General features: G+C 41.6%; 8 protein-coding genes across 9 annotated transcripts in view; 6 read left to right on the top strand and 2 right to left on the bottom strand.

Annotated features, from left to right (window-relative positions):
- The window catches only part of zmp:0000001301 (rab9 effector protein with kelch motifs), an 8573-nt gene extending 5241 nt beyond the window's left edge, over nucleotides 1-3332 (top strand). Inside the window, exons 15-18 of the mRNA XM_061061898.1 lie at nucleotides 467-567; nucleotides 691-775; nucleotides 2811-2915; nucleotides 3085-3332. Of these exons, the coding sequence (XP_060917881.1) occupies nucleotides 467-567; nucleotides 691-775; nucleotides 2811-2915; nucleotides 3085-3189 (396 nt within the window). The 3' untranslated portion in view covers nucleotides 3190-3332. The remainder of the gene's footprint in view (nucleotides 1-466; nucleotides 568-690; nucleotides 776-2810; nucleotides 2916-3084) is intronic.
- Nucleotides 3333-5123: 1791 nt separating this feature from the next.
- On the top strand, nucleotides 5124-17381 carry LOC132992576 (spindlin-1). 2 transcript variants are annotated; one of them, XM_061061991.1, is made up of 8 exons: nucleotides 5124-5280; nucleotides 11134-11199; nucleotides 11453-11548; nucleotides 12287-12335; nucleotides 12502-12637; nucleotides 12717-12834; nucleotides 12948-13181; nucleotides 13335-17381. In XM_061061991.1, the coding sequence occupies exons 3-8, from the start codon at nucleotides 11509-11511 to the stop codon at nucleotides 13532-13534; spliced, it is 777 nt and encodes a 258-aa protein (XP_060917974.1). In that variant the 5' UTR covers nucleotides 5124-5280; nucleotides 11134-11199; nucleotides 11453-11508; the 3' UTR covers nucleotides 13535-17381. The 2 variants fall into 2 exon arrangements, with proteins under 2 accessions (XP_060917974.1, XP_060917973.1); XM_061061990.1 differs by having other exon boundaries at nucleotides 11115-11199.
- A 2035-nt stretch (nucleotides 17382-19416) lies between these two features.
- On the bottom strand, nucleotides 19417-23672 carry dnajc25 (DnaJ (Hsp40) homolog, subfamily C, member 25). The gene is made up of 5 exons (XM_061061988.1): nucleotides 23244-23672; nucleotides 21818-21970; nucleotides 21350-21720; nucleotides 20179-20278; nucleotides 19417-20053 (listed from the first exon to the last, which is right to left on the bottom strand). The coding sequence occupies exons 1-5, from the start codon at nucleotides 23655-23657 to the stop codon at nucleotides 19931-19933; spliced, it is 1161 nt and encodes a 386-aa protein (XP_060917971.1). The 5' UTR covers nucleotides 23658-23672; the 3' UTR covers nucleotides 19417-19930.
- A 918-nt stretch (nucleotides 23673-24590) lies between these two features.
- LOC132992573 (GTPase IMAP family member 8-like) lies at nucleotides 24591-30503 on the bottom strand. The gene is made up of 5 exons (XM_061061987.1): nucleotides 30278-30503; nucleotides 27857-28388; nucleotides 27556-27587; nucleotides 26455-26526; nucleotides 24591-26313 (listed from the first exon to the last, which is right to left on the bottom strand). The coding sequence occupies exons 1-5, from the start codon at nucleotides 30300-30302 to the stop codon at nucleotides 25676-25678; spliced, it is 1299 nt and encodes a 432-aa protein (XP_060917970.1). The 5' UTR covers nucleotides 30303-30503; the 3' UTR covers nucleotides 24591-25675.
- LOC132992575 (GTPase IMAP family member 7-like) lies at nucleotides 30408-32101 on the top strand. The gene is made up of 2 exons (XM_061061989.1): nucleotides 30408-30533; nucleotides 30641-32101. Exons 1-2 carry the CDS (start codon nucleotides 30485-30487, stop codon nucleotides 31441-31443), a joined length of 852 nt encoding a protein of 283 aa, XP_060917972.1. The 5' UTR covers nucleotides 30408-30484; the 3' UTR covers nucleotides 31444-32101.
- Nucleotides 32102-42544: 10443 nt separating this feature from the next.
- Nucleotides 42545-48626, top strand: LOC132992362 (uncharacterized). The gene is made up of 3 exons (XM_061061610.1): nucleotides 42545-42682; nucleotides 42796-42953; nucleotides 45831-48626. The coding sequence occupies exons 2-3, from the start codon at nucleotides 42817-42819 to the stop codon at nucleotides 48556-48558; spliced, it is 2865 nt and encodes a 954-aa protein (XP_060917593.1). The 5' UTR covers nucleotides 42545-42682; nucleotides 42796-42816; the 3' UTR covers nucleotides 48559-48626.
- A 5084-nt stretch (nucleotides 48627-53710) lies between these two features.
- LOC132992379 (glutamic acid-rich protein-like) lies at nucleotides 53711-62237 on the top strand. The gene is made up of 6 exons (XM_061061634.1): nucleotides 53711-53947; nucleotides 56788-56929; nucleotides 57221-57629; nucleotides 58716-58958; nucleotides 59065-59387; nucleotides 59470-62237. Exons 2-6 carry the CDS (start codon nucleotides 56796-56798, stop codon nucleotides 61547-61549), a joined length of 3189 nt encoding a protein of 1062 aa, XP_060917617.1. The 5' UTR covers nucleotides 53711-53947; nucleotides 56788-56795; the 3' UTR covers nucleotides 61550-62237.
- Nucleotides 62238-68504: 6267 nt separating this feature from the next.
- Nucleotides 68505-69475, top strand: part of tdgf1 (teratocarcinoma-derived growth factor 1) — a 5848-nt gene continuing 4877 nt past the window's right edge. The window contains exons 1-2 of the mRNA XM_061061339.1: nucleotides 68505-68907; nucleotides 69019-69074. Of these exons, the coding sequence (XP_060917322.1) occupies nucleotides 68864-68907; nucleotides 69019-69074 (100 nt within the window). The 5' untranslated portion in view covers nucleotides 68505-68863. The remainder of the gene's footprint in view (nucleotides 68908-69018; nucleotides 69075-69475) is intronic.

Below are 69475 nucleotides of genomic sequence, written 5' to 3'. Positions count from 1 at the left end.
AGTAACTGAAAAAGGTTCCTCCAAAGGGTGTCTGGGCTAAGCCTTAAAGATAGTGTGAGGAGCTCAGACATATGGGGGGGAGCTTTGAGTAGAGCCCTGCTCCTTTGCATCGAACAGAGCCAGTTGAGGTGGTTTGGGCATCTGATCAGGATGCCTCCTGGACACCGCCCTTTGGAGGTTTTCCAGGCACGCCCAACTAGGAGGAGAAACCGGGGTAGAGCCAGAGCTCGCATCTGACCTGGGAACACCTCGGGAATCCCAAAGGAGGATCTGGAAAAGTTGCTGAGGAGAGGGAAGTCTGGGTTGACTGAATTGGCCTCTTTCCACCCCGACCTCGGATAAGCCAAATATGGATAGATAGATGTTACAGTAGTCATAGCATGTCTCATAGTGTATTTAAATGTTTTAGTTGAAGCATGCTGTCTTCTACCTGTAATAATATCTCAGGTGATATTCCCTCCTGCAGGTGTGTGTTCACAGAGACTTCAGTACGGTTCGAGATGAGGCGATGAAAATGATCCAGACAGCGTTCTCTCTGCTGGACCAGGAGTTTCAGAAACTCGACAGGTACATCTACATCTTTGTTCACCTGTCTTCAGCATGTTTAACAAATCTTAATGGGACAATAAATGTCTCACATTAGTTATTGTGAAAAGACATTTCTTAATGGATGTATTTTTTTTTTTGCAGGGAAAAATCTGATTTGTCTAAAGCTGCTGCTGCTCTGCAGAGAGAGAGAGAAGCTCACGAAGCTCACAAACAACAACAGCAACAGGTTCAGTACTGCAATCATCCCATCGACTGTAATCACTATAGTTATACCAAACTCATCACAATTCACTAAATCAATGTGTTTAGGTCCAAACAGTTGTATCTTTTTAATGGAGTTTAACTGAAATCTAAAGTAATCTGTTATAGTTTAAACAGTCTAATCAATTACAATTAATTCTAATACAAAATAATTCTATCCAATCCAATCTTTCTGTCATGATTTGGTTTTGTATTTGAGTTTCCCTGTTTTATCCCAGTGTTGCTTGTTTCCCTTGTGTGTTAATGTTCCCTAGTGTTGCTGGTTTTTCCCTTGTGTGTTTCCTAGTTTTGTCTTCAGTGTTTTCTGTTTTGTTTTGTCATTTATTATCCTCGTGTATCTCTGTGTTCTAGTGTGTTTTGTTAGATTCTTGAGTTCTGTGTGTCTTCAGTGTTTCATGATTTAGTTTGTAGTTGTCCTCAGTGTTTCTTGTATTCCTGCCTCTGTGTGTTTCCCAGTGTGATTGTCCTCACCTGTGTCTTGTTAGTCTCACCTGTGTCTGATTACCCTATGTCTATTTAGTCTCTGTGTTTCTTCCCCTCTGGGTCAGTTCATTCTATGTTGTTGTATGTCGTTCGTTGGTATGTCTGTTTTTGCTCGTGCTCCTCTGTGGCTCCCTGTTTTTGATCCCTGTGTTTTTTGTTGAACTTTTGAAATTAAGTTTTGTTGCCTTTGGCCTTTTTGTTGAATTAAATATTTTTGGTTTCTGCCCTTGGGTCCACCTCCCTTGTTTTTCCAACCGTCCGTAACACTTTCAGCCTCACATGTACGGATAAACATGGTCATCTGGTAATGGATCCATACAGAATACAAACTGTTCAGCATGTTAGTGATGCTAATTATCAAATCATCTGTTTCCAATAAGAGCATTTGAAGAGTGCAAAGCCCTGCCAACCAAATAGCCAATTATTCTAAGACATGCTAATGTTTTACAGATATTTCCACGTCTTGATATCATTTAGTTAAAAAAAATATGATGGTGTCAATAGCGGTGCCGAGCTTTAGTCCCCGCACCTTTTGACCTGTTGTTTTATACTTCCCAAACAGAAGTACCTCGCATAGCTCACTTTTTAAAGGAGAAATATGTAACTCTGACACCTAGCGTTCAAAATGGGTTCTGCTGTCCCAAATTCAAAACAAGCAGAATCTAAAGTTAGAAGGAGGACATACTGGCTGCTGCATAACATAACATGTTTCATTAATGTCTGATCAGATAGTAAGATCACTTTATCATTTCACTCAGTAGATATCTTACTGATTGGTCCTTTAAGTTTGGGAAAAGCAGAAAACACATTTTAATGTTTGTAAAGCTATGACATATTTACACTGTATAACATAGTGAAGAAAACAACCTGCTGGGAAATAAGGCGCTACAAAAAACTGTATGCTTAGAAGGAAATGTTGTGTTATGTGTGCATCTTATCCAACATTCACACTCCCAGTGGGAGGCTGTGGTAATGTTCTACTTTAGTGTTGCATTTTGTATTTATGTAAGAAATCACTTCTGAAATATCAGTGCACATCGTGGACACATTTGTCTCAGCCTGCGAGGAATACGCGCTGCTTGTTCTGGTGGAGACAGTAGTGACATTAAGTTACATAACCTCCACTGGAGCACATATTTTATTACATCAAAAAGAAAAGTGTTCCAAGCCCCCGAGCAGTGAGTGGTTTCTGTTGTATTTCGGCTCGCTGCTTCCAAGAAATGTCCGCCAGACATTTTCATAGAATAAAAAACACCAATTACTAGAATGTCGAACTTTGAAATAAGTTTCAGCCTTTTCTGTCACAGTGTGCACAATCAAATGGTCATGTTAGCTTTGAAGTAGTGCACTCGGTCATCAAATGTGGTTTTTATTAACTTCCTCAATGTTGAATAAAAATGGAGATAGGTGTTTTTTCCAATCAGGTTGTTCGAATCCTGCTGGCACTCAGAAACAGACAACAGGCATCAAAACTCTGAATTCCTTTGCGGTAATAATGTATGTGTTGTTCGTTTCAGGAGCTGCAGGAGATGCTGGACAGACACCGCTCCCAAAACGAGGCGTGGCTCCGAGCGAGAGCCGAGGAGAACGACCGAGAGAGGAAGGAGCTCTGCAGACTCAGAGTCAGTAAAACATTAAAAAAACAGAACTTCACACAAGCTTTTCTCAATCTCCTGTTGTTCACTCTCTACCTCAGGTCACTACTGTGGGAAACAGGAAAGATCCTCAAAGAAGACATGTCAACTTTACATCTAAAAAAAGTCCCCTCCACCCCTTTGTCTCTTTGCTCAGGAGGAGGTGCAGCAGGAGCAGGAGAGGCTGAAGGAGGAGCAGAGCAACATCCAGAAACGCAGCGAGCATCTACTGTCCATCATGCAGCAGTTTAAAGGAATGTGAGATAGATAGATAGACCACTTATCTGTGTCCTTCTTCATGTTTGTTTAATTTGCTGATGGTTAGATCTGGATGGGGATCTTTCGGGTAGAAATATGTGTCTTTTTTAGTATTTTATTTTGAAGGTGTATAACAGGAGGTTAAGTATAAGCCTTTGCAGGCCTTCTTTCTACGTATCAAACCTTCCTACAATGAAAATATGTTTCTAAAGTAAAGCACAACTTCTGGTCTTTTTTGTTCAAGTATAAAGCCAGACATTCTTTGTTGAAGTTTCTGTAGTTTGAAAACGTTAAAACATTTCATTGTGAGTTGGAAAACATAAAAAATGAAGAACAAAACGGGAAAAGGGACAAAATCTACTTTAGTGTTGCAAACTCCCTCATTGGGAACAATTCCAAAGAGAAGCTTGCACTCAGAAAAAATGAAACGTCAGGTGGACACAGGCCCTTAACAAGATTCATATGTTTCCACTCTGTTGTGTTACTTTATCACATAAAAAAAATACACAGGAATATAACAGCCAGCAGATATGTGATGGTAGTTATAATAAATGGAGATAGAAGGGGTGAATAAATGCCATTTGTATGTGTGTGGACATAAACTTCATGATGACCCTGTAAGTTGGTGCCCGGGGCCACCCCAGTCAAAATAGTATGGATGCACCCCTGTTGGTTCAAAATCAAACATGTGAGAAAGAAAAGTCTCTTTAGTACAACTCTGACAGTAAGAATAAAAAGAGACGTGTTGCTTTAAATACTGTAAAAAAAAAACAACGTTTTTTATTTCCATTTCTCTCTCTCTCTCTCTCTCTCTGATCGGTCACCATACATGTCTGTCTGTCTGCATGTGTATTTTTCTCTGTCTGTCTGTCTGTCTGTCTGTCTGTCTGCATGTCTCCTCCTCTGTCGCATTCAACAGCAGGTCGGATCACTATTACGCAGGGAAAAACAGCGTAATGCAGCAGTGGCCGTCCTTGTATCTCTTTGCGGTTCCACTATTTGGCAAATCGAGCGAGGGGCGGAGAGAGAGAGAGAGAGAGAGAGAGCGAGAGAGAGACGTCAAGTTCACAGCATTACACCCGGAGGTGGAGCTACTGTGAAAAATAAGAGCCTCGATCAATTCATCATAAAACTCTTCAGCATTTACTGTGTTGTTCTAAATCAGTTAAGAGTTTTAAAGGTATTGAGAAGTTACATACTTTACCTGCATAAAAAAAATATGCAGGGACTTAAGTCTGGTTTCTCTTTTCAGACAGAGATGACAGAATAAAAGCCTTTAGGTTTCACATTTAAAAAAAAAGGTTACATTGGTAGATTGAGGTACGGAAGCCCTAAGCAGACATGCACCAATACATTTACTTACAGTCAGTTTTTCTGTGATAAGTCAATTCTGGCTATTTTCTCAAATCAACTTTTTTATCACAAAATTTGGGGATAAATCATCAAGTTGGTTTCTGCTGCTTTGTTGAGAATACGAGAAATTCACTTGTTATCTCAGGACAACTGGTTTTCTGTGAAATCTTTAGTTCAGTTTTCCGGTGATTGCGAGTTTATTACGACTATTTTCTATCAGGGTTGATTGTTATTGGGGAATCTCCGAAATCTCAAGTAATTAACTTAATTTAATCAGTTAAATTAAAATTACTTGTTTTCACAGAAAATCAGCCTTGTTATCCTGAGAAAATGAAATAGGTCAAGATATCGACAAAAAAAACCAAATGTACTTATCACGGGAAAAAAAAACAATGAAGCCTATCGAAATCAAGACTTCAGTATAAAACTTAGTTAGACCAAATAATTTTTTATTAAATCGTGTTAAGTTTCATTAATCATTTTGAAAAAGATAGTGAATCACTATCTTTTTCAAAATCTTCGAAACTTACCTTTATTGTCTCAGTCACCGGCGCTTTTATTGTGAAAGTCTTCACCGGTTGTTCAGCGGTTAATCGTGTCCAGCTTCACGCTTGTCGGTGAGATGGCCGTGGAGTCTCTGCTGGTTCCTGTGGAGTCGAAACGGGTTCTGTGGACAGACAGCAGGAGGCGAGACACCCCGCCGCAGCCCCCCTCCGACCTCCATTTTTAAAATATTATAACGGTAAGACAGAATAACAAACGTGCACCTGTCTGTTAGCTCGCGAGGCAGCCCGCAGGTAAACAGCAAAAAAAAAAAAAAAAAAAAAAAAAACACACTGAGCGCTCGTTTCGTCGTTGACGTTCTCCCGCCGACGGTTGCTCAGGTTGGGGAGGGGCGGAGGGACGCAGACAGCCAGAGACCTAACCCAGCGCTGCTGTCTGTCCGTCTGGGATTGTTCTGCCTTTTTCCGCAGAAACGCTGTCAGACAGTCCCGCTGTTTACCGCTTGATAGAGGCCCCTGAACGCACCATTTCCCCCCTGACATGGGGCTGTAAATAATAGTATAAAAAGGCGAGCAACATGGCTGACGGTGGCCCTGCAGAACCTGCTTGCTCGTTTGTCAGTGCAGATGTTTTTTTTGTCAGTGTGATTTCTTCCTAGCAAAACAAGTTAACTACTGATAGATATGCAAAGAACAGGACGAAAACAGATGTCAAAATGAAGCCTGAAAGCAGTGAAATCCTTATTTTATATTTACCTGGGGTTTGGTAGAGCTCAGCCTTTGACAGATTCATTTGCAGTGGTTTCTTATTCTGGTTCAGTTTGTAAACTAAAGAAAGCATTTCCACCGTTTGTATTTTTGTGTGCATGTGTTGTTGAACACTGATTTGACTTCTCCTGAGAGTCACGCCCCCTTTTATTAGCATGTAAGCAAATCAGAGGAAGGGTCACCTGGAGTCTGATCCTGCAGGTGAAACTACAACCCACCTGCTGATGCTCATCTCCCCACTGCGCCAGAGCTGAAGACTAGTGGTTAAACATTAAAGCAGTGTTTTGTTTAGTCTGTGTGTGATACATAAACGTGTATTAATGATCTGCAGCAAATCTGTCAAACCAGATTGTGAAGGCGAGAATCTGCAACACAGCTTTCTTTGTAGACATGCACAGTTTAACAGTTTAGATCAGACCGTTCAATCTATCTAGGCTGATATTCATCAACGCATTTGAAAAAGAAAGAAGCACCTGAGATGTTTGCCAACACTGATAACATCGTGATAACATTTGGACGAGTCAGCATTAAAGTCCTTTGAAGGTGAAGCCTTGCTCTTCATGCTCGAGGGACTATTATGTTCAAGATCCGGGTCATGTGACCTAACAGCTGAGGGCAACGATCCAATGTTCTTTTAAAAGCTGATATTTTAGGGCTATAGACGTTAAATCGTTTTTTTTGTGATAAATCTGATTTTTGGAAAATCAGGAATTTCAGGAAAAATGAAAATGGAGATTTTCTCTTCAGTTCACTCCGCGGCTCCCTTTGGGCTCCCGTATATTACACCCTCGCGCCTCGTTTACTTCCTACTGAGTGGCTAGTAGACCTCAGGTATGGGCTACCCAGCCTCAGGTATTTTACTGAAGTGGCTCTGCCTCATCTGTACTTTGACCGTACCCTGAAACTATAAAGTGCACGTTTAAAGAACATTTTACAGCTCGTTATTTGACCCCTAAAGAGAACTTCAGTTCGCTTTTGCTCAATTTTATTGCTCAAATAAAAGCAACGTTTGTTTTCAGTCATTTTGTAAATCGAGTACGATGTGACAAAATCTAGTTTTTAGAGAAGAGTAGCCCACACTAGTGCAACAAATGTCATCGTACAGCTGACTGGTGGCAGGGGTCTGTCTAACCTCACAGACTATAGTAAACATAACGCCGTTGTTATGTTCGGTGTAAAAGCTCTAGACCAAGTTACGGCGACCGTCATTGCTGCACTGCTGTGAATTATTACTGTAAAAAAGAGCAAATGACGACCGCTCTGAAACAAAGAGATGTGTTTTCTTTTTTTAGCAATAATCATTTGTATGTTAGCACAAGCGATACTTAATAGCACTCCGCCTCGATCAATAAAACCTTGGTGTAAAAGTTGCAAATCTGAGCAACTGTTTCTATGATTAGCAAACGTAAATGATATCGAGCTAGTGGCTTAATGCTAACATTAGCTTTGTTCTGATTGTAGCTAATGGCTTATTAACTGTGTTCTGTAACTTTTAATATGGACCGATGTTTCTCTGGATTTCCAGTGTCCATTGTCTCTGTAGTGTCTTATCAGAACACTTTGTGATGAAAACACTTGAGATGAGAACATCAGTGAGACAGATTCCTCCTCATTCTGCCTCCGTGCGTTTGCACATTGCTTCTTAAAGGTTGGTGACAGCGTAGCATGGAGGCTAGCTTTGAATGTTTCCTTTGTAACAGCCAAAATAAAAGCTGTTCAAACATGTCCTGATGAATACAGAGAGAGGCCTTTAAACCAAGCTTTGTGTTTCATGCAGGACACAGAAGCGGCACGCCACAGCTGTAATCAGCTGACAGCCGGCCTATTGAATCATTGCTTCTAATCACACACACGGACCAATCACAGCTCATTCTCACATCAAGGCGGTCCATTTAAACACATCTTCTGTCTCACTGATCTCTGCTTCACCAGAGCTGTACACACTGTTCTGCTGCTGCTGGCAAAGCTTCCCCTCTTTCCCCCCCACGGCCCCCTCCTTTCTGCCTCAAGCCTTCGGTTCCCCCTTGCTGGGGGCTTTAGCTCTGCGCTCCCTGGAAAGCTGTGGTATGCTGCTTAGCTAACCCAGGAAGCATCCTTCAAACAGAGCTTTCAACACCATGCAAAAATACATTTCCATTTTTACCAAAAAAATGATGACATTTATGACGAGAGTCAAATGACTTTCTTTTAGGAGTTCTGGGGAAAAAGTATTTGCACTGGACGCCTCCAACTTACCACAACTCTGAGAAAACTTACAAGTTGTTTTTAACCACAAAAACACTCTGAAGGAAAGGCATATCTGAACAAAAGAAGCTTCAGATGGAGTGTTGGAAAACACATGTAAGGAACAACCCCCCCCCGCTTTATCGTTCATGATGAGTCATGGAGCTGAAGTCTGAACGTTTGAACAGTTTTTGGGCAGTGCTGGGACTTCAGATGTTTTCAGAAGAGAGTGAATCACTCGGTGTGTGACAGATTTCTCAATGGTTAAGTCTATATGTGGAAAAGGATGAAGTTTTCACACTGATTTTCACATCTCAGGTTTCACTTGTGTCAAAATGAAAACGTTAAGGTGCTCGTGTCCAGCGTCATTGGGCCCCCTCATGACAACAGATGACTAATCGTGCGTTGCTCGGGGAAACAGAAGGGAAATCACCACCAGCTGCAGTCGAGTGCTGCAAAATGTCTCTGACTTTCTGGTCGTTTAGTTTCCTCTGCAGTTAACCAGCAGTGAGAGAAAGTCTGAAAATGAAATTAGTAAATGTACTCTGTCCCTTAAAGAAACTTTATTTGTAGGTATTATTTTAGTCTATTTTTCATTGTGAAGTTGGGGTGAGCTGATGTGAGAACGCAGCAGGAAAATTCTAATCCAATCACTGAATTGTGTCTTCTTCCAAACTCTCTTGTGCGCTGTGATTGGCTGAGGGAAACACCAGTCCAAGCAGAGGACAGGCTCTCTGCAGACACAGTCACCACCACACAATGTATGGAGGCTCAGAAGTGATGATTGAGCAGCTTTACTTTTGAATAAGTCGTTATTTTGTTTTTTAAAGACTCCATCTCTAATGCTTTGAGGGAAACATTTAAAATCTGCGTTATTATCTGCATCCACATGATTCAAGCTTTTTTGTTGTGTTTAAGCCCTTTGAACAAACAATAATCAAAGCAATCAAGCTAAACCCTAACTCCAGGCTTTAGGTTGGATTCAAGCTTCAGATTTGTCTGGATACAATAATTCTAAGTCAGGTTGGCAGATATGCAGATAGCCAAATATCTCCGTCAAAGAAAAAGATATATACTTTCACTGTTGCTGACATTTGAATGTTCCCCGTTCTCCTTTATATAATCTGGGTTGTAATATTTGATTTTGGTACAGTGAGCATTCAGAGGGTGACGTGTGTTACACAACACCCCGTCTGCAGATAAATAATACACCACAGGCTTTACTCACAGGATCTGCTGGTCAATAATTGAAGTCTCATGTTCGGGACATGAAACCTTTTTGGAGGCTGAACTCGCACTGCTCAGATTTTCACATTAAGCTTTTTATTTTTTTTAGAGACCTTCAGATGGTAGAGTCTGTTGTGTAAAATACTCAAGTTTTAGTCTAGTAAAGGTGAGAACATGTCCAACAAATTCAGGTTGAAAACCTTGGTGTCAATTTTAGATTGACATGTTTAGATGCATAAGAGTAAGTTGGGTTGTTTGTTGATTATTCCATAAAGATTATGAAAGGTGTGAAAGAGTGTTGTAGTGATGATGAGGTGTAGATTCAGTTCATAGACTGTATTTAGGAACTGGATTTGTCCGCTGTTGGTCACTCATTTTTTTGATCGTTGTATTGTTGAATTTTTGGTTTTTAGTAGGCTAACCATATTTGAAGCAACATTAGGTGGGAATTCAGTTTGGTGCACTTTGGCGCCCACTGAAGGTGTCTGAGTGTAACTGCACTTCCATAAAACACCGTGTGGTTGTTGCTCCCCCTCACAGAGAGCGTGCAAATGTTGACAAGCAGAGGAGCGGTGTTGTTAGAAACTGAAGAAGAAACATGACCATGACAAGGTACAACAATACTCTGAGATTTTGCACTCTGCACTCATCTACAGCCTCTTTTAGACGCATGTTTTGGCACAAGATGTATTTATATATTTATTTTTATGCAAACATTTCTGCAGCTGGTAAAGCTGCTAAACACGAGACAACGATACAGCCTAACGTTATGTCTCAGCCTGTTCTGAATAATATCTGCAGGGATGAACACGCTGCTTCTTCCTCAGTCACTCTCTCTTTTTCTCTTCCTCGCTTCATCTGTCCATCATCTTCCTCTTAGCCTCAGACATTGAATCAAACAGTACAGAGATGAGCTAACTAGCTGCTTTAAAAACTGAGGTCTGGTGTCTGAATTAGTGCCTTAAAACAGTAGTCACTTCTCTCGAGAGAACTTCATCCTGCTGCCAAACTTATAGTGCTATAAGCAGGCGATCGGGGTGATCTGTGGACATTAGAGAGACGCTATTCTCCCCGGAGAAAGTTATTGTGCTACTTGCTTTAAATCAGAGACTGGAACGTGAGCATGTTTTTTGTTTTCCTGCAATTGCAATCCATTCACACACACCACTGACAGTTAGGTGTCTTGCCCAAGGACACATCGGACATGTGGCTGCAGGAGCTGGGGAGCGAAGCCCCAACCTTCCGGTTGAGAGACGACCTACTCGACCGCTGAGCCACAGCTGCTGTCGTAACAACCCTGATTATCAGTCTATGTACAGAGCGGTCTAAACTTAACATGCGGTCATGAAGTTTGTCTGAAGTTTGTCTGAAGTTTGTCTGAAGTTTGTCTGAAGTGCCCATGGGCAGAAGGCATTAAACCCTCACCTGCTTCAGTGGAGTGTCTGATGTCTGTTGGTTATGTCATAAACGGAGCTGTTGTGTTGAGTGAAGCTTCGGTTTCTGCTCTGATGAATAAAACATGAAGGGGTGAGATCTGTGCTGATGATGATGAATAATGCAGCCTGCAGTCAGAGTTCAGGGCATTATGCAAGATTTCACCCAGAGGCCACAAACATCAGACATCAGACACCTTCACTGTCAGACGAGCGGCCGACTGTCGCCACCTGCTGGCCACAAGCAGAAACACAGATGAAGTACATCTTAACCTCAGGTTTAAAAACAACTTCTTGGAATAACAGTGTTCCTGTATGCGGAAAATTCTTCAGTAACTTATTGTTGGAGGTTAGGATCAAGCTTTCAAATGAATCATCTTCCAGTTGAGTCCAATATTTGTCTTGATGTTTTCTTATCACAGGTTTGATCTCATTCTGCAGATGATCATCCTGAAACCTGAAAGACTTCTGACCATCTCACCGACACTCCTCAAGTCTGGAGACTAGGTAAAAACTGCTGAACCTGCGGTAACATGCATCTTTGAACACGTTGATGAAAGTTTGTGTTATGTATATTCATCAACATGACATGAAATGATGATCAATCAGCCCTCTTAGGTCTGTTGATGTTGTTGTACTTCCACCTTTCTACCACTAGATGTCAGTAAAGGTCACAACTCCAGACCAGCAGGATTTGGACAGATGTTTGTGGGTCAGTATTTATTTACTGACATGAGGTTCTGTTTTCTCTGTCGTTCAGGCTCTGAACAGGTGAGAGTGGCCGGGCAGCCTGGCTGCCTCTCTGCCTCCAGATGAATGAAGAACGCTCCGGGACCCAGAGACACAGCTGATGCAGGTCAGTCAACACACACACACACACACATACATACACACACACACACACACACAGCAGAAAGTCTGGCCGCATCCATCCTTGTTTTTTTGTTTTGTTTTTTCCGTCCTCGTTTGTTTTGATGTGGAGGCGCACGTGGAGTAACGTTTTACATTTAATTCTGCACAGCATTGTGGGTGTTAGAATACAACTTGTTTCCTGAAAGGATGCATCCAAACCAAACTGCACAAAACCCAGAAGTTAGTATCCATGCTGAAATGTTCAGTCTACTGAGGTGGACCCAAAAAATGACCACAAGGGTTCAGTCTACTGAAAAGTCTGCAGTACATACTGACCTCTATACCTTCAGCTAATGTTGCAGAGCATCAACGCTGCGCAGATGATGGTCTTCACTATGATAGTATGATATACTTTAAAAAGTCTTTATTTTGTATTTGTTAAAGATGGCAGCCTCCATCCAGCATTTTCCTTCCAGCTCAACACTTCATTTATCCTCTAATATCATTCAGATAAGCCTTCCCTGTCTGTGTCTTAGCAGCTTCTGTTTAAATCTTTAGGATGTGATGTCCTTGGTGAGTGTGGAGATGAGTACTGACATGAAGAATTAATGACGCCTTTGCTCATTTTCTATGCAACAAAAGACAAAAACACGTTCAGGTTTAAAGGTTGTTTGTATTTTGGGTGATCTTTCCAAAACACCGCTTGTAGCTGAGTGTGCTGTGATGTCTGTTTTCTCCTCAGGGCATGAAGGTGTTTCTGCAAATATGATGAAGAAGAAGAACCCGCACAAGTGAGTGAAGAAGCTTGCATTTATTTCCAAAGTAATCAGACGTGATTGTTTTTTAGAAAAGAAACATTTTGATGATAATTTGAGAGAAGATTCCTGTATGACTCAATAAAGTGAAACAATAAAGACGATCTTAAAGGAGATGATGTGGATGTGTTGTGTCTTGAAGGAAACATAAGAGCAGTCTGGGTCCGACCACGAAGGTTCTGTCGCAGCCTCGTCGTAACATCGTCGGCTGCAGGATCCAACACGTGTGGAAGGAGGGAGGAGGACACGTGATCTGGAAAGGAAGCGTGCTGGACCAGGTGAGCAGGGGGGGGGGGTCCGCTGTGTCCTGGCTCGGTTGTTCATATGTTTTTATATTAATGTTTATTTATCCCCCAGGTACCGGTGAACCCGTCTCTCTATCTAATCAAGTACGATGGTTTTGACTGCGTTTATGGTCTGGAGCTCCACAAAGACGAGAGGGTTCAGGGACTGGAGGTGCTCCCTGATAGACTCGGTAGGACAACGCCGTGTTGATAAAATGCTGCAGGAAATGACTGCACCCTGGTTTTAGGAGTGCTGTTTCAGGTGAAAGTATCCAAAAAGTGACTTTTGTCTTTCCTTTTGCAGCTAAATCTCGCCTCACAGATGTGAACCTGGCGGACACCATGATCGGTAAAGCGGTGGAGCACATGTTCGAGACGGAGGAGGGTCCCAAGGAGGAGTGGAGGGGGATGGTGCTGGCTCGAGCACCCATCATGACCACCTGGTTCTACATCACCTACGAGAAAGACCCCGTTCTCTACATGTACCAGCTGCTGGACGACTACAAAGAGGGAGACCTCCGCATCATGCCCGACTCCAGTGAGTCAAGTAATCTCGCCATTTTTAAACCCTATGACAAGCTGCAAGACGGGAATTCTGTTTTTAAAAGTCTGTTTAGTTGGATTGGTCCTACATGAGGAAACAATCCAGGTGAGGTCTCTGATCACTGCGTCTCTCTTTGCCCCTCTGTAGACGACAGCGTCCCAGCAGAGAGGGAGCCCGGCGAGGTGGTGGACAGCCTGGTGGGCAAGCAGGTCGAGTACGCCAAAGAGGACGGCGGGAAGCGAACGGGGATGGTCATCCACCAAGTGGAGGCCAAACCCTCCGTCTACTTCATCAAGTTCGACGACGACTTCCTCATCTACGTCTACGACCTCGTCAAGACATCGTAAGAGTTTCCCCCCTCTCATGTTGCAGAGACATAAAACATCAGAAGTATTTTAAAACAAACGCTTGTCCCTCACATCATCAAAGACGAGAGAATAAAAAAGACACTTTGAAATAACTCATGAACAGAAGAAGAAAGGATTCATACTTCTTGAAAATCGTCAACTTTTGTCGCAGGAACATTCAAGACGGAAAGAGACGGTTGTCATGGAGACTTTGTAATCTTCTTAGACAGTTTTCAGTAAAACGTCCAAAACATTCAAGAGAACCCTGAGAGGAACGAGCAGGCGCGTACAGGCGTCCAAACATTTTGTTTTGACTATAGCAAGAGAAACTAAATCTTCAGAAGTCTAGAGTTTTTTTTGTTTGCTCCGAACATGAGAAGAAGAAGAAGAAATGAAGGTTTGGATAAAAAACAAAACAAAAATCACCTGGATGGATGGAGCTTGCGTTTGCATTGAGGACCCCTCAATCAGGACCCTCAACAACACATTGTAGTGTTTTGATAGTTTCGTAATCTGTCGTCTGATTTAAGCAGTCAGGACCGGCATCACGACAGTACGGAAGCCCACTGCTGCCATAAAAAGAAACAAAACACAGAAAAAATGTTTTAGTTTCTAAAGCAAATCATGACTTTCTGAATTAGGACTTCCAAAACAGTTTGACTTCATTTTAGTTTACTTTCAAATAATTACAAAAAACCTTAAACTTTGGAGTATTTCAAACATTTATACGCAAAGTACAGAATATTTGAATTTCCAAAACTATGATTTTAATAATAATTTATACTTTATTAATCCTGCAAGGGTAAATTCATTTTTTTTGGACATGCTGTCTAACAATTATTCCCCAGGAAACGATACTCACTGTTAAAACAGTATTGTTGTTTACTCAAGATATCGACATCTTGACTTATTTATCGTGTTAACACCTGATGTTAACTTTTTATCACAAGAAAACAAAGTGAAATCAAAGGTTTTGATGCATGTCCGTCTTGGACTTTCGTAGTATTAACTTAGTAATTTTCTTTACTTTGCATTAGTATCTCGACATTTTAACTTTGGTTTAATTTTCTCTTAAGAACAAACAATGGTTTGGTTAATTAGCTAATTTATATGGAAATCTACGGAAGCCCAAAGTGCACACACATTAGCACATTTTATTTAACACTGATTTCTATGATAACAGGTTCACTGTGTGTTTTCTCGAGTTCTCAACTTATTTATCCAAGTTGATATCAGCGCTGGCTTTCCCAGGAGAATAATTAATTCAGGCCTTTTATTTAGAAATCTTGAGAAATTATCTCATTATCAAAGGAAAACCTGCGATTGTAACCCCAAAATCAGGAGATGAATAAGTCGAGATCTCTTGAAAGCAACAGAAATAACTTGTTATCACGGGTAGACTGAGATTAATAAAATGTATGGAAGTGTGTCCGCTACGGAAGCCCGATTGTGACATACATCAGCACTTTTTATTCAACACCGATTTCTCTGTTTTCTCGAGATCACAACTTATTTATCTCCAGATTATAGCGCTGGCTTTTGGTGGAAAAACTATTAATTTAGGCCTTTTATTTTGAAATCTCGAGAAATAATCTCATTATCACGGTGAAAACCCGTAAAATCAGGAGATAAATAAGTTGAGGTGTCTTGAAAAGAACTGAAACAACTCACAGGTAGACTGAGAAAAATAGAATATATGGAAGTGTGTCTGCTGAGGGCTTCCGTAGCAATTAAAAAAAAAAATCTTTATATTATAATGTCCTTTTGCATTTATGAGAATTAAAATGTATCTCATGTAGGTATAAATTATTTGATTTCTAAAGCCTGGCACTTACACTTAAAAGTTTGTTCTCAACGTGTCGAAAGAAGAGATTTAAACACGATGAATCTTGTGGGTTTTTTTAACGCCTGGCCCTAGAAGTCTGACCTCCATGAGAGAGACTTTCTGAAGCCTCGAAAATGATGGACGGTAAAATAATAATACAAATACTTTAACAAGCTTAAAGTTTATTTAAAACACTAGAAAGAACTTCAGACAGAACGTCCTTCATGTCCTCTTTACTGATGAACTAAACGAGACTCACACAGGCTCTAGATTCACCAACACAGACTGAACACTCACAAGACACTCAAACAATCCTCATCTGGAGACATCCACAGCTACAAACTGAGCTTTCAGAAAAAGAAGAAGACTTTTTTTATAATTGCCAAAAACCCTTCATGTCGTGCAGTTGTTTGTTGTTCAAGACGATTGACTGCTTTCGTTCTTGTGATTTCACTGAAGCCTTCTGATTCGCTCTCGTGTCGTCTTTTCTACGTCCTCGATGAAGAGAAAAAGGACGCTGCAACTCGGCCAGAGCTCCTTTTGGTCCTTGGCGGTTTGTTTTGATGTTAAAAAAACGTTTCACAGACCCAGACGGACTCTTCTTGTGTTCCTCTTTTTTGAATTTGAAACAGTGAAGGATTCTTACTGGCTCGAGTTGCTGATTTAAGGCATGGAAAGCTTCGTTAAATGCACCTTAAACCCCCCAGAGGAGAAGAGGAGAGTATTCATTGGACAGTTTATGAATATGTTCGACTGAAATTGTCAACAGAATTAACAAGAAATCAAATGACCTGTAGAGCTGCAGCAGAGTTTTCTGTTTCAAAGGCTTGATTCCAGTTTCTTTTCTGTCTTAGCTGATGACATTATAACTTAAAGGTGGAGTCAGTAGCTTTTTCTCATTGCAGCTTTTAAACACAACATTCAAACCGGGCCCCCTCCTCCTGGGCTCATCGGCCCCCAGAAGCTCAAACTCACTGCAGGACGTAGTGTGTACGTTTACTGCTTGTTTGTACACTGCAAGCTAACGCACGCTAGCACAAGCTAACCACCGATGTTTGTCACCTGGCTTTCCCAAAAGACAGCAGACAAACTCAGAGTCTGCAGGTGAAACCAACAAAAGGTTCACCCTCGTTTTAAAACGAGCTTTATCCGCTTGTTCGTCGCCTCACTGTGATTATATTTCCTCCCCTTTACCGCTACGTCCACATCAGTCGCATTCCCACTTTGCGACCAATAGCTGAATTGTATTGGGGCTGTCTTCAGCTGGAGGACAACCAGCTCCCCCCAAGAAACATACAGAATCAACCAGAACAGCCAGTCAGAGGACAGACCGTCTCTGCAGACACAGTCACCACCACACATGTACGGAGGCCCAGAATTGATGATTGAGCGACATTCCTTTTAGTATAAGTTATTTTATTTTCCAGGAAGCAGCTGCTGACTCTGCCTTTAAAGGTATCCCAGTTTTTTAATTTGGATTGAAAATGATAATCAGGTGTGTTTGTTAGTATGTATGCAGTAAGAGAGGACACAGTGAGGTGTTTTTTTATTATGAAGAGATGGAGAAGGTTTCAACGTCCCGTTTGAGTAAAGTAAGGAGTGGAACACCTTCAGTCTGAATACTTCCTGTGATGTAATTAGTCGCCGGGCAGATTACAGCTCTCATTATAACCAACCGCACTAAAAAAAAAAAAAGGACAGATACCCCAGAGGTCTGTTGTTCCTGCACTTGCGTCTCTGTTTAGTTTTTCATAAAGCGAGGTCTGATTGTGATCATCCCAGCAGGACGAGGTCAATCCGTGAACTCGTATTTGCAAACGACTTGAATCAAAAACAGTTTTTATGTCCGATTCAGCCAGAACATTTCATTGTTATATTGGATTATTGATGTTATAATGTATTGATTATTGAAGTGGGAATGACATTGGCCTTCTATCATCCTTCTGCCTTGTATTGTTCGTTTTTGTATGTTTTGAAATGTATGTTAATACTTTTTATTGTTAAAGGAAAACCTGAAATGGCGTGTTTGTTTTTTCATATCATTTCATAAAGTGTGGAGAACCAGCGGGGGCTGAAGCCGTCGAAAATCTACAGCCAGTGTTTAGTTTGTCCCCTTTGGGCTACTGTAGGAAACTTTCAGTGCAGCATTGTGGACACATAAGACGTGAGATGCTCTGTCTGTAGATAGCGGCTCATTTTATGCTTTTATACACTAAAGCAGTGGTTCTCAAACTATGGTACGCGTACCACCGATGGTACGTGGGCTCCCTGTGGTGGTACGCAAAGAAATCTCCACAATATAAAAAACAAACCCGTTCAGCATAAAACGTCAATTTTTTTTTGTCGTACTCTTATCTAGCTTGTATCTATTGAGTTGTATTTATATCAAATGTGTTTTCCCCTCTAAATTAATCTAGTTTTTGCAACAAACAACTTTAATCTGCTCAATTTATGTTCGCGCACAGACATAAACAACAACAGGAGTACGCCTCACGTTTTGAAAAGTTCCACTCGATATTCCGTTATAGCTCAGTACTGAATCAACAGAAAGCAGCTGTAGACCTAACAGAATATATTTTAATGTAGGCCTACATTAACAGATATTCTATTATTTATTGGAGTTCAGCACACAATCCGCAGCAAGCAGCCTACATTAACATTTTTAAAACGGAGCAGGAGAAGCTTCAGTTTGGATGCATGTACGGACAGCGGACCTTATCGCTCCCCCTCCCTCTATCTCTCTGTAGCTCTGAAGCTGATGTGATTCTGCTCTCTTTCGTTGTCTTAACACTCCGTAGGAGTCGAGAGAGATTTAAAAAAAAAACAAACAGTTTTGCCACGTTGAACGCAGACTTATAATACAGCGGTGCTGTTTGCACCGAGCCTGCAGAGCGCACGCCTGCACTCTCATGCGGTCTCTCTCACTCTCTCAGGCAAGCAGCAATTTTATGAATAAATGAAAAATTAAATAAGAACAGGTCGGAAATATACTTGGGCCCAGGTATCGTCTTTGTGTGGGAAACACTGGAGATTAAATATTTCCAAACAGGTTGTTGGTATAAAGTTGTCATTTTTATTGTTCTGCACTTTTGTGTGTGCAAGTTCTAGCACTAGCCCTTAGTAGGCCTACAGTGTGGCTGCCAGCAGTCAATAATAAATAATATTCTTTTTATGAATTAATTTGCCTCTTGCGTGAAATGTGTATTTTAACATCTACCATAATGGTGGTACTTGGAGAGACAAATATTTTCGGAGGTGGTACGTAGTCTAAAAAGTTTGAGAACCACTGCACTAAAGCTTTGGTTTACAACCTGGTGTCCAGGGCCAAAGATCTGAGTGGGGGTACAAGGCTCTGTATATAATGATGAGAAAAGTCCATCCTCTCCGTCTGCTCCACTTTTCAGACAATGTGTGCTGAAACAGGCCGTTTGGAGATTTTCCCTCCATGACATCACAAAGGGCAGTAACCCCTCCCCCAGGTGGGTGACACTCCCACAGCTAGGTGTTTGTTCTGCCCTCTGAGTCTGCCTTCTCACCGTAAACAATAAGACATGAAGCGAGAAAGCCCGAGCCACCCAAGCCCTTCCAGAGAGGGGGCGTGGTCAGACACAGCTCATTTACATATTTAAAGGTACAGACACAGAAACAGCCTGTTCTGAGTAGAGCTGAAATAGAGGGGTTTATAGGCATGATCAAATACAGGATCAGAATGGATTTAGAACAAGAAACTTCAGACATGTTTTGAGCAGCTCTGAGACTTATTTAAACTGCTTGAAGACAAGGAGGATATGTGATCTTTAAATAAAAGGTCTATCTCTGAAGGGATCCGTTCTGTAATGATGTCAGACACTTAGATTAACACTCTTAAAAGACACATGTTGCCCCCTAAATCACGTTGCAGTCATTACAGACGGACTGCCGTCGGCTAGTGAAGCATCACTGGGGCAATTTCAAAAGTCATTTAGAGCCTTAAATATGTGAAATCCGAGCAGAGGTTTAAAAATAACAGAATTAGCCTTCAATCAAATATCACTGTTCTAAAGAAAACAAACAAAAATAAGTGTCTGGCCGTGATTTATTCACCAAAGAAGCAACAAATGCTAACAGCCTGTGAGCTGCCGGTCTGAAGCAGCATACAGAGTGAGCAGGTGGCGGTCTGATGCCTTTCCAAAGGACACAAAGGACAGTACTGATGGCCGCTGCCAGACAAACTGGGAGCTTTCGGCTTGCATGGCGCCTTGCACAAAAAATGTCTTTCATCCATCTGATGTTACACCGAGAAAAATAAAAAAAACATTGTTCGGTAAACTTCATTTGAAATAAAACTGGTTTGAAAAAGTAGCATGATGTAAAAAAAAAAAAAATGCTCCAAAATAAGCAGCCCATGCTCACAGTTTTATTCCACGTGGACATCTTCGTTATGAGTCCTGATTGCTATGAAAATATCTCTCACTGTGTAAACAGGCATAGTTAACTTTGTGTAAAGGCGTTCCTCCACACAGCACGTCATGTGTGTCCCTGTTTGTCGGCACTGAGGCAGGCGTGTTTGTCGCAGACGGCTCTTGCGGCCGTCAGTCGTCGATGAAAGTCAGCCGCCCCGGCCCCTCGTTCCTCATCCAGCGACGGTACCTCTTCATCCTCGGGTCGGTCGCCATCTTCACCTTCATCTCCTCCTCTTGCTCCTTCTTGTAAACCTATAAGACAAATCGTCATGGTTACCAGCGGCCGTTTCTAGGTGGCCGGCTTTCAGGAGGGCCGTCCCTGAAATCCTCCTGGTCTGGTTCTGGTTCTCTCCAGTGAGAGAATTTAAGAAACTAACCTCGTAGTTTTCTTTGAGCCAGAGTTTTCTCTCCATGAAGGTTTCTCTGTTGTGTTCTTCCAGACTGTCAAACTGAGACTGTGACATCTTCATGTGCCTCCTGAGGGTTCAAACAGAGACAGCTGTGAGCTCAGATGTGTGATTGGAAAAGGATTATAAGAAAAGAGCAGCACTTATCAAACTTTAACTGCACAAACTCTTAAGCTATAGTTTACGTTTGTGGGTGACAGCAGCTGAATCCAGAGCTACATCTATTCGGTAAAAGCCAGTAAATGGTTTGTTTCATCGACTACGACCAGCCAGCACAAGGAACATACAATAGGTCAGTGTTTGGGGGTCTTCCATCAGATAAGTTTGCTCATAAAACTTCATTTCCTGCATTTTGGTAAATTATTCTGCATCACTTATTTCTATAAACACAGGAAACAGTTTCCAGATCTTAAAATCTGTGTGCGATTGCAGTGCAATGAATTGTGGGGGTCAACAGAAAGTTTAAGCTCCCAGGCTACCTCCCTCTCTCCGTTTAAGCCAAAAAACCCAGGTGGACAGGTGACTGCGGTCGACATAATCACTGCAAAATTTCTGGTGAACACGGCCACAACCAACAAGAGCTTAAACAGTGAATAAAGCAGTAAAAAAAAAAAACCATGAAACAGAAGTAGAATTTAAAGACTTTCATGGCTCTTCCAAATGGCACCCATCAAGAAAATACCAAATAGTTTCATACTTTCACACTACATTTCATAAGCGGCTGGATAGCGTTACTCAGGAGGGCGTATGCAGCACTTAAACTGAACTCAAACAGCTCACTGCTGTCCTTTTAAAATCAGCAGGATGAGATCGAGATGAACACCATGAGATCTTATTTTTATTTCTCTTTTTTTGTTTTGTTTTGGCCTTTAATGGAGAGATAGGACAGTGGATAGAGTCGGAAATCAGAGAAAGAGAGAGAGTGGGGAATGACATGAGGGAAAGGAGCCACATGTGGGATTCGAACCAGGTGGGGACGCCCGCTTGAAGGACCATGGCCTCCATACATGGGCCGCGTGCACTAACCACTGCGCCACCAGCACCCCACCAACTAAGATCTTCAAGGATAATTAAAGATGATTAACAACACAAGTACATCCCTGAACAGTGTTTCTCAGTTAGCACTGCTGTAAGATCTGACCTGATGACGTAGAGCTTCTCCTCGTCTCCGTACTCCTCCCTGCAGATGGTGAAGCGGTAAATCCAGGACACGTACCACGCCACGTAGGTGGTAAAGTAGTAAGGAGAGAGGACGATCTGACAGAGCAGGATGTCGGACAGGTTGGGCTTCTGGTAGCCTCCTTTAATGTCAATCTTTGTTTTGATGATTTCTCGGATCACCTCCTCCTCCTGCTCTCGGATCTCCTCCTTGGAGCGGCGGTTCTTGCCCTTCTCCTTGGTGCGGTTGAGGAGGCCCTGCTGCTTGGCGATCTCGGTGGCCTGGATTCTGTACTTGGGGACGGTCACCAGGTAGTTGATGGCCTCGTTGTAGCTGCTGTGCCAGCTGTAGTACTGCAGGAGAGACAGGGAGGTGAGATATTAGAAGTATGGAGTGAGATTTCCAGAATGTGTAAGTCGAGTGTGGCGGCGCTGAAAGCTGCAGTCGTACCTGGAAGATGGAGATGGCACAGATGGTGACGAGGATGACGACCCTGACGTCCACTTTGGGTGTGAGCCGTCGGCGGTAGTACGTGTAGTAGTGCTGGTAGTACTCCTCAGGATGGTCCAGCATGTAGTCGTAGTCCCGCCGAGTGTCCTCATCCTGCAGACACGGACAGAGACACATTACATCTGTTTTTATCTGAAGGTTTCTCTGATGAAGATCACAACAGTTCTTCATGATGCTAACACATGCAAAAGTAGAAATTGGATTTTAAGCTTTCTTGTTTGCCAGAAATTCTTCCAACTAGTCCGGAGCAGCTGATTGGGTCGTGATTGGCCGGCGTGCCTCAGTGTACACAGAATGACTGACTACACATGAGCGGGCGGACATTTTGCCTCGACTTCAAAATCGAGTCTAAATCGGCCTGAAATCACACGGTGTACGCCGAGGCCTGTGTAACACAGCCATGCTCAAATGTAATGATGAAACAGTCAAATGAAGCTATCAGCTAATCTCAGAAGAACTGGTGCACATTTGGTTGTGCAATAAAAACCGTGTGTCACAGTTAGTATGCACTTTTTGTTCATTTATCGCATTATTGCACAATGTCAGGGATGCAACGATCCACCTATCTCACGATACGATTCTCTCACAATTTATGTTACAAAATGAGACTGAAGAAAAATGATGACTGAAAAAAGGTTCCTTCAGGAGCTGCAAACCCGCTTGTCAGTGTGGTTTAGCCTTTTAATGTTTCCTCTCTCTCAACAAGGGGAGGTGATTGGTGTGGATTAAATGCTGCATCATGTTGGTTGTGCTGTTTGTGTAGTTCCCGGTCTTCTTGCAATATCTGCACACAGTTTTTGTCACACAATTTCTAAATCTTGCTCTACAGCTGCTGATGTCATGCAGGCGTACTACAAATAACTGCATTCTTCATTAGAAGTACATTTATCCCATGTCATATCCTTATCACAATGTGGAACATTATTATTACACATCACAATCGCCCATATTAAAGTCGGTTGCATTTATTCGTCATGACTTCATGTATTTTTCTCATCGCAATATACATATCGCAGACAAAAATTATATCACAGTGTCACTTTTTCCAATATGATTCAGCACTAGTGAGCACATATACTGCAAACACGAAGAACACGAAAAGAAAACTGCAAACATGCCAAAGATGACACCCATACTGTTAATGTATGGAAGATGCATTTAGATCACAATGAGACAGTCTACACCTGTAGGGTCATTATTAGAATATGAAAACACTTTGAATCACTGAAGGAGCACTGTGGGAGGATTTAAAGAGGGGAAGGGGAACACGTGTGTGTGTATATATATATACACGTCATGGAAACAAAGTTGAAGTTGCTGCTTGACAAAGTTACAGACTAAACACTTCACAGACTCTTTGACCGACCTTTAACGTCTCGTACGCGGTCACTATGAGCAGGAATCTCTTTTCGGCGGACTCCTGGGTCTCTCCCTCCATGCCCGGTTCTCCCACCCTGAACCGGTCCGGGTGGTACCGGCGGGCCAGCTGCCGGTAAGCCCGGGCGATCTCCACCTTGGCGGCCTCCCGGGTGACGCCGAGCACATCGTAACAGACCTCCGTGCCGCAGTACAGGCCCTCCACCAGCGCGGACACCGTCGGTAGGGAGCACACCGTGAACAGGAGCACAGCGAGCCCCAACCAGGGCTTCACCGACCCCGGACACCCAGCAGAGCCTCCCCCGCTGCCGCTACACCGCTCTGTGGGCGCAGCCATCTCTGTCCACCTGCCTGCTGCTAACTCCAGAAAGCAGGCTGTCGTGTCGTTTGCTGGTGACGTCATCACCTCGCGCCGGGCCAAATGATGACGATTCATCAAAGATCGTCTGTATTTTGTTTTGTTTATTTCTCTAAAACTTGTTTTTTTGGGAACATTATTATGCGAAAACATTCACACAAATGATAATGTATCTATTTAAACAAAATCTATAAACATTCTAATAAAATAAAACATAAAATAAACAATAATTAGTCTTTTTTCAGACTTGAATCAATAAAAATATTGTCATCAATTTACTTGTATGAACCATAGACTGGTTTGAACATTGGTCGTTGCCCATAAGAATTATAAGATTAATCATAAATCATATCCCCTTACTGTTATCTGGTGATACTTTCCTGCCCAAACAAACAAACAAAACATATTCCTCCAAAGAAGGATAACATTTAATTTTAAATTTAATTCTGAAAGGTTTTGCCAGAAATTCTTTACAATTGGTTAACTCAGGCAAATGCAAAATTACACAGCCATACAAAATCTATAAATAACATGAATTGTCTTGAAAGCAGAAGCACATTTTTCAGATGGATATAATTTAGGAATAATTCAAAGATAATCCTTTCATATGAATGATAAAGTATCAATAAGAAGCCACCCCTTTTTCAATAAAATATTATCCTCAAATATATAATATATATAATATATAAAGCACAGAGTATGTTAAAACAGATTAATAATTTTTGCGTAAAAGGTTCAAAGCTCAATCAGGCTACTCAACCCTGTTAGGTTAATTTACAGGATCTTACCCTAATACATAGATACACATTTATTTTGGTACATACAAAATAGATAGAGCCATGTCTCAATTTAAGCTATAGAAGAAACAAAAGTTTTTATTTTATAACATCGTCTGGTCAGCGACTGTTTGTCTGGTTTCTCAGCCTTCACATTTCTTCAGCCAAGTGTTTTTAGTATTCAATATTTCAGAAATCAGAATCAGAATCAGAAATACTTTATTAATCCCAGAGGGAAATTCGATCGTTACAGTTGCCCCAAATACATCAACATCCACCATAAAGTATTTTTATTACAGAACTGTGACCAAGATCATCAACTTTATCATTAAACTATCCAAAATGTCTGTTAGTGATAAACCATTTGCAGCAAAGACAGAAGGATACATTAAATTGACTTAAAGGTTGCATTAGTATGAAAGGCGATATCATACTAATAAAGTTAAACAGAGGTTAACATGACTTTAGAGGTTTAAACTTACACTTACACTTTCCCCCAATATATATGTATTTGAAGGGAAATCAAAAGAACACAATCAAAAACACAGCATAAAAATGCAACATGCACCTGAATCTCTTATAGGTTGTTGTGCAGTTCCTGGTAGGTAATCTGAGATTACAGGTGTGACAAGATAGAATAGTAAAAAGGTGACCTGTCGATTTCTTCTGCATTGATTTTTATGCACTGTAAGATGTTGTACATTGCTGCATCAGTAGAGTTCATTTTTAACTCAAGAACTTTCAGTAGTTGCAGTTCACTCACATATAACTAAGCGGCAACCTCCAGTCTTGAAAAATGGAGCCAATGCAGAAGTGCAAAATCCTGCAGTTCATTGAGTGTCCACTTGAGGCTCCAGGAACACCATAAGTCACATACACCACAGGCAAAAAAGGTTTTTTTACAGCATAAATAAACATGTTTACAGCCTGGTACAAAAAACTAAATAGGTCTGATTAGTTATTGTCATCACTTGCACAGACTGTATGGGGGGGGAGAATTTTTTTTAAACGGCTCAGTTTTGATTTTTATGAACGATACTTGTTATCCATAGTTAGGCGGGTAGCTGACATGATTGACAGGTGGGCGTGATGTAACTGTTTGTCAGGAGGTTTAAAACCAGCCTCAGCTCCAGCTCTCAGCCTGTCGTTAGGTTGACTGAAAGTTAGTCTGAGACAGGATTTACAACATGGCGGCTGCTGCTGATGAGCCTCCAGAGCCCCCTGCAGGAACAGATGGCTGACGTCACCCAGGCTTCGTCTATTAATATTTACAGTCTATGCATGTGACTAGCTTATTTCACAAGCAGGCTCTCGTGGTTGCTTTGCTAACTGCGGGAAAAAATGTTGCCAATTGTGAAATTTTTTTACGAGGTTTATGACCTGCTTGGTGTCTTTTTTGGAGTTGTTGAATGCATGAAAACGATGTTCACACATTTCAACAATTTTGCAGAGAGGAGGACGTCCCCTAATAAACTGGAACAGATCTCCTTGCAGGTCCTCTCTATGGGTCAGCAGGACGATTGTATTCTCCCTGATCTTCCAGCAGAGCTTCTCCTCCAGCTTTTCTAATATTCCTACCTCTTTATCAGTGAACCTGCTGATCTGTATCACCAGTAAAACCAAGCAGCACCCTGGCTTACAGTACCTCTTACACTGCTCTATGTGGGCCTCGCAGTTTTGGAGTTGGTCGTTAAGGAAGTCTGGAGTGTCGACCACTCTCACCTGCGTTCCAAATAGCCCGATTTCTCTGAACTGACATTGGGTTGTGACCGGCATGGAGCTGGGTTCAGATTTAAAAATCTGTCTTGAATTCAGCGGGGTGGTCCCTGCAGCCAGGATGGTGTTTGCAGATGCACTCTTTCCAGTCCCAGATAGTCCCAGCAGGACAATGTTTGGTATCTCAGGAACATCATGGCCTGCGTGACCTGGGGGACAAGTTTAACCAATTTTAATGTTTCTGACTTAATAAATACAAATACAACAAATTTTGATTAGCGAAGGAATACTGTAGAACATGATTATTTTATATTAATTGTTTGTGTGGTGTTGTATCCCCAGAAGCATACCAATGTGACGTCCAGGTGTCTGACTATCGGGGGCAGGAGGAGCACAGCATGACTGACTCATGGCGTTATTGCCTGTGAAGATATAACATGCATACTGCCATTTACAAAATTACATAAACCATTGACCATGAGGATCTGTAAGGGTTTGGGGCATCATTGTTCTCGGACTACTTGACTGACTCTCAAACAAGACATCTCAATATCCGACATTTGTCTCAGTTTTCACATTAAAGTCTACAATTGATTGATGAAACTGAGCTGAACTGAACCCATGGCTGTTTCCGAAATCACACACTCATTCCCTATTCACTACTCACTATAGAGAACAAACCAATTAGATATTTTTGTAGGCCAACCCGTAAGTAGCATCACCATGGGGTCTATCGAAAATTCGATTGGATTTTGGATCATTGCAGAAATTAAGCTAAGTGGCAAACACACATTTCTGATGTGTAGGCGTTTTGTTCAGCACGATAATCTTCACAAATGAACACAGTTTATGATGTTTGAAGCGTTAACGAAGCCGACATAAGTAAAAAGCTGACGTTAATGCTATAGCTAACTACACCACGGCCGGATGATTTTGACGCCACTACCGCTATGCTTCAGACGATCTCCGATAAACTAATCTGCGTAGCTTAATAAATTGTTTATTAATCTAACATTTGCCTTACCTCAAAGATTAAACCTACATGAGACATCACGGACTAGTGAGAGAGTTTCCGGCGTCTGTGTCAGGTGTAATGACCTTTAATGTCCCCGACAACCACTGTAGTCTCATTTAGCCACTTGTTAGCAACCGCCTTTTTAAGGACACAGAAAAACTTCTCAAAAATCACATTCTCATTGCTCTACTCCTGCTGACACTTGTCAACAGCCGACTTGGCTCACCTATGCGCGCGTCTGCTTTCCATCTACAATCCAGCCAGTATGTAAGCCTATCCTGCTCTCTCACTCCTTGCCAGATTGTTCTGTGCCATCTCATGCATGACTCTCCATCCTACCAGTCCCTTTTAGTCGGATCCCCCATTCAGAACATGAAACATGAGCATCTTACTTATAACTACTACAATCACCTCTTAGTAATTAACCCAGCCTTACCTGATGTCCAATGGTTCAGATGTTCAGCGTTTCTAGAAGAGTTACACCATCATTAGTGTTAATCATGAAATTACAGGTATAGGGATTGTTTTCATCCTGCTTTGGGGCTAGCTCATGCTCATCCCTGTCTCATTGAGTTGACTTCAATTGAAACACTCACTTTGAAACTTATTATCGGTTTAAAAAACCTTCAATAAAGAAATACCAGAGAAACACAAGCCAGCCCTAAAGTAAGGCAAGCCTTTTGCTTTTTATTTTGCATGTGTAGCAAGAAAATATGTTAAAGTATATATTTTTTTACCTTCTTCGCTCCAAGGCTTCTTTTCTTCTAAGTACCACGCCATTACTGTAGCTGGTGTAGGCATAGGTGAAATTAGGAAACCCATTGCAACACTTCCTACAGTCACTGGCAAGATCTTCAGAAAGCATCACCAGTTTGATGTCTGATTTTTCCAGATAATCGAGTGAGTTGAAGGTTTTAGCGTTTGGTAACATGACGGCTAGTTGTGACATGATCTTTTCTCCAAAGGTATCAGTTAGTTTATCGATTTGAGCCAGAACTTTATTTTGGGTGTCGTCTGGGTCTATTGCCAGTATGAACAAATGCGGGCCAGGATGAGACAGCGCCATGATGTCAATAACCTGTTGGTCCGGTTGCAGACATTCTTCATCGAAGAAATGATGTGTGTTAATGACTCTAAATGACTTGTTCTCTTGCATGACAATGTTGTTCGACATGATACAGTTATCTATAACACCATTGAGAAGGTTGTCTTCAATGGCTTTCTGATTTCCCATTCCGAACAGAGCGATGGTAAACTTTCCCCCATATGCTGTAAAAACAAAAAACAGTAATATGTTATAAATCCCAATCTGTAGATACTGCATAACCTGAAAAAATAATACTGAAATTCTTGCAGATTATATACTGCAAATATGTCAAGCTAGTTTATTTCTAATTCAAAATAGCAGTTTATTTACATGGCATTCAAGAATTTCCTTTGAGAGGAAAGAAAACAAGGCCACATTTTATCTATCTTGAAACACTATTGCCTCACACAGTAGCACCTTAACTGACAATAATCCACTCAAAATGAAATCAGTTCTGTTCTTGCTTTCAAAAAAGTTCTGTGTTATCAAGTTTTGATAACAACCATCATACACACAGATCTGCAGGACCCTAATGTTACGAAGCTTTGGTTTTCAGAGGAATGCACTTTACTATGTTTCTCACTAATATAACACTAATATGTGTCTCTAGTCTGTCTACAAACCCCCAATGATGAGAAAGGTCCATGCTCTAAGTCTTGTGCCTGCTCCACTTTTCAGAAAATGTGTGCACAGACCATTTGGAGATTTTCCCTTCATGACATCACAAAGGGCAGTAACCCCTCCCCCAGGTGGGTGAGACTCCCACAGCTAGGTGTTTGCTCTGCCCTCTAAGTCTGCCTTCTCACCGTAAACAATAGGACATGGAGCGAGAAAGCCTGAGACACCCAAGTCCTTCCGGCGTGGTCAGACACAGCTCATTTACATATTTAAAGGTACAGACACAGAAACAGCCTGTTCTGAGCAGAGCTGAAATAGAGGGGTTTATAGACATGATCAAATACAGGATCAGAGTGGATTTAGAACAAGAGACTTCACAGACATGTTCTGGGGAGCTCTGAGACTTATTTACACTGCTTGATGAGGAGGAGAATATGTGACCTTTAAACAAGAAATGACCATATTTGGATCAAAGGCAGGAAATGCATTTTATTCAATCTACGGCTGCAGTACTGAGTTCAACTATTTTTTGTATTCAGCATATTCTACTGCATTAGCCATACATGTTATATCATACATGTGTATTTTTTGATGAGCTATATTTATGGTACTAACACCTACACCTTGTAGTTTTGATACATGCTAGAGTTTTTGTTTGAGGTTATGACACTGAATAATCTACATTTTGATGATGGGTCATGTGTATTTAAAACACCTGTGTATGACCATGGGATTATTCTGAGGGGACACTAAGGAAGCTACAGCTGACAAAACGCAATGTTCGCTCACAATAAGGTCACAGTAAAGTAATTTTCAGCGTGCAGTGGATTATTTATTCAATTTATTTAAAAAGAATATTTAAAATATCTGCATATTTGTTTAAACATGCTTTCTTCTTTGCTCTGTCTTTACTGTAAGCCAAAGGGGTGTGTTCATGTCCCAGAATGACAGCAACCTCGTTGTGAAAGAATGCTGTCCATCCACTTTTTTGCATGACATAACATGAATATTATAATGAAACAAAATATTTACAAAAATATTTACTGTAATCCTCAAACAAACTCCTTGAAAGTTACATAACCTAATTCAATCACAAAACATAATGCCCTTATTTTAATCATAATACTAGGGAATAATATGCACATTGGCTCTCCTGATATCAAAGTCAAGCAATTAAAATAAAGTACAACATGCAAATATATCATTATTTCCTATTTCTATTCATATTTATTTCACATAAATACCGGTAACAGTTAACAACAAAGAATCTAAGCTGTTTCCCTGATAGAATCACACGTTGACTTTATAAATCTTCACAAAGAAAGTTTGACTCAGAGAGTCAAAAGTCATTCTTAAAGAAGATTTGGTTGTTTTAAAGACAGTGATCCATTTAAATGAAATGTCAGCCACCCTAGAAATACCTGAGAGTTAATAAGAAAGATGTTTCACTTACGAGGTGGAGCTTTTCCAGAACTCATTCTCACTGGTTCATAGAGGACAGAAGGCTGGTTGCTTCCAGTGGGATTTCTTGAAAAACTTTGAAGTCTATGAGCATGAAACACACTGATATAAAGAAGGTAGACCCACCCTTTGGGAGGAGTCGAGAACTCAAAATCACAGGTAAGGTTTTTTTTTTCTTCATTTCAAGACAGCAAGAAAGATGGGCAACAGCTCCTCAAGGATAAACATTGGCTCTTCAATCCCTAAAGGTACAGTTTGAACTATTCCTCTGCTTCATCCCCTCACTGAGTCAATACTTGAATTAGTTGGTAGATTTTTTTTGTACTATATTAACAGAATCAATTTTTGTTTGCAGGTGACCCACTAAGGATTGTGATGATTGGGAAAACTGGAGTTGGGAAGAGCGCTGTTGGTAACACCATCATTGGCAAAAAAGTGTTCGAATCTCTACCAAGCGCCTGTTCTGTGACAGAGACCTGCAGGATAGAACGGGCCATGGGTCGCAGACAGATCCATGTGGTTGACACACCTGGGATTCTGGACACAACTAAAAGTGCAGAGAAAATCAAGGATGAAATTGCCAAGTGCATTCAGGTGTCCTGCCCTGGTCCTCACGTCTTCCTGTTGGTCATCCAGATCGGCAGGTTCACCGAAGAAGAAGAAAACTGCATACAGGCTCTGGAGAAAATCTTTGGATCTGAGGCGTCGAGCTACATGATTGTTCTGTTCACACGTGGTGATGAGCTGCAGGGAAGGTCCATCCGTGACTACGTCCAGTCTGGCCACCCCAAACTAAGAGAGGTGATAAACCATTGCGGAAACAGATACCATGTCTTCAACAACAAGAAAAAGAGGAACAGGACACAGGTGGCAAAACTGATCAAGAGGATCGATGAGGTCGTGGCAGCAAATGGAGGACAGCACTTCAGTGAGTCGATGTACAGAGAGGCGGAGCAGACTGTGCAGCGGGAAGGTCTACGTGGTTCAACAGAAAGAGTCATAGAACAGCAGCCCGCCTACAACTTTGCCTTCATGGCTGAGCTGCTTCAGAGGGTGATTCTGTTTCAGGCTGTCCTGGCTGGAGACAGACAGGCCGACATGAACAACCTGGACCCGTCCCTCGCCAGCTCCTACCTTAACACGAGGCTTGTTGAGTGACGGCTCTCAGTTTCTGACTCCTTTTGTGTTGTTATGATACAGAACAACAATCATTTAAAAGTTATATTCACAAGTTTACATGAGACTTTGTTAATGCAGAAAAACTCTATTGCTAATCAAACATTCGATTGGTTTATTTGTGGTCATTTATCATGTCATGAAAATTACAAATCAGTAATAGTCTTTATGGACAATCTGCTTTATGTCCATTAAGTCACAGGTCTCAGTTTTTTCATAGATAAAAGCAGGCGGGGCTCCAAGGAAACAAGGTTGGGGACCACTGAGTAATGATGTGCTTCTTTTACAAACATTTGAAAACTGACTATCAGGTTTTTGAGCTTTTGCTGTGAAATTACAAGATGGTGACGGTTATGTGTTATTTTGTCTTTACTCATCTTTAAGATTTATTTTTGGGCTTTTTGTGCCTTTACTGGAGAGACAGAACACTGGATAGAGTCAGAAATCAGGGACACAGAGCGTGGGGAATGACATGCGGAAAAAGGAGTCACAGGGCAGATTTGAACCTGTGTTGCCCGCTTTGAGGACTACAGCCTCTGTACATGGGACGTGTGGGGTGATTACAATGTAAAAGTGTGTAACTGAGTATTGGAACATATTTCTGAAGTATGCTTTCTAAAACAAAGTGAATGGAGAACAATGATCTCTCTTGTTTTTTCATTGCTAGTTGATTTCAACACTTCATTGGTTTTATCAAAGTTTAAAGGGGAACGTGTTTTTTATTGTCAGGGAGCTCTTCTCATCTAAAACAAAGTCAAGGTTTATGAAAAAAGAAAGGATCTGAACTGATGAAGTTTCTAAATAACCGGGCTAAGAAGTCACAGAAATGTCCACAGGCTGAGATATATGCAAAAATATTAGTCCCTTTAAATAAGACATGAGTGGTCAAAAATATAAGAACTCACGGTGCAAAAAGGTGAAGAAAAACAGCAGGAAAGGTTTCAGTCCATGACAATTATCAATGAAACCTATAGAGAAGCTTTACATGATTTGCTGCTCAAAATACTCATTACTGGGGCCATATTCACAAAGCCTCCTAAGTAGGCTACTAAAAGTTACTCCTAGTGACAAAATACTAAGAACATTCTTAGAATCATGACATTTTCTAAGAATTTCCCCTCAAAGTTAGGACTAGATCCTGGTAAAGATGAAAGTTATTCACAAAGCCTCTTAGCCCTTGAGAGAGCTCCTAAGGCGTCAAACTGTTAGGATTTGGGGATGAAGAGTTTGAGGATGAAGAGTTTCTCAAGCTGAGGAGAAAATGGAGAAATGTTCTGTGAACACTAAATGAAAAATATTATTGAATCGAAGTTGAGCAGAATAGACAAAATGTATTTATGTAGACATCTATGACTTTTTTCAGTGCAAAATGAATCATGCATGTTGAGTTCCTCTACACGTGGTTACCTCCACAGGTGCATCCAATCACTAATTAAGCTTCCCATGATGATTTAACGATCAGCATGGAAGCTGCTGCCAAGTGGGCGTGTCATTTCAAACATTTAGTGGGCTTTATACTTTTGAATTATCACACAGATAATAATATCTAATAACAATAACAATATTTTATAATACCGTATATATATTAATATATATTATTTATAATACAATTGTAACAATAATTAGGTAATATCTAATAACAGATAATATGTCCTCTAAAGAAAAATGGTAAGTCAAGGGAAACACCTTGAAGTCGGATTAGAAATGGACAGAAAATTCAGACCAGTTGAACTTTTAAAATATGCCATGAGAAAGAACAGTAACAGAATTTGAGTTTATCATTACTCGGGGTGTCACATAATTTGTATTCGTCCTGTACTGTCACGGTTCAAACATCACAGTGTGGTGCATGCAGTCATGAATATCACAGTGCGAAAAATTACACATGGCGGTATCCTCACACCAATCCAGGTTAGGGTAATGCTCGTAACTGTTTGCCAACTGCTATGAAACAATAAACATTTAAATTCTTCAATGAAAATCATTACATCTAAAAAAAATAAAAATAAAAAATACAAATCAATGAACTAACAAAATCAACCACAAAGCAAATGTCCTAAATGGCTCCCCATAGTAGTTAGTAAACAGGACTTTGTGGAAATCCTGCATTAGTCTCATGGACCAGGTACACCACAGGAGCAGTGGAAACACCCTGAGGTATCAAAACTGAACAGCTTGTCATTTTCTTGAAATGTTCCTAACTGGTTGAACAGCTTGTAAAACAGCTTACCGAAAATGAGACTTGTTTTTCAGAACCAGGAAATATCTGCAACAGCCTACAGCTATAGCTGTAGGCAACACCCAGGCGAAAGAATCAGCAGACAGAAGTAAACAGAGTGTAAACACAGGATCCTGCTTGTCTAACAAAATCTTAAGATATGTAATTAGGTTTATTGCTAACAAACGAAGCTGCAACAAAACCAACCAATAACCTGTGCAAAGTCCTGCAGTTCATGGGGTGCAACACCTCATCTTATCTGTTTTCAATAAAACACCCTAAAACTTAGGGTGTAGCTGTTTGTCAGGAGGCTTAGTACCTGCCTCAACCAAACTCATTGCTGCAGAGGGCAAAATATGTTGTTGAGCAGAGCATGTTCTTATGATTGTTAATCAAATTTCAGTCGAAGCGTTCAGATGAACTCACACACAGATGAGTCACATATTATGTATCAACATTTCTCTCTGCATGGATTACTTCCTCATGTTTCTTTGAAATATTTTGAGTTTCTTGTCTACCCGACTGGCTTCATGACAAGAATGGAGCGTAGCGTTAGTTCAGGCAGGTCTCAGAGTCACGCTCTATTATCATGCCAGAGTTTCGGTAACAGCTAATCTCACGCAAGCTTGCATCAGCTGATGGCCAGCTGATTTGCTTCAACGCATCCTGTGGGCAAATAGTACATAATGTCGCCTTATTTAAACTGCTCTAGCCTGTCTACTTTTGCTGCTCATTTGCGTCCCACCTCCTCCTTTTCTGCTATTCTGACTTAGGGCGCAGTCACACTGGCCATCTGTACCGTGCCGTACTCAAGCACGATTGGCCCCCTGCTGCGCCATTCTCACACTGGCCGGCACAGCCCCGCGGTCACACTACACAGGACTATCTGTGCTTAAGCAGGATTACCTCTCTTGTACATAACGTCGTTATACAACACATGCATGCTTAATGTTATCATGAAGTGTGCTCAGTTGACAAACAGGTGAGAGAGAGCGAGAGTGAGAGAAAAGGTCGAGTCCGCGTCTGCACATCGGAGAACAACACAGAGAGCATGACAGCTACTGACTTTGCAGCTTAATTTAAGCCATTTTAATCAGACACAGCATAAATAAATTAAAAACTAAAGTGTGCTCGTGCATGAAATGTACCGTGCCTGTGCACGATATGGAGCGGTCACTCTGGCCAAACGAACTGGACTTTAGGGTTGAAGTGTGCTTGGGCACGGTACAGATGGCCAGTGTGACCGCGCCCTTAATCAATGTCATGCTTGTCATTGATGCTTGCTCTGTTGGGGTCTGCTGCTTATCTCCAGGAAGGGCAGGGAGATCCCTCACAAAGCCATACAAAGTATCCTTCTTGACAAAATGGTCCTGACTGAACTAACATCTTCATTATAAACTCCTCAAAGAAAGTTTGGAAACGTTATTTCGGTCAATTATTCCAACAGAAGAACATTGCAGGGGATTTTGGCACATTTTTTTGGGCGCTACCCACACGTTTAGCTGTGTTGCTCATTCCACAAATGCGTGATCCTTACATGTTATACCTGCTATACGTTGTAAAGGTAACTAATCAGGCTTTCCAACGATATATAATGCAACACCAATTAGTCTTATTAAAGGGGCGAAATAATTGACCAAAATAATGTTTCCAAATTTTTTCTGAGGAGTTAATAACAAAGAGTTACCTGCATGCTTTTTCTTTTTCACCTTACCTTAACTGTCCTGTGAATTTGAATGAATGAATTTGTGTACTGGGTTGCTGAATTCATGCGCAAAGAGTATTATTGTGTGTAGTTTTGTAGTACTGGATATTGGTCTTGGTCTCATCTCGGAATCAAAATCATTTTCACTCGGTCTCGTCTCGGTCTCAGACTGGGCGGACTCCGGATTCTAGATCAAGACCAAAACTAAAAGGCTATTTTTCCACATCATTACTGTGATTAGAAGAGAAAATGCCCCTTTTTTAAATTCATATTTAGGGTGTATAGTAGCTGTTTGTCAGGAGGCTTAGTACCCGCCTCAACCAAACTCATTACTGAAGAAGGCAAAATATGTTGCATGAATGACTTCCTCATGTTTCTTTAAGAGAGTTTGAGTTTGTTTTCCAACTGGCTTCATGACAAGACTACCATCTTGATTATACAACAAATAATTACCTGCATGCTTTTTCTTTTTCACCTTACCTTACCTTGTGTTTTTCCATGTTGTCACTACTGTGATTAGAAGGAAAACGCCTCTTTCTAAAACAAAAGACAGCTTCAATTCATTTGTACAAATTGATTTTCATCCCCAGGTTGCGGCCTGCAACTTTCCCGTTGTTACGGTCTAAGTGAGTGACACGCTCGCTGCACACAAGATGAGGATTTTTCAGAGATATTTATGGTCTTGGTCTTGTCTCTGTCTCGCCCTGCCTTGGTCTTGACTACAAGACTAGTGTGTGGCAGTTAATATCTGTGCTTGTGAAACTATATAACTTACTCAAGGATGTGTTTATTTGCTCTCTCAAGATTTGATACAAGTTTAACCATCCCATGCAAGCCGACTTTTCACCTTACCTGCCGTCCTCAAGGCTTTGGTATTAAAGGCGTTTAATGTTCTTCATAATAAGAAGGTAAGGGATAAATGCTTGCATCTGAAGTGTACAGTACATGTGTCTGTACAGTAGCATGACGGTGTGTATGTCACAGATGCTGCATGTAGACAGAATGTACAGCTCTATTTTTGCTACCAACACATGCTGTCATCAAATCTGCAAACATCACACTGATGTCTGTGCCGTAAAATGGGTCACAGCTCAGGATATCCAGTGTGTACAGGATATGATCGGTTAAACATTCATACTGTACAATCTCTCATCTCATCTGCTCCCTGTGGACACCAGTCACTCATGGACAGTTTACTAAAAAGGACGGATGTTTGTCATAGCATGAGCATAAAGTTTGTTTGATTTAAAATTCAGAAAAGCCTCAGAAGAGGAAGAGTTTGCCCTTTCCTTTAACTCTTAAAACGTCTTTCTAGACCAGTTTACTCAACTTTGAGATGACCATCTCTGAAAACGGTTGTGCTCTTCAGATGGCTTAATTTTCTCACTTTTGCTACTTTGGTGCTAACATTAAAATAATATGGATGCTCAGCATTTGGTAAGTTGTGTACCCAGATGTTCAATGTGTCCTAGTGGAGACCACAGACTGTAAATATTAATGGACGAAGCCTGAGTGACGTCACCCATCGGTTTTTGGAATCCCTTCGATGGCGGTCGCCATGCTGGAAATGCTGTCTCAGCCTAACTGCAGAGCTCCTGACAAACCGTCACACCGGGCCCACCTGTCAGTCAGGTCATCCACGGGCCTTACTGTGAATAAGGCTCCTACATAAAATTAAAATGGAGGAGTTATCAACCCCCCTTCCCACTGATGCTGACTGTATCTATAGGGAATGTAATTCTATTTAGATTTGCTTCTCCTACTGATTCATGCTATGGCAGCACAACAAAGCAGCACAACTTGACAAAACTCCAGCACAAAAGTGAGACACATTAGCTGGTCCCTAATCTCGGATACCCATCAGATAGCCGATCATAGCAATGACCAATTTTCCACGGTTACCAGTGTAGCCTGTGGTTAGTAAAAAGGGATTTCTGGCCAACACTTCCTTTTCTGTGTGTTACAATTGCTTACAGTTTTTGACAAGCAAGATAAGAAGAGAGATATGAGTTGGAGATGAGAAGTGACGTCTGAGAGATTGTTAGCTGCCAAAGTTGACAAAGTTTGACAAAGTTGTTGGACCAGCATACCAACCAGAAACCAGCTGGCAAAGCCTAGAGCTGTGTTCCTTCATGGCTAAAGTCATGCATCGATTGAGGAAATGTGTACTTATTTCTGTTCTGCAGCTGTTAACAGCACTTTTCCCTATTTTTGTTGATTTTATTTCTGGACAGTGAATTCTCAAAATATCATTCTCGTGACAGACCTGCATGCTGAACGTGAGAAACTCAGGGTCAAACTTCACCAAACAATCTGAGCAGTGACGGGAGGTCAGGAGGTGGAAAAGTTTATTCTGTAGTCCGCACAAGCATCAGAGATGGTGAGGACAAAAAAACCCAAACCCAACCCAAACCCTGACACACTTTTCTTTTCACACATTTCTTTCAGGTTCTCAGTGAATGCTTGTGTCTTTAGTGTAATGAGGCAGTTGCTGGCCGATGTCAGCATGTCTGTGTTTAAGGAGAACATTCCCAGCATGCTGTTCTTCACTGCCAGTTCTACATTTATGGCGGGAGATGTGAGCTTCGTGCTGTAAGCCGGATATATGCTCCATAAAACTTAAACCTCAAATAACACACGACTGGGCGGATCAAGTTCAGGCTTAGAGAGCAGCAGCAGCAGGAAGCCAAAAGATCTCTGACTTTAAAAACTGAGCTCACTCAGATCTTCATTATTTCATATTTCAGACCTGAAAGCAGTGAATTATTTTAATGAAGCTAAGTGTCAAACATTTAGTTAGGAAGGTAATATCTCAAAGTATGTAAGATCCCGTTAACCTTTATCTAAAATGCTGCTGAGTTACAGACAATACAACCCTGGAAACACAGGACGTAACACCAAGCACAGAAACACAGGTAGGTAAACGTCTGACAGTGAACTGACGCAGAAGGGAAGAAACACAGAGGGGGCTTCTGAATTGCAAAGTGCCTACACACTCTGACAGTCCCCTCTGTCTGTGCTGTATCCTGTTAGGACATACTGTTCAGTAGGTTGATATTTGTTCCTACTTCGTCTGATTCATTCAGTGTGGAAGTGGCGTCATCAGCCCGCCTCATGTTATCGACACTCCAACTCAGATGTGATATGCTCGATGGCTCAGTAAATAATACAAAACTTCACATTGTATGTAAACACTTAACATTTGAAAGGTGCGTTGCCCGAACCGGCCGCATCCATCCTTGTTTGTTTTTACTTGGAGGCGCAGGTGAAGTGGCGTTTTAAATGTAATTTTGCAAAGCATTATCTGTGTTAAAATACAACTAATTTCCTGAAAGGACGCATCTAAACTATACTGTACAAAACCCGGAAGTTCAAGGTTCAAGGTTCAAGTTCAAGGTTTCTTTATTCGTCTCCCTAGGGAGAAATTTGTCTAGGATGCTGGGAAATCTCTGCATGGACAATACATCGAAGACAACATAAAAACAGTAATTACAATGTAAAACATTTAACTTCTCCATGCTACAGTACACACACACTCACTCCTACAGTCACAGACGCATGCACACTGTGCACATGTACACATGCCACTCCAGACAGTTTCAACATGTCTACAGTTATCGGTACAATGGGGGCCTCCTGGTTTTCCGTTCCTCTTCTATTTTTTGCTCATTAATGAGCTTAACTGAAAAAGGGACTAATGAGTTTTTAAAGCGGTTGTGTTTACACAGAGGAACCCTGTACCTTCTCCCTGAGTTCAATAAAACATATTCAGAGTGCAATACATGGGACGTGTCCAATAAAATACCCTTGGCCTGTGTGATTGTAGCCTGCTCAAAAAGATCCTGGGGGGTAAGAGGGGCACACATTCCCATGATCTTGCCTGCTGTCTTAACCAGGCTGAGGATCTGAGCTTTAGATTTTACTGTTAAAGCACCAAACCAGCTGGTGATGCCATACCGTAAAATAGACTCTATTGTTGCTCTGTAAAAGATGAACATAATGTTTTTACATACACCAAAAACTCTTAGTCTCCTGAGAAAATGGAGGCGCTGATGGATTTTGGCACACACGCTTGCCACCTGTGTGTGCCAGCTAAAATCATTGTCAATATGCACCCCCAGGTATTTGTATGAGGTGACTTGTTTAATGCTGTGACCATGAATGGCCACAGGGCTCCGGTTTCCGACTGATCTGGGGTCCAGCACCATCTCAACAGTTTTACGAGTGTTTATGTGCAGTTGATGGGCATCACACCAGTCCACAAAACTGTCCACAGCAGCACTGTGGCTACTTGGGTTCAAATTATTTGTGAGTAGACTGAGGATGACAGTATCATCTGAGAATTTCACAACATATTTGTTTGGCTGGGTGCTAACACAGTTATTAGTATACAGAGTGAACAAGAAGGGTGAACTGACACACCCCTGTGGGGCCCCTGTGCTGCTTACTGCTGTTTCAGAGAAGACAGAATTAAATTTCACTTGTTGTGGCCTGTTTGAGAGAAAGGAGTAGTACCACTTGATTAAAAAAGGGTTCACATCTAGCTCAACTAGTTTTTTTAAGAAGAATGTGTGGCTGGATTGAGTTAAAAGCTGAGCTAAAATCAATAAAAGCAGTCTGGCATATGCAGCAGGGCTTTCGAGGTGCTTCAGGACAAGATGCATTATTGTTGAGATGGCGTCACTTGTGCTGCGTTTTTTTGTGTAAGCGAATTGATAGGGGTCCAGGGATGACTCCACCTCTGTGCGTAGCTCCTCTGTTATGAGTCTTTCCAGTGATTTCATAACATTTGAGGTGAGAGCCACAGGCTTGTTAAGTTCATTTGCACGTGCAGTCTCGTTGTGTGCAGATAGGGGCTTCCTTTTTGTGTCCATGTTGGTCATTCCACGGATGGAGTCCCACAGTTTCTTTGAGTTGGATTGGGACAGTTCCTGTTCTGCTCGTTCCCTGTGCTGCAGCCATGCCGCTCTCATCTGCTGGTTCAGGTCTTTTTGTGCAGCTCGGACTCCTGCAGTGTCTCCTGATTTGAAGGCGGACTTCTTCCTGTTGATGCATTCCTTTATTCCCCTTGTAATGTAAGGTTTATTGTTTGGGTATCTCTTGACAGTTTTCTGGGGTATGACTGAATCAACACAAAAAGAGATGTAATCTGTCATTGATTCTGTGGCAGTGTTAATGTCAGCATCCTGAAAGAAAATGTCCCAGTTAGTGCTAAGGAAGCATCCTTTTAGCTCCTCTGTTTTGTCAGTGGACCACACCTTTACAGTGTGTAGTTCTGGTTGACTGGACTTGAAAACTGATTGATAGGTGGGGAGCAGTTGGATCACATTATGGTCAGAGTTGCTGAGGGGGGGTCTGGCTCTGGCTGTGTAGGCATCTTTAATGTTGCCATAGCACTTATCAAGGATGTTGTTGTTTCTAGTGCTGCACTTAACATATTGATAGAAGCCAGGCAGAGATTTGTTCAAGCTGCAGTGGTTAAAATCACCAAGAATGAGCATGGGGGCATCAGGTTTGTTCTGTAGATGTAGGTGGACACAGTCTGAGATTTGGCTAGCTGCTCTATTGGCGTTTCCACTTGGGGGAATATACACGACACACACAAATATGTTGGTGAATTCCCTTGGCAGGTAGTGTGGTCGCAGGGTAACACACAGCAGCTCGAGGTCCGGGTTACATATTCTGTTTCCCATCAATTTGTATAAAACTGTCCGGTACATCATCCCTAAACCAAGTCTCTGTAAATGCCATCAGTCCAGACTCACGGTATTCGTAGGATGCTCCGACCTGTGCCCGCAGGTCGTCCAGTTTGTTTTTAAGCGAGCGGGGGTTACACAGGAGCATAGGCGGCAGCGGTAGCTTGGTGGCTCCTCGGACACGCTGCCTGATGCCGCCTCTCCGGCCCCGCTTCCTAGCCTTCCTGCCTCGGCAGAGGTCTGGTCGGTGGTGTCGGAGCAGTTCTCCCGGCACGTTGTTCAGCAGGCCTGGCGACGGTAGCCCTCCGCAATCCCGAAATCCCAGCAGCTCCGTGCCGCTGTACACCAGCTGGCCGGTGCTAGTAAGCCCGTCCGTGGAGCATTGGACGACTCGGCTAGACAGAATTAGCCACACTAGGGCTAGCAGCTCCATTTGCCTTTGTTTCTTTTCACATGCATACCACAGAGCACTTCTCCCGTTCAACCGTAGTAGTGAGCTTAGGGTCCATTGTTGACAGATAGTAAACAGGAACGATATAAACAAACAAACGACGTGCAGCGAGAGCCCACCTCCATGTCGCCAGCAGAGCAGCGCCATTTCAAGTTAGTATCCATGCTGAAATGTTGAGTCTACTGAGGTAGACCCAAAAAAAGCTCACTGAAAGATCACGAGGGTTCAGTCTACTGAAAAGTCTGCACTGCATACTGAGCTGTGGCTTTTTGAAAAGGGCCAGAGACTAGACACTGGGGTAATCAAACACCGGTGAGACCAACAAGACACAGGCGAGGACAGCCAAGCTGATTGTCTTCACCTGTGTCTGACGACCTCAGCGTTAATTTTTGTTGTCAGTTCACACGTCATCCTCCCTGTGTTCCTGTGTTTGATCCTCATGTGGAGTTTTCCTGTGCCTCCCTGTGATTTGTTTTACCATTTGTGGATTTTTTGGGACTTTCGCTGAAGATGGAGTAAATGCTTATGCTTTTGTCTTTTGAACTTATTGTTTTATTAAATCCTTTTTGTTTAATCTGCAGTTGGGTCCAGTTCCTTATTTCCCCATGACCTGACGAACCAGTTTTCCCATGATAACAGGTTAATTTCTCGAGATGACTAAATGTAACACTCTGATATCCCGAGATAAGGACATAAATGAGTTAAAGTTTTGAGAAAACAACCGAAATTCACTCGTTGTCACGGGGAAACAGAGTACAATAAAATGTATGGACGCATGTCCTTTTAGGGCTTCCATACATTAATACAGACTCATGAGGGCTGTGATTGGCTTGTTGAAATGTAGGTCCCGGAGTGCAATGTGAAACATTTATCCAGGAACATGTCCTACTTGGCACAGAGACACAGAGCATCTGTGCACATAGATACCAAAACACACATCACATATAGGAGCCGGCACTGACCCTAATGTTGGCATCATGTGTCTATAGAAGGCAGGGCATCTTCTGTGCATGTGTGCCTGTTGGAGGGTGTTGTATTTTTAGTTAGGCCTGCCCCTCAGATGTCCATCAGCAGGTCAAAGACTCCTTCAGTGACGATATATAGGAGCAGAGCTGTCTGCAACCTCAAACACAGATGATCACTGCTACAAGGTACATCACCTCCTCGTCTTCAGGATCCAGAAAACCACAAATATTAGCAAAAGAGAAACAACGTGGACATACAATTTAAACGCTTCTTTTTCTCTGTGTGTGTGTGTGTGCAGGGAGTTTTAAGAAGTTCGAAGATGTCGAATGAGAGGAACGTTGAGGCGGTGGGCTGCGACGCCTCCATCATGAGGAACGTCTGGGAGATCAGAGAGAGGGAATATGACCAGAAGATGCAGACGGAGCAGGAGCGGATAGGGAAGAGCGCTCTGATCACGTAAGGACTCAAACCATTTCAAAATCAAACAGCTCGAATAGAAACTTTATGATCATTGCATGAAATTCAGTTTGGCAGCAATCCACCTAAAGCAGCACAAAACATTTCAGTCTGTCTGAGTGTGCACAGGCTGCCTGCAGGTCCAAGACAACGTGATCAAATTCACTTCCTGGTCTTTATGACAGCAAATTTAACATTTTTTCAAAATTGTTTTTGCACTTAGATTTTTACCAGATAAAAGTAGAAGCCGTTAGTTGTGATAGATTGAAAGGGAAAGTTGTGACATTGGTTGTTCTGCCTGGTAGACCTGAGACACAAAGATGCTCTTACACAAACCCGTTATTGCATCGTTCACTTACGCAAGACAAATCTAAACTTCCCTATTTGATCTTCAAAAAAGTTCAACCGATGATCTGGAAACTGAATGTCAGAGCCATTGTCATGAAGTTATGTTTTAAAGCTACACCTTGCAGAAACCAATGCATGCCAATCCAACACCTCAACAGTGAAACCTCCCTTACTGTCAGGTAACAGCGTTAACCTTTGGTTTAAGGTTGCAGGGACATTTTTCAGGATGCAGTTTCAGATGCCGCCAAATTCTAATGTTTTTTCAAATATTGCTAATGTATTAGTGTAGTATTTCCACCTTTAGTGCATATTAAGTAACTCCAGAGCTGATGAATTCCCCAACAATTAGTACTCAAGGATGTTTGGACAGGACATATTTAAACAGGGGCAGTTTGCAAAAGGTAAAAAGATGTGCTTTAAGGTGTTTAGTAAAACTATCCACTGAGTCAGCAGGTCTAACATTCGGAGGAGTGTTCAATATGTTGGGAAGGAGTCTGTGATCTATAAAGAGGGCAAAGTCCTTTAAGGCTTTAAATTAGATAAAATATCTTTTAGAGCATGAAAAGTTGGTGCATTTAAGATTCATAGAATTAATGGTTTTATTTTGATACTCCTGAGATCGCTTTTTTTAACAGCTTGTAGTTTTGCAATGGCTGCTTCCTGTTGGCTAAAATGTAATGCATTACATATTTTTTATTACAATGATGAAGGCCTAAGTGACTCTGCAGACTCTGCAGAACTTACCCAAAATGTGAATCAACATTTCTCTGAGTACCTGTTACCAAAAAAAAGCGAATATTAACACCTCTAGGAAGAAAAGGCTGACTGCAGAACTGTTGAATGATTGCACAAGTTTTTAGATTAAACTAGCAAAACAGGCAACTGAAAGGATTGTGATATTTAAGATTCTTGTGAATGGAAATGCTGGACTAACATGTAGACTGGGTAAGGTCAGAACAATGTTTAGTCATCAAGGAAACACAGAGGCAGAAATTAAGCAAGCAGTCAGTACAGGAATATTATTAAACTCAGGGAGTGTAAAGGGAGGCTCTGAACAGGAACAATGGACTAACAAAAGTTTTCACTTTATTTCCTAAGTCTAAAATTTGGCCTAATATCAAGATATAAATTAACTTTTCTCGTGCATCACTTTATCCTGCAAATAAATCAAATTCAACCATCCCAAGAGTTGGAACTGAAGGTTTTCTCTTGAGAGTAATGTGATCAGTCAGTGTGCTGAAAGGTAAGCAATTAAAGCTGACACCGGGGCTCAGACAGTAGCAACATGTACCTAAATGGATTATGTGTCACGAAGTGGGAGAGGTTAGGAATGGTTGAACATAGTGTCACAAATAGTGATTTTACAGTCGACACCGAACACCAGGGGGAGGGAAGCTCGGGGTAGATCGACTGGCTATGGGTCGAATCACACAGCAGATACAGTACAAGGTTTACGATCAGAAATCTATGCATGAATAATCTTTCATCTGTAATCTTTGGTCTATAATCTGTTCTACAGATTGCAGTTGTTCAACAGAATTAGATTTTTTTTAAATCTGCTAATCATTTGTAAAACCAAAAATCAAGCAGATAGGCCACATGCCTTATTATTATTATCTCTAATTTATGTCAGATAAGGTTGAAAATAATCTTTGATATACATTTTAAGCAAATGTATTTTTATTCTCCTACACTTAATAAAGTTATTTCTTTAACTTGCATGATTAAAAATATGAGTAAAATCTTTGTTATGAATATTTCTGCGGGAAAAATAAGCAAGAATACAAAGCTTTATGTTTTACGGTTGCCATGACAATCCACGAGTTAAATCTCTAAAAAGCACAAGTTATTTTTTTGTAGCAGTTCGCTCTTATACTCAAGTACATAATGTTGTAATGTATCTCACTCTTGCTTGATTTAATAATGAGGAGACTAATATGTCATCTGCATATAAATAACAGTTTGTCAGTGTGTATTTCTTTTGGTGTAACATTATCTCATCCTGCTCTAAGTGTCCCCACAGAGCTAAATATAAACAGAGCAGTTATATATACCTCTCTCCTCACACGTTTGGACTTTCTGTGTGGATATAAATACATCACACATACTGTTACCCAGTAACAGACTACACCTCTATTACTGTAATGTACAAACATAACACAAGAGGGCGATGCACGTCTATCCATTTAGCTGGGCATCTCAATAACCAAGAACTCTAATACGAAAGTTACCATGATGCTAATGCATTTAGCATGCGGTTTTTAGCATGTAATGCAACCATACTCCGATCAGTAATAAGATCTGAGATTGTCACATCATTTCTCCTTCAGTCAAAACTGGATTCTGTAATCCTAATTTTAAGAAATGTTAAAAATGTGTGCCATTTAATGCAAGAATTAAATCACCCTTTGAATTTAACTTTTTCTCCCCCAGCTTTTGAGAGTGCTTGTCAACCCATGTCAGTTGTTTTTGTACTTGCTTTAAGTTTCTGAGAGCTTTGAAACCTTTTTTTTGTACATTTTTTAACAGAATCAACAAAGATTGGGCAAATCGATTGGCTGCAAGACAAGGAAACTACAAAAGGCCAGAGAGGAAACCTAAACCGGTTGAGGATAAGGTAGATGAGGACAATGTCTGGAAGACCAAGAAAGCTCAGGCTCCTCCTCCTGTTCCACGTGGGGTAGGTTCAGGTCCACTTGGAAGACCAGGAGTTCAGAGCAGAGGCCTCTCCACTCCAAGTACCACCAAAAAGCTGCCAGAAAAGGGCCTTATGAAGCTCCAGATGCTCTTGTTCATCAACCAAACTCAACCCTCTTCTATGGTGTGGGGGAAGTCATGGAAGTACAACAAGGCCTTGCCACTACCAGCAGAAGGCACTGAAGCTAGATCAGATTGGGGCCACTGCTGGATGTTTGCTACCCAGCAGCCTTACACCAAAGCAGGGATGCCTTGGAAGAATGGGCCCAACATGATGGATCCTAACATCCTCCATTTCTGGGAGAAACTTGAGACAAGGATGGTGGAATCTCAAGAACTAGACTTGAGTCTTCCCGCTGAGGAGTGGCAGGTCTCCTGGAGAAAATCTGACAAAACCAATAAGGATACATCGTCCGAGGATGGAGAGAATTTAGCCAAATCTGGATTGTTCAACTTGTTGGAGGAGACTCAGCAATACAACGAAGAATTGTGTTCATCAGAGTGGAACGAGTCATGGATGTCCACCAAGCCAGGAACTCAGCAGGATAACTTCACTGCTCCAAATAATGGTCTAACGAATAAGTCAAAGCAGAATAACAATAATGAAATGAGCTCCATGTTGGAGAATTGGAAGCTTGCCAACCATCTTGGCCGCAACAACGTCAAGACGCCCCAAAATACAAAATCACTCAGTTCAGCTTGGGTTGATTCTTGGAGAGCAGCCATGACAGTCTTCAACAACCACAAGAATTCCTCTACAAAACAAGGTGATACCTATGATCATAACGACCAGCAGAGAGAGTCAAACCACCACAAAGTCATCGTTGTGCCTCATGAGCAGAAGAACAAAAATCTTAACATGCAGCTCTGGGAGGAATTTGAGGCACTCGCTGAATGGACCAAGTCATGGCAGGTGACAAAAAACAACTCAAAGCCATGTGAAGAATTAGAAAAAGTGCTGAAGCTCTCACAGGTAACTACTTCGGAGGCTCAGAAGGTGGAGAGTAAGACAAAGGGGAATTCTTCAACATCAGGGAACGTTGACCCACGTTATGAGCAACTGAAACATAGCACGATTTATCACCCAAGGAGAGAGTTTTCCCAATCTCAGCTGCTTTGTTTGAAACACCTGGGAAATGACTCGTCCACCTCAGAATGGAAGGACTCCTGGAAGTCAGTGAAACACAGAATGAGGATGGAGAGAAGAAGATACAGGCCTGATCCTTCCAGTCCTTTCAGAGGAGCTGAGAGGGGAGAGGACAATACGCCTGCTGCCTCAGAGTGGACAAACTCATGGAAATTCACCTGCCAGCCCCTGCGTCAGGAGCCTGAAGCTTGGCAACAGGGTTGGACCACAGCGCCCCAAGTCAGAGTAGATCGTGCAAGAGAGTTGAACCACTTTGCCCCTGTAGAACTCCCGAAGAACGGCCCAACTTCAGAGCGAACGTGGGAACAATCTTGGAGGTTCTCAAGGCGCCAACGCCAATCACAACCTGGTGAAGTCAGGCCACAAACAAGCCAAGGAAGTTCAAGTGTGTCTTCCCACAATCCCGACAACTCATGGAATCAGAGAAGGTACAGAAGGTCAGTTTCTGACTGGCAGGAGGCTTGGATGGTCTCAGAAACTCAGTTCCGCCAAGACAGGCCCTCTTTAACTCAATGGAGGGATTCGTGGCAGTGGTCTGTATTCCACACAGACCGTTGGACTGAGCAGGTGCCCAGGGAGAACCGCCTGGATGCATTAATGGAGATCCAACCCCAGAGAGATTGGATGTCCATGCAGAGAGCCCGAGGAAAAATGAGCCGATCTTTTGACACCAAGCTGTTCAGGGAACAATATCCAGAGAAAGAGTGGAATGCTTCATGGAAAGCGGGTCCACTTCTGAGCCAAACACCAAGTATCTCTGGATCTTCAGGTGCAACTGAGAAAACCATGAGCAGCAATATTCAGCAGCCCCACGGCACCACAAATGGCCATGGGTCAAAATGGGGAAGGTCTTTCAGGATTGCCAACCCCATGCCCCAAGTGGAGCAACCCTGGGTGGAGTCCTCTCCCAACACCTCTTGTTATACGGTTATGTGGTTTAGAGAAATGAACACTCAAAACAAAATCAACCCCAAGTTCAGCAACAACCCTGCAAACTTCAGTCAGTGGGGACCTTCTCATAGGTTCCTTCAGGGTGCCAGTGCTCAGAGCAAAGACAAAACAAAGTCTAAGGTAACTGTTGACCCTATGGTGATTGTAACCAAACATATCAGCACAAGGAAGCATTTGTATTCCAACATTGAGAAGGAGAAGCAAGGAGACAAGAAGTGGGCCGGATGTCACCTGTTAGGTAAAACCCAACCGCGACCCAAGAGAGGACCCGCTTCAAAGAACACGCCTAAAATGACGGATGAAAACAATGACAAGATGCTTGAAGAGTGGGCAGAATCTTGGAAGTTTTTGGTAAAACCTGGTAGTTTGAAAACACCTGTGAAGTCCCTCAAAGGTTGGAATGATTCTTGGAAATTCCTCATTCCACCGTACCCACCGATGAACGGCCACAAGACAAGATAGAAAGCATGTGCATTCTGGTGAATGTATTCTCTCACTGGTTTTTTTTATTAAAGGATTAAAAAACATCACCATTTGCTGTGTACATTTTTGCACTTAACACAAAACAAACATATCTGAAAATGTGTGAAATAAAACAATGTAAGGACAGAAATATTTTAAAACATACAAAATTTGACCTTTGTAAGTCATAACTAAAACTTGAGATCAACAGTTTGTAACATAGTGGTTAAAGCCTTTTGAACATGGTGCAAATATTGAGTATTTTCTATTCATTTTAAATGACCTGTTTTACCTGTTAGTTATTCATTTCCTGCAGCATTGCAGATTGCATTTTTGGAAGCTGTTCCACAAAATCTCAGAGAAATGATTTACGAAGACAGATGGATGACATCAAGGTATGTCCTTCACTACAAGCAAGGTTTTATGAATCAGTATGAGGAAGTACAGTAAGAGGTGCAGTCAGAGCCAAGTGTAATCACCGGCAGCTCCTTATATGTCCACTAGATGGTGTTACTAGGAAGCTACAGAATATTTACTGCTTTGAAGAGAATTGAAAAAAACTCCTACTTCACTTTAAATACAGTTCAAACTGTCATCCATGAATAAACAAGACATCATTGTTTCAGACACAAACATTAGGGAAATTTATGTTTTTTTTAACTTGCAAGACCTCTTAGCCTATTTGCTGTGAGTGCAGGCACCGTTTTCAAAGTGAAGCTGATGCAAAATTGACTGTTATATCTACTGGGAAACTTTTAGGAAAAACCTTGATTAATCAAGACGAAGCTGAATCGTTTCAAAGGGATGGTTGGGACATAAACCTATATGTTGATTATATTCAGGAGTGTGTCTATGCTGGGGACGATGAGGCGATCATATCTAAAGAGACTTTCCAAGACAACAAAAAAAACCTTTAACTGTTTCAGTTTGGAGGAAAGCAGGAAAAGGGTTCAAATATAGACATTGTTGACAGTGCTGGAGTTACACTTCATAAATTGCTGATTTATTAAAAATATATTTAATATTCTTCTCATAACTTGAGGTAAGCAGCTAAATGCAACATGAAGGACACAGGGCGGGCGAAGGATCTGAAAAGCGATGGAGCAACTTCTTCAAACTGACGGGGAACAAAAGTCTGAACAGGTGGAAGTAGCTCAAACAGAACAAGGTTCAAGTGAGGAAGTGGAAACTCCATCTATCATCATCAGGACTGATTTAGAATAGGAAACGGGTGAGTATGATGGATTTGATAAGGACTTACTTGCTCCATACACATTTTACTCATTAGTACCTCATATAATTCCCACAATGGGTCCTTGAAGTTTAAACTCAGAGTGCTTGTTGTAGTAATGGTACTAAAGGCCGGTTGAGACCTGCCTGGTCTGCAGCTCAAATGAGCGACTGCAGTTTTCTACCATCAGCAACAAGATGACCGGAGGATCCTGTTACAGGTGGAGGCGTCTCCTGCTGCTCTGTGACCTCAGAGAAAAATGACCCATGAAAAATAACCCACCAGTAACAGGTCTCTTGCTTTGGTAAGTGTTAAGAAGGAACTAAATCTAATCTCTACATTAAAACGGTAGTTTAATCTGTATACAGATTAGGGGACTTGATTCTGGTATGTTAAGTGTTCTGGTTTCAACCTGTGTTAGGGTCAGAGTAGTTTTGACCATCATTCAGCTCTTACATATGCAGGAAAACAGTCCATATAGAGAGCAAAAGCAGGCACAATGCAATCCACCGTAATGACGTCCCGGTTATCAGTGGCGGTATTTTGACAGTGTTATCTCTATTACAGGCATATCTGAAGGGGCGAGTGTGTTTCTCTTTTGATCTGTTTTCACACAGTCACTTTTCATGTTGCAAACTGGACTGTAAACAAAGTCAAAGGGAATCTTGGCTGCAACTCATTTATCCCTAAATGCTGGCTACACTAGAATTACCAAGTATAGTTAGCCATCTTTCCAAAAATGGTCGCCTTGTCGCTGATGGGTTCCAGGATTGCATTTGGATGGCAATTCAACTTTGACTTCTGGTCCGAGCCTGAAATTCATTTTGTAGTTTTAAAGAGCCCATATTATGCCCTTTTTGGGGTTCATATATTTAATCTATGTACCCACTAAAGTATGTTCACAATAGCTAAACTTCGAAAAAAGTGTCTGTTTTCATGTACTGCCGCTCCATGCACCGCTCTCTCTAAGGCTCTGAAGTGCCCACGTTCAGAGTCCCAACGTGGGCCAAGTCTGATCTGATTGGTCGGCCTCTCGGCTCTGCCATAATTGGTCAGTCGCTCAGCACGGTTCTCGGAAATGTCCCGCCTCTTTTACCATATTGGGAATGCAGCCACTGGCTCCGTCCGAGGGTAGCATAAACATTAGCACCTTAGCACTACTGTGCTACCGCAGGCTACGGCATATCGTGGGCGTGCTACAGAAGTTAACGGGCGTGCAACATGAGCTGCTGGGCTTGCCACAACGAGCCAATGGGCTTAGATCAGTGATCTCACACTGACAATGACGTCGGACTGACAAATTTTTATCGAGGGGGGCTAGAACCGAGCGTTACATGCAGCTAATGCTACAGTTAACAGGAGGACCTAGGAGAGGACGTAGGAGAAGCCGCGTTTCCGCAGACTTTGAATTTTTGCAAATAGATGTACCTAAACATGCACAGGACACTTGGAAAACACACTAAAGAGCATATAAAACCAGAAAAAGCATAATATGGGATCTTTAAGTCCTGTGTTTTTTCTGGCCATGACCACCAGCCAAGTCGATTTTTTGTCTCTACTGTACCAGTCATACTCATGATTTAACTATTACAGGCACATTTATACTTTCATTAAACTTAGTAGTAAAATACATTCATCGGAAACTTCTGCTGACTGCCCCCCCAAAAAGAAAGGAAATTCACTCCCATGATAAAAGCTATTATTCATGACTGTAAGATATGGGTGAGTAAAACCCATTCTCAGAACACTTCTATTATTGTCTGGTGATGTTAAAGACAACTTTTAGGGCTTCAGGTTTAGCCAGCAGTTCGTGATTAAGGACCTCCGGCCAAGACTTCCTATTCTGGGTGTTCCCTTGGATTACTGGCTGAGTTGCGGTTTAAGAAGGTCGGTTGGATTTGGAGTTGAAAGGCGATGTCTACTAGAAGGATTGAGATATCTGTTAGAAGTCTGTTTTCCTGCACACACTCAAGGCCATCTAAAAATGTAGACAATTATACTCGGACTAAAATCAAAACGCTTCTGTTAGCACAAACCGTATTGTTTGCCTGCCAACAGATTTACACCTTAAGTCATAAGAACAGAAAAGAAACTCGTAAATTGGACAGTGTTGGTGTTGGTGGTGTGGTCTTGCATCATCGGTCAAGGTGAAATCAGCCGGGTTAGGGTTAGGGTGTGTTCTGCATGGACACATCAGGGGATTTACAAAAACAGTTTATCCTGCTTAGTCACGCTGCACTGAGGCTTCATATATCATGTCTCTTGGTTGTGAAGAAATACTTGTTTACAAGCTTCATTTGTCCTCAGCTGGACGCCAATGGTCATAAATAGTTGTGAAGACATATTCCACATAGTGAGGAGGAAAATAGAGGCTGAAAAATAAGAGCTGCAATCTTTATTTTAAAGTCCTGTTTAAATCCAGCCTTCCTGTGTTAATGTTAATTTGTCTGCCAAATACTGTATATTTCCATGAAGCATTATGTGAGTATTTTTACAAAATCAAAATAACTGTATTTTAGTTGCACTGTATGGCCTAGCGGTTATTCAGCAGGCCCCATGAACAAGGGCTATAATCCTTATGGGTTCAAATCCGACCTCGGCCCTTTGCTGCATGTCATCCCCCACTCTCTCCTCTCAACTTTTCATGTCTCTCTTCAGCTGTCCTCTCTAATGAAGGCAGAGGGCCCAAAAATAAAACGAAATGTTTCAAATGTCTGAAGACTCGTCCTGCACTCAGGGTCGTTTACTCATTTTTCAACCAACTAAAAAGCTTTGTTGAAGCTGATGATTGAAATTAATTCTAATCAACGTTATGTCCCGCCTTCTGTCTTGTGATTGGTTCTAACCCATTTCAGTCAGACATACATCATGACTCAGCAGTTAGATACTCTAAAAGTTCTGTTTCATGGAGACTTTAAAAATGATTCCAATAAAGACAACCTGGCTCTGTGTTTTGTGACATTGTCCGTACTCTCAGTTAGTCAAATCAAGTTAAGGTGATGTTAACTTTGAGATAAAGTCGGGATGTAAAATTTGACCGTTTGCATTCATACATGCAGCCAACCTCAAAATATTGTGAACATTTCAAGGTAGTGCAGCTCATGTGTGAATAGAGCTTTAGAGTTGCAAAAGAAGGTTTGATTTAAAGAAAATAACATAATAATTTTTAGACATTTGGTTCAGTGAGAACCTCTGAACAGATTACACACACTCTACAAGCTAAGTTACCTTTCTTACACACTTGTTCAATTTCTAGACCAATGACTCAACAAGGAGAGTTTTATTTACATCTGAGCAGTCAGGAACAGTCACCCATCCCACTGCCTGCAGAAGCGTCTTATGTATCAGATAACTGGTTTGTGGTCAAACACACTCCAAACACATTCCATTTTGCTACTGGTTGAGGCAGCAGCAGCGCCGCTCAAGGTTCAACATAGTTGACCTCAACCTGAAGCGAAGATGTTTACCACCGGAAGGAAATGTTTTATTGTTCTACAGAATGGACATTAACCCATTCATACTTTACAGAGTTAAATGTATGCATGTGTGACGTTGCACTTAAACTGTGTGGCCTGCAGGAACCTTGAAACTCTAAACCGAGAGCTGCCTGACAGTCCTCACAATGCTTGGCAGCTCTCCAGCAAGGGGAGGTGTCTGTGTTTTAGCACACAGCCCTGGTTTCTGATTGGCTCAGACATGTTAAGACCTGTCTTATTTGTTTTTTTATTTTTCGCACCTGTTGATTAAAGATCGATTTCACATAAGTGTTTTATTTAATTAAATAAACTTCTCTTCATTACCCGGCTGCTGCTGGCTGCTCCCCTCGTTGCCTCAGTTGACACTAAATTTAGAGCTGCAGCTCTGGATCCGTTAACGTATGATGTAAAAATAGCAAAGAGGGAAGCCTGCTCACCACAGAGCAGACATACACGACAGACTGTGTAAGCTGTCTAAAATTTAACTGCACAAACAGACTCAAGACAGACAGACAGACAGAGACAGAAGACAGGCAGAGACACAGACTGGTTCCTTCTTGAATCATATAAAGATAAGAGACTGACTTGTCCAGAGGAAGGGACAGACACTGTGGTTCACCTTCATGTTATTGGATGTAAACAGACACACAGACAGTCTTTGAGAGAGTCAGAAAGACACAAGGTAAGTCAGGAGAAGTTAACTTGTTTAACAAAGTGTATATTTAAAAAGTGAAGTCTTATATTTCAGAGAGGTTTTGTGGTTTGAATGAGTATTGAGCTGACTTAGCAGTCTTTGTGTCACTTAAGCTAAGGCTATAGGCTAACAGGAGGGTCCTATATAATTTGCAAGGTCAGGGCAGACAAAGGCAGCGTAGTCGACAATGTTAGTGGTATAAAAAGTGTGTTTTCCAAGTTTAACTTCTACAGAGGAGAAAAATGTTGTGTGTGGAAAGTCAGAATGCATGAAACCAGATGAAAAGAGAGCCTACTGCTAACTTGATAGTAAACATTTTACTTGTGATTTTATGGTCTCAATTGTGTTTCAATAAGTCTCCATAAGTAGAGAATTTGTAATTAACGTACCTGTTATTGAGAAGTTGCTAACCTGTGTGTTCACACATGAACCTCACAGCAGGAGACTATCTCTGTCAGATGGGTGGGTGGGGGGGCGGGAGGGGGAACCTGGAGGCAAGAAGTGGACATAAAAAGAAGGACCTGGAAGGTGAAGAGTTCGTCGCAATTATGACAATTTCTGCTTATATATCCAAGTCAGTGCTATCAGTGCTAGGTATAGTTTGACATATTCACGGTATCAACCAGAGAGCTGAAAAAACATAATACTGGCAAACCTTAAATATGATGACGCGGTTTGATTAAGTGTGTGAAGATTGTACCAGATGTACCAGATGTCTGAGCACCAGTCCCAGGATACAAACATTATCAACCCCTCCAGCTCAATGCTAATTATTTTCCCTGAATATTTCCTGCTGTGTTCCTACATCATGCAGAGGCGCTTCATGTCAACCGGCAAGGCAGGATACTGCTTGGGGCCCCTGGCTTATAGGGGGGCCCCGAGGACTGACAAACTTTAAAAAGCAGTGGCTCAAAATGTTCAAAGTTTTCAATGACAGTAGTAAAACCACACTAACTTCCGCTTTTATTTTGAATTTATTTTTGTCAGTGTCAGGTTATTTATGATAGTATTTATGAATGCTGGTTGGAGAGGCCCCCTATGAATTTTTTCCTAAGGCCCAGACAGACTCCAAAATCCCCACTGACATCATCTCCCCCTGACTCCATGCAGAAAATGTTTTAGGGGGCTGGCAGGAAAGACTCCGGGTCAAGTCGGAGTGAAAAAATTCACACACTGTTGGATGTCTTGAAAAAGTCAGGGGATGTTGAGCATGTGTGAAAGCACCAATGGCAACCTTTAACCATGATAGTTACGCCATAAAGCAAATCAGTGTGAATGCTATAGGTGCAGTTGTCTCCTCCTCTCTAGATCCTCGCTTGTGTTGTACTCACTCTCTGATGTAAAATTTGTGAATTGTAGAATTGTAGAACTTTATGATGAGTCAATTTCTACAATTAAGTTCTGGGTAAAAGCCCAATATCCACACTAAAAAGAGGTGTCCAAATAGTTCTCTACAACGGTTCCTACAGCGTTAAATTTTGAAGCCTTGAGCTGTCGTATATACGAGCTGGGAGTGAGAATGTGGTCATGTCGAGAATGTATGGGGACAAAAGAGAGAAGTACGCACACATCCCGAAGGAAACTTCTATTTTAGGAGGACATTGTGCAAGTTTCCGACTTCTCACAGCTGATAACACTGTTTTAGTCTGGACATTAACGTCTCTGTGTGATATTGTTAAAAATCTTTCCTATCTCTACAGCAGAGAACATACTCGCTTGCTTGGTTCACTTTCAAGCCTTCTGCACTTATGGATTGTTAAAAATCTTCAGAGGGAGAGGTCACTGTCTCTGCAGTTTTCTTTGGGGACTTCTTTAATATCATCATGTGTGGGGGAGCCTGAGCTCACCTCCCTATTTTAGCTTATCATTAAGTCAGCCTCATTTATCACCCCAGACTCTGTTAAGTCCTGCAGAGGATCCTGCAGACAGACAGGGGATTAAAGTGTGTGAGCTTTATGTTACACACAGGCGGCCTTTTAAAAACTCAAAATGATGTTTATCAAGGCGTTGGTGGCCTGGTGGTTGGTGTGTGTGCCCCGTGTACAGAGGCAGGAGTCCTAAAGGGGGGCGTCCCAGGTTCGAATCTGACCTGTGGCTCCTTTCCCACATGTCATTCCCCACTCTCTCTCTTCCTCATTTCTGTCTCTGTCCACTGTCCTGTGGTAAAGGTGTGAAAAAGGGCCTCCCACTGTGAGGTGCATGTGTGAACAAACAGATCAGAAGGATTTCAGTGGAAGTCCTACAAATTGTCAGGAGTGCTATTATGTGAAAACGGCTTTAGTAAGGTGTTGGACAAACTCCATGATTTGGTTTTTTTAATGGCGCCTGTTGATTTGGCTGTCATAAAGTCTCCTCCAAAATGTAGTCCTCTTCAGCGGTATAACGGCCCTGGTGTATAATTCACTCGGTATTAATGAGCCAACATGGGGGCATTGGAGATTATTTTGCGTTTCCTCTGAGAAAGTCTAAATTATTGTGGAAACAGAATAACTCTGACAGAAGAGACTTTTATTTATATTTCTCCAGAGGATATTTCTTGGGATCATCTAGATGTTCCGACAGAATAATTAGAATAATGAGAGAATAATTAGTTGCAGCTTTGCAGAGATGGAAAACCAAAAGGTATGTCCAAAAGTAGACGCTTCTTCTGTTGTGAAATAAACAACAAACCTGTGAGAGAAATAATACTTGACTATGTTCTGTGATGATGCTAACTGACAGGCATCAACAGACCCTTGATTTGTTGTAGTGTGTGTGTACTTTGTCGATGCAAATGCACAAATGCATGTTTCTTTTCTTCAATGCTTTGTTATTTTCACGTCTCCTAGGCGACAGGATGTTGTCAAAGAAGCAGGAGGGGAGGGCGTTCAGTAACGGGCCGCTGAGGGACCAATGGGAGAAGATCGCTCAGAATGTAGCGGATCAGAACAAACAGGAGGCTGACTGGAAGAAAAAAAGTTCCAACAAAATGTAAGAATAATTTCAGAGCCAATCTATAGAGAGGATCTTTAAATTCATTTCACAGTTAACTTTGGACATGGAGATTAATTCAATGAAAGGTTTTGGGATATTTACTGAATTACATTATTGACTTTAAAGTAAGAATGTGAGAAAGTAATATTAATAAGACTCAAGAAGTTACATCCCACACAGTTTTATTCCACGTCTTGTTGGATTTGATTTTCATTAGAGCTTTGTTTCAAAGCGTCCTCTCAGTCTGACTTCAGTAGATTTACGTTTGTTTCGTTCTTAAATCTGCAGAGCGGGCTCAAAGTGGAACTATCACTGGTCGCTTGTTGCCGATGGAGAATTCAAGAAGGTCACCAGTGGCCAGGATGAAGACAATAAGCCAAAAATCAAATTCAAAGTCGTCCCCCCCAAACCCAAAGCTAAGCCTCCCCCTCCCCCACCTCCTCCAAAGAAAGAAGCTTCGCCCAAACCAAAAGGGCAAAAACGAAAAGTGGTGGTGGACGTGTTCCAGATTTGCTGGAAAGATTCCTGGATGAGTCTGAAGCCTCCAAAGTATCTTTACCTGAAGGCTGCGGAGCTGAAAGCCAGAATCCCAGGATTCACAACCATAGAGCTGAACAGAGAGTACAAAGCCAAGGAGTATCCATCAGAGGAGGAGTGGACGACTCCTGCTGAGCCGTGGAGTCACTCCTGGAAACAGGTACTGAAACTGTCTTTTCATGTAAGGCCTTCAGCTTGTGTCACTCAGACTCAGGAGGACATTTTGGTCCCAGATGCGTCCATTCCAGGGCAAAGTGTCTTCAAAAGTCCGTCCCTTTGAGATTTAAGTTTTTATTGTTAAACTGTACAATGACCATTATGATTATAACTGTAACTTCTGCACAGGACAATTACAGTTTCAGTGCAAAAGTCAATCCCGATATTTGCATAGCACTAAGTTAAGAAGGTTACAGGTTTCTACAAGTTGATTGAGAAATCTCTCGTGAATGAGCCTTTACAGTTTAGATTCTCCAGAAGTTGTATTTAAAGTTAGTGGACTTTCATCTTGCACAAAGAGCTGACAAAGCATGCATCTTTTAAAATTTGCATCACAATATAACTTTGGCCTCTGTTCAATCGTTAATTAAAGTTAAGTGAATGCTAAATTTGTGTATTTTGGGTTCATACGGCTGCAGTGAACCAGATCAATTCAACCAACCTTCGATACAAGTCCTTCACACGGTGCGATTCTGCAACAGCGCCATAACTACGTTCTTCCCCCAGTACACCTCTGTCCTTACACATTGCATCCACAAATCTGTTCCCCCCTGCCAGCTCTGATGTTACCATGACACAGAGCCACATGGGGCATCGGGGCGGCTGTGTATGAATGGGATTAGTTACTTCTGATGGACACTTTACTCAGCAGCCTCTACCATCAGTGTGTGAATGTGTAGGTGTGACCTGCGGTGTAAAAGAGCTTTGAGTAGTCAGAAGACTAGAAAAGCGCTACACAAGCTCAAGTCCATTTACCATTTACCACATTGTCCCCTGATACTACCACAGATGGACTGAACCACTTTACCTCACCGTTCAGCCTTCATGTGTAACACATAGCAGACGAGGCGCAACGGTCAAAATATCTGTTAGCGCCAACAGTGATGTCTGAGTGAAGGAAAAGAGCTTTTTGTCACCTGCTGTGCAGCTCAACAACATACATCTCAAGCTGAATCAACCCCTGACCTTCTCTAGAAAGGCTGTGGGATTTAAAACTTGTGGATCATCTTTTAATTCTTCTTGTTTCCAGGTGAAGAGTCCCGCCCAGCTGGAGCTCTCTGAGGAGAAACAGTTCCAGTGGGACGTTTTGTATGACAGAAAATTTGTTGGTAAAGCTGAGACGGGGACATACTCTCTTCCTGTCTGGGCGGGTACCTGGAAGATCATGAACTTTCCCTTCAGACAGTATAAACCTGAATGGGATGTAGTCTGGCCGGATTATGAACAAGAACTCAGCGACAAGACTGAAGAACTACAACGACTAGAGGAAGAGGTGAGGATGAGCTAAATGTTCTTTTCTTGTTGTTTTTCAGACACAAATGACTCCTATATCCTTTGATTAAGATGATGAAAAAATGGATGTTGTGATTGTTAAACAGGAGGAATTGGCAGACTGGGAGGATTCATGGAAACTTTCAGAGGCCACATTTGAAACAGAATTCCTCACTGAAGATGAGGAGACAGAGTTTGAATCAGACGAAGTGACAGACGATGAGTCAGAGTATGAATATGAATATGATGATGAGACATTGTCAGAGAGCTCCTCCAGCTCCGACACACCGACGATGACAGTGACGAGGATAAACGAGGTGTTCATGCCCGGGTGGAGTGACTCCTGGCTGATCTCTGCGGCTCCTCCGGTGGAGGCAGAAGAGCGACAGAAGAGCTGGAGCTCCTGCTGGAGATACGGGCAACAGTTCAGGTGAGTTAACACACTATGGCTGTCAGTTTTTCATTCAAACTACTTTTACACATTAAGAACTAAACTCTGATTATGTTCTCAGGTGGTGTGAGGCGTCCCTGGCGTCCCATCATCGACACAGCTCCATGCTGACGACTAAACGGAAAACCAAGAACCTCCTTCTTACAACACAGCTGGATGAGGAGGTCACAGATCTGACAGAATGGATGGAGGCCTGGAGGACCCCCAAACGATGGATCCCACTTGAGGAGGTTGAATCTGACACAACAGAGGAGGAGGAGGAGGAGGATGATGAGGGGGAGGATGAAGAAGAGGAGGAGGAGGTGGAGGGAGTTGACAACGAGGAGGATGAAGGAGTAGCTGAGGAGGAGGAGGAGGAGAAGGAAGATGTTGCTGAAATTAAGCAGGACACAAAAATGGACAAAAAAGAGAGAGATGTAGAAATACACAAGATCAAGGAAGACAAAGAAATGACCAAGAAGGATGAAGAGGACGAGGAAGACATGGAGGAAGAGGAGGAGGATGAAGGAGTAGATGAGGACGAGGAAGATGAGGAGGAAGAAGGCAACAGGAAGGAGGAGAACAATGAAGTACAAAAGGAGGACAACTATGATGCGGGACATGAGGAGAAGGAGGAGGAAAACAATTTGGATATGGAGGAGGAAAATGAGGAAAATGAGGAAGAAGATGAGGAGAAGGAGGAGGAGGAGGAGTTTAAAGAAGCACAGGAGGTGGCAGAGGAGGAGATGGTAAAACACGATAACAAGGAGGAAGAGGAGGACAAAAACAGTGAGAAGGAGGATGAGGAAGAGGAGGAGGAGGAAGAGTTTGTAGATGTGGAGGAGGAAATGCACATAGAGGAGGAGAAGTACAAAGAAGAGCATGAGAGGAAGGAGGACAAAAACACAAACCAAAACAGTTTGGAGGACGAAGAGGAGGAGGAAAAAGAATTAGCAGCGAAAGAACAAGAGGAAGACGAGGAGGGCGGGGAAGAAGAGACAGATGAAGAGGAGGACACAGAAGAGAAGGAAAAAGGCAAGATGGATGAAGAGGAAAAGGAGGCAGAGGACAAAGAAGTTGATGAGGAAGAGGAAGAGACGGAGGACAAACAAAAAGATCAAATCAAGGATCACATTTTATTGGAGGAAGATGACAAAGAGGAGGACCAGGAGGATAAGGACAAAGAAGACGATGAGGAGGAGGAGGAGGATGAGGATGAAGAAGCAGACAAGGAAGAGGAAGATGAAGAGAAAGAGTTAGACAAAGAACAGGAGGAGACAGAAGAGGACAAAGAGGAAGATGAAGAAGCTGACGAGGAGGAGGACAAAGTAGAGAAGGAGTCAAAAATTGACAATAAATATAAAGAGGATAATAAAGATGCTGAGGAAGAGGAGGAGGAGAAGGATGAAGACGAAGATGAAGATGAAGATGAAGATGAAGATGAGGAGAACAAAGCAGGCGACGAAGAGGACAATAAAGATGTTGATGAGGAGGATAAAAAGGAAAATGAAAAAGACAAATTGGATGAGGAGGATAGAGAATTGGACATGGGGAAGGAGGAGGAGGATGAAGAAGAGGTAGAGGAGGGTGAAGACTTAAAACATATTGAAGATCTGATGAAGGTCAAAACAGAAGACGTCAGCCGCGTGAAAGTAGACGAGAAAGACGAGGACAAAAACGCAAAAAAGAAAGGAAAGAAACGCAAACCAAGCGTCCCGTTACATCTGCAGTTCCACAAACTCCACGCCTCCTTCTCCTCCTGGAAGCAGTCGTGGATGGTGGCGGTGGCTCACAGATCGGGAGATCCAGGCGAGGAGGAAGAGGAGGAGGAAGAGGATGAGGTGGAGGAGTGGTATGCTTGGAAGGAGTCGTGGAGGATTTGTCGCTGGAAGAAACCGGCCGAAGATAAAGTGGTTTATTTCTCCACCGAGCACCGAAGTCCGAGATTCACAAGACTGATTCATGAAGAAGAAGAGGAGGAGGAGAAGGAAGGTACGTGGAAGAATGAATGGACTCTCAGCTGGAGGATGACATATAAAGAGGACACTGAAGAAGAAGAGGAGGAGGAGGAGGAGGAAGAAGTAGAAGAAGAGGAGGAAGAGGAGGAGGAGGAGGAGGAGGAGGAGGAGGAAGAGGAGAAAGGAAGGAAATTATTTTGGTAGATTAAGAAGTGCTTTGGCAGAAAAAAAGGAACTGAAAATAATTTTGTTTGAACTGACTGATCAGCTTGCCTTGTTGTCCTAAACTGTGAAGAGAAAGTGCATCACTCAAATGCAGTTTCTGAATGCTAATTTAAAGGTCACATATTATGCAAAATACTATTCACCATGTTTTTCTAATATGTATCTCTAGTTTATCTACAAACCTCCTTGTGATAAGAAAAGTCCATCCTCTAAGTCTTTTGCCTGCTCCACTTTTCAGAAAATGTGTGCTCAAACAGGCCGTTTGGAGATTTTCCCTTTGTGACATCACAAAGGGCAGTAACCCCTCCCCCAGGTGGGTGACACTCCCACAGCTAGGTGTTTGTTCTGTCCTCTAAGTCTGCCTTCTCACCGTAAACAATAGGACATGGAGCGAGAAAGACAGAGTACACCCAAGTCCTTCCAGAGAGGGGGTGTGGTCAGACACAGCTCATTTACATATTTAAAGGTACAGACACAGAAACAGCCTGTTCTGAGCAGGTCTGAAATAGAGGGGTTTATAGACATGATCAAATACAGGATCAGAGTGGATTTAGAACAAGAAACTTCACACACATGTTTTGAGGAGCTCTGAGACTTATTTAAACTGGTTGAAGACGAGGAGGATATGTGACCTTTAAGCCGCTGTGCACCTTGAGACCTCATAAACACAAGATAATTATGTTGTGCACACAAGGTAATGTTTTTTTTTTACTTTTAGGGACTTTAAGGAAAAGTCCAAGTAGAGGAATTGGCCAACTTTCTAAGTTATTTAGTGTACGCAAGTGACAAAACTTAGTAAGCAGTTTTTGGTGCATCATATCGTGCTTTCACACTTGCAGAAAAACTCCTGATAGCCTCCTGAAGTTGTCGGGGTGAGCTGCACGTGTGGAATACAAACAGACAAACTCTTTATTCAGACTTTATTTGCACATTAAGTCTGAGTGAGCTGATGTGAGAACGCAACAGGATATCATCAGAATAATTCACTTTGAGAGAGTCAGAGGGGGTGGTGAAGTTTATTCACTGTGATCAGTGCAGACAACCGCTACGATCTCCATACATGTAATTCAACTGCTGCATTCAGTTTCCTGTTCTCAAGTATGTTCTCCGCTCCTTTGTTAATTTTGTGATTTTCTGCCACTTTCATGTCATTGTTTTTATGTCATGTCTTACCTCGGGAGACTTCCCACCCAACTCCTGTCCGACGGGGATATAGTCTCCCGCTGTGAGATGCATGTAATTCTAAATTTTCCAGAGTGCATGTGTGAAAACGGCTATGATGATTTCGTAGAAAGCTGTTCAGGGACATTTGTGAAAAACAGTTTCCTTCCTATGCAGTTGAAGAAGAATAGTTGGCAAAGTTACTAAAAACCCAGCCGACTGAGCCCAAACAGTCCTTTGACCAAACATGTTTACACTTCCTGTTCATACAGTTTTTCTTCTGGCTTCTGTATCGCAATATAAAGAAGCAACATGTTGATTGTTTTGTGTCACTACAGAAGAAAGGAATCGTACAACCAGTGGTGATACCCAGCTCCCATCGTCAATGCCATCTATGCTACTAACCTAGCATGATGCTAAAACGAATACAAACAAAACACATGTTTAGTTTAAGGCAGAGAGAGGAACATGTTGCTGATAACACGGAGTAAGTGGACTCGCTCATTCTGACTCAGAGAGGATTCCCATGAACAATGTCTACATGCTAATGTAAGCTAACTATCCACAGCATTAGCTATCTGGTCTCCAATGCTAAACTAATGTTTGTACCAAATGAATACATGTTCTGCCTAAATTCAGCATGACTTTAACTTCATTTTAAAACAGTTTTTTAAGTTGGCTAGGATTAACAGTAATGACCAAATGTCAGAAAAATACAAAGAAAGTACCGGAGCACACAAATCACTACCAGCCAGGTTAAGATGGTGCAAATGTTTCAACGTAGTGTGAGTAGTTACAGTGAGGGGGAGGGTCTTTGGGTTTTTCAAATTGTTTGCTGTTTGACTCTGAGTAAGACGCAGTAAGTCCATAGGTTAGTCCTTTGCACCTTGATAAACGTAAGTGATAGGTGAGCTCCAGTATTTCCTTTGGATTCTGGCGGTGTGAAGGAGTCCTTTGAATTTTTATTTTTGACGTCTAAGGTCTTTCTCTGATAACACTGATCTCCATCTGTGGAGGGACTGAAGCACAAGAGTTTCCTTCTACTTTGTCAGAAAAATACTGTCCATGTAAAGCTGATGTCAAGACATTGTCCAAAAAAACTAAATACACACAAAACAAACAAGAAGAACAAATTATGAGATTGATGTTTTATGGAGGGTTGAATAACTTTTTCACTCAGAACTAAAGACAACTGAGAGCTTAAAATAACTACTGAATGATGACAGGATGCACTGACAGACTGGTAATATGAAGCACCTGGAAATGAAAATGACGAGACCTGATGTGAAGGATGAATTTGTCCTGATGGGAAAATTGAAATGTGAGAACATGTCATGTACTGTGGTGTTAAATTGAAAGATGATGTACTGATCAGTATGAATGTATCAAGGGTTGTCTTTACTGTGATCGATCTTCACTGCATTTGTGCAAAGATGTATAAATATAAGATGTAGTAATTGCACAATTAAAATTTGTAACCATAAAAATGGTAAATTTCTCATTCTGTGTGACACTTTTGTTGGTATTTGTGGGTCAGGTAGCCAATTGTTCGACACTGAATTTGAAAAACAGTGGACATGTCGGCTTGATAGTTTTGTCTTTCTTTCTACCATCATGATGGCAGGATTAATATCACTTTATTGTTGGTGCATATTTGGCCGAGGAAACGGCGACATTGTGTGTGTGTATTTGTGTGTGTGCTGGTGTGGGCTTTGTCTCCCTCTGCTGGCATCCTGCTCTTGAACACCTGCATGCAATCAGCTCATCATCATCTCCAGCCTGCTCTCCTGACTCTCATGAGCAATCAAGTGCACCCTTACAAAAATACCGGACCATACATACAAGCCATTCTCATTCTCCTACACTCACTGTGGCCAAAGATTTTACTTCTCTCTTAACTTCAAAATCTAACAAAAAACCTTTTTAACCTCATCTTGGATCCTTGTTTGTGTCCTCTGTCTTGATCTGCCTTTCATAATTCTGTCTATGTCGGTGTTCGGGAAGCTACCTGGGAAAACTCAGATATTACTTCTTGATGTGTGACTTATTAAAAATCAATAACAAGTCTTGTACCTTCTAACTTCGTCTTGTGAAGACTGAAACCAAATCGAGCTCACTGACTATTTTTCACAACCTCCTGGACATGCTGCACAGAAGACGGAGGAGGAATAAACCCTTGTTCTTAAAAAAACTGCTTTTATTTCGCATACACAAAAAAGTGCACTTCAATTTATACTATAGGACAAATCACAAAATGAAATTCAAAGATGCAGGTAGGCGCTTCCTGGAAGAATTGGGCTTTGAGGATGCTTTTTTTTTTTAGGCAAAAGTTGAATAAAGTTGTCCAGAAATTCTCTAGAAATTGTCAGCAGTGCATGTGTGAAAATGGCTATCGTGATTTCCCAGAAATCTATTCAGGTAAAAAAAAAATAATCTTGGGTTGATGACAACTTTTTTCTCTCCAAAGTAGAAAGTTTAATAATTGTTCAAGGACAATCAAAAGTTAAACAGTGAACTGTTTTTTTGTTTGTTTGTTTTTTTTTTTTTTTTTAGCATTTTGCATGGTCTCAAATTGAGATGTGGTGTGTGTTTGATAAATTGGCCAGTAGAGGAAGACAGAGAGCTGTTTATTTTCAGCCTACAGCGAACACAGAGAAGTTATTTAAGCATTGCAAAATCATCTTCACTGACATGTTTGTTGCAGGATAAAAATAATATTTGTTATGTCTCTGCACATTTAAAAAAAGAGTCTATGTTTAATTTAACTTCCTAAAATCTTCATTCAGACCTCAGTAATCACTCTTATTAAAGCTTCCAATCAGAAGAGGTTAGAAGATGTTTTCTTACAGACAGTTTGGGGGGATAATACTTGAATCAGGAACAGATACGTGCAGAGCTTAAGTGAAGTTTGATCTAAAGGGGAGAGCCGTGTGTGATTGTGAACATAAAGACTGTCCCTGTGTGTCTGCATCTTGTTATAATGATAAAGTCTGACACTCTTCATATATCTGCGTCTTCCTCTTCCCCTCTGAGCCCTCGGTGCTCTGAGCTCATTCTCATGCTGATTATCTGCTGTGTTCCCTTCAGGTTCCCCCTCCTGCTGCTGCTGACTCTCCTGCTGTGTATTAGCATGAGATCAGACTGCATTGTGATGCTGTGCAGATTACAAAATATCCATTTCCACCTCTGATTGTCTCTCTGTGGTCACAGCAGAGGCAGATTAACCAGAGCTGGGATGAGGGGGGCAGGTAGTCCCGGTTTAACTCCAAGAAGCAAATTTGAAGGAAGCAGATTTAAAAAAAAAAAAAAAGGAATTTAAGATCACTTTAGCTGCATTTGTTATTTTTTTCAAACCTTGGCTTGCTCATCTTTATAGTCTACAAACTCAAACACATTTACTAACTTCCTGTATCTAATATTCTTCTAAAAATGTAAAAAAAAGAAGAAGAAAAGAAACCCTGAATAGGCTGAAGGAAATGCATGGAATTTAAGAGTTTAAAACCCATAAAATATATTGAAATTTGGACAAATCCCACCAAAGTCATCGCTAATATTAACTTTTTGTGTACTGAAACCAATACTCGCACTAAATGCCTCATTTCCGAAACCCTTTTCACACATGCGGAAATCTCCTGAAAGACTCAGGAGATTTCCAGGAGGAGCTGTATGTGTGAATGCAAAAAGCCACATTTTTCACTCAAATTTCACCCAGAGTTTCTCCTGTCAGACCCCTAGTATTTTTTTCCGCAAAAAGTCCGGAGGAGCTGATGTGAGAGCACGGTAGGATATTATCAGGAGCGAGTGGGAGGGGGGTGATGACGGATGTCTCTTGCGACAGCTGCAAAACCAGAAGAGCGACGCTTTACAGGGTGAATAAAAACATCCGAGCTTGAGGATCACAATCACTTTATAACTCTGACCTGCCATCATGTCTGCCCAGTTGGAGTGACAAGGAAATTAGGGAGCTTTTGTCCGTGAGGACTGACGCCAAAATCCAAAAGTCCGCGTCAGACCGTCCGCATAATGGAGAGCATGCAATCCGTTACTCTATACTTGTATATGTGTAATGACAATAAAGTCGAATCTCATCTCATCTCATCTCATGTGTGAAAAGGGCTCGAGAAACAAAAACTAGCAGCTGGTGATTATGTGACATTCAAAGTCAAAAATCAATAAAACAGGATATGCCAAGGTCTCAAGTGGAGGGGATATTCAGATATTCTCTGCAGTGTTTTCTGAACTTGCAACAATCTAATTTGTTGAAATATACATAATGTAATGGGGCGCCTAGCGGTTATGTTTCATGGCCCATGTACAGAGGCTGGAATCCTTGTCGCAGTTGGTTCGAATCCGACCTCTGCCCTTTGCTGCATGTCGTCCCCGCTCTCTCTCCTCTCAACATTTCTCTTCATTCTCTTCAGCGGTCCTCAAGAAGAAAGAAGTGTATAAAATGTAATGTGTGATATTTTGTGTGGTGCCTTTTGACCGTAATACAGTTCCTTATCTCTAGTAATAACATGGAGAGTCATTCATTTTCCTGAAACACAAGTAAACAAACAAACAAACAAACAAACGAACACTGAGAGGCCAGCAGCTGAACTGCGATCTAACACCTCTCAGATAAGTGACCCGTGTGCTCTTCTTTTGAAAGTTTTGAGTATATCTGTATAAAAAGGGGACTTATATATGATTCTGAGTTCCTGTTTAAATGTTTTTTCTTTGAATTATTTTGTGAACATAAACAACATCGTCTCATGATGCACTGAACTAAAACATGCTGTCTCTGATATTGTTGTTAAACTCCATTTCTGAAAGTTTCAGTTTAATGAGCACAAATCTAAAGACCCATCTGCAAGAAGCAGAGTCATTAACATGTGAAAGGTGGGCTGGATGGGCGAGGGAGGTTATATGCATGTTTATGAAGAGAGAGATAGGGGAGGGAGTGAGAGACACAGAAGGAGGGGGAGGGAGGTGAGAAAAAGGAAGAGAGGAAGAAGGAAAGAAGAAAGACACTCTTCTCTCTGCAGAAAGAAATAACCAACTTCTGAAGAAATGTTTTTAAATTCATGCAAAATGAAGATTTAAGATTATTTAAAAAGAAATTTAAAAAGACAAAAACAAGGAAGCTCTATAAACTGTCAATTTAAGAATCTACATCTAAAGATTCAAGATTTGCTCAGACCTGCAGTGAAATGTAAAGACAGTCCCAAGGCCATGCAATAATAACACTCAAATATTTTACTTCAAGATACATGTGTACTGTAGAAAAAAACGTCAACAAATATTTCTACATTATACAATATCTATGTCTGCAGACACATAAATACTGTTTGTTTCAACACATGTTTTTATTCTTCTTATTTTTAGTTTAGTTTAACTTTGCTCTAAGATACTAATGCTGATTTAGATTATTCTCAGACAGGCTATTAGATAGATACATGAACAGGTTATGTCCTGTGAATCAGCAGTTATTCTGGCACAAACACCACAAAAGAGAAATATATCAATGTAAAAGTCAACAAACTACTGAACTGATTTTAATACTAAAACTCCAAAATCAGTCAAATATTTAAGACAACACGTGAGAATGCACATCATTAATGGGAAACACCAACGAGTGAATAATTAGGTCATATTCAGCAGCACAATTATCCAACTTTTTTTGGTCGGGTCAGTTTCCATTATTGTTGATTCCAGAAAAAAAACGTCAGACGGACGGAAACAGAGAGCGATCCAGAGTGGGCGTGGCCTGAAGACCCCCCCCCCCCCCCGCACTAGATTCACCTGGAGAGCAGAAACTGCTTCAGAGGACTCAAACACTGCAGTGAAACAACAAAGTGCTGAGAGGACACACACTCACTGCTGCAGGATTTAACCTCGACTCAGGAGGACTTTGCGGATCTTTTCCAAATCAGGACTAATACCGTGAACCAGAACCGGGACCTTTTTTTCTCTCTTATAACTTTTCCCCCCACGCAGCAAACACGGGAGGATCTACGTTTTTTAAACTCCTCCTTGGAATTATTCTCCCTTAATTGGACTCAGGGACTTTGTCTGAAAGCTCACTGAGTTGGTTTAGTTTTATTTTACATTTTTTGCTGACAAACCCGTCAAATCCACATTTCTGGATTAATGAAACATCTCTCCGGTGAAATGAGGTGGATAAAGCTGCTCAGGTGAGTCTGGAAATGAACGCTGTAGTGAATACTTTAATTGGATCCTCGTTTTTTTTTTTTTTTTTTTTTTTTTTTTTTTACAAAGGTCTTAATTTGTTTGTTTGTTTCCAGGATGGTGCTGTGTGCAGTGGTGTGTCTCCAGTGTGCTGCTGCTCCTCCTGCTGCAGGTCTGTACATCACAAACACTCTCTCTGAATGAATCAATATGTGTTCAACAGGAGAGGTGATAGGAAGGTGAAACAGTGTTTCTCTGTCAGAAGTTTTTAAATTGAACAACATTATATTCCTAACTTATAACACAAACCTTTAAGCACATCATTACAACCAGTGTGAAGCAGTGGGTGGAAAAGTGGGACTGAATACATTTACAGTTTTTGTTTGGATGGGTGTCTCTCTTAAGTCATCACTGTTGTAGTAAAGGTACAATTGGTTGAATAAAAGAACATGCTTCATAATCTTGGGGAAAAACTGAAAAACTACCCAAAGATGCAGATATGACATATATTCATGTCATAATAATTGTTTAATTTAAACTGTAATATGGTAGTTAGGAGTTTGACACAAAGGT

This window comes from Labrus mixtus, chromosome 17 (assembly GCF_963584025.1).
Source record: "Labrus mixtus chromosome 17, fLabMix1.1, whole genome shotgun sequence".
NCBI lineage: Eukaryota > Metazoa > Chordata > Actinopteri > Labriformes > Labridae > Labrus > Labrus mixtus.
This window is presented reverse-complemented; position numbering and strand designations above follow the sequence as displayed.

Bases quoted from the DNA above. Each gene is read 5' to 3' on its own strand.
- LOC132992576 (XM_061061991.1), top strand. From the start codon at position 11,509: ATGAAGAACGCTCCGGGACCCAGAGACACAGCTGATGCAG. The intron at 12,638-12,716 runs GTGAGCAGGGGG...TTTATCCCCCAG, and splicing joins AAGGAAGCGTGCTGGACCAG to GTACCGGTGAACCCGTCTCT. The intron at 12,835-12,947 runs GTAGGACAACGC...TTCCTTTTGCAG, and splicing joins GGTGCTCCCTGATAGACTCG to CTAAATCTCGCCTCACAGAT.
- LOC132992362 (XM_061061610.1), top strand. From the start codon at position 42,817: ATGTCGAATGAGAGGAACGTTGAGGCGGTGGGCTGCGACGCCTCCATC. The intron at 42,954-45,830 runs GTAAGGACTCAA...ATTTTTTAACAG, and splicing joins GGGAAGAGCGCTCTGATCAC to AATCAACAAAGATTGGGCAA.
- LOC132992379 (XM_061061634.1), top strand. From the start codon at position 56,796: ATGTTGTCAAAGAAGCAGGAGGGGAGGGCGTTCAGTAACGGGCCGCTG. The intron at 56,930-57,220 runs GTAAGAATAATT...TTAAATCTGCAG, and splicing joins AAAAAAAGTTCCAACAAAAT to AGCGGGCTCAAAGTGGAACT. The intron at 57,630-58,715 runs GTACTGAAACTG...TCTTGTTTCCAG, and splicing joins GGAGTCACTCCTGGAAACAG to GTGAAGAGTCCCGCCCAGCT.
- dnajc25 (XM_061061988.1), bottom strand. From the start codon at position 23,657: ATGACGTCACCAGCAAACGACACGACAGCCTGCTTTCTGGAGTTAGCA. The intron at 21,971-23,243 runs GTCGGTCAAAGA...CCGTGTCTGCAG, and splicing joins CCGCGTACGAGACGTTAAAG to GATGAGGACACTCGGCGGGA. The intron at 20,279-21,349 runs GTCAGATCTTAC...TTGAACCCTCAG, and splicing joins GAGAAGCTCTACGTCATCAG to GAGGCACATGAAGATGTCAC.
- LOC132992575 (XM_061061989.1), top strand. From the start codon at position 30,485: ATGGGCAACAGCTCCTCAAGGATAAACATTGGCTCTTCAATCCCTAAA. The intron at 30,534-30,640 runs GTACAGTTTGAA...TTTTGTTTGCAG, and splicing joins TGGCTCTTCAATCCCTAAAG to GTGACCCACTAAGGATTGTG.
- LOC132992573 (XM_061061987.1), bottom strand. From the start codon at position 30,302: ATGAGTTCTGGAAAAGCTCCACCTC. The intron at 27,588-27,856 runs GTAAAAAAATAT...TAACTCTTCTAG, and splicing joins GAAGCCTTGGAGCGAAGAAG to AAACGCTGAACATCTGAACC. The intron at 26,314-26,454 runs GTATGCTTCTGG...CTTGTCCCCCAG, and splicing joins GACACCTGGACGTCACATTG to GTCACGCAGGCCATGATGTT.